The 72,089-nt window shown below is 44.2% G+C and overlaps 1 protein-coding gene across 1 annotated transcript; it reads left to right on the top strand.

Moving 5' to 3' along the window:
* Positions 1-45,098: 45,098 nt before the first annotated feature.
* Positions 45,099-61,277, top strand: CHRNA6 (cholinergic receptor nicotinic alpha 6 subunit). Its single transcript, XM_003902705.5, has 6 exons — positions 45,099-45,924; positions 49,085-49,224; positions 55,119-55,163; positions 56,880-56,989; positions 57,093-58,071; positions 60,609-61,277. Exons 1-6 carry the CDS (start codon positions 45,846-45,848, stop codon positions 60,738-60,740), a joined length of 1,485 nt encoding a protein of 494 aa, XP_003902754.2. The 5' UTR covers positions 45,099-45,845; the 3' UTR covers positions 60,741-61,277.
* Positions 61,278-72,089: the final 10,812 nt, after the last annotated feature.

Genomic DNA, 72,089 nt, shown 5'->3' with positions numbered 1-72,089 from the left:
GGGATCCAATTTCAACATGAGCTTTGGGTGGGGACAAACAAGCCATATCCAGACCATGGCACTAGCCACCCCTGCCCAACCCAGCTTGTAGGTGGCACAAGGACAGGGAATCTTTGGAGTCTGTGGTCTTTCTCCCTGTGAGTTTCCAGATAAACACTATTCTTCATGTATACCTCGTGGCCCCAGTAATGGGTGGATATATGACCCTTTTCCAAGAAGGAGTCACAGAGAGAGGTTCATGAACTTACCCAGGTCTCACAGCTAGCAAATGGGATTTGAATGTGTGTTCCAAATGTCAAATTTCCTCATTCTTTTTTTTTTTTTTTTTTTTTGAGATGGAGTCTCGCTCTGTTTCCAGGCTGGAGTGCAGTGGCGCGATCTTGGCTCACTGTAACTTCGGCTCACTGCAACCTCCGCTTCCTGGGTTCAAGCGGGTCCCCTACCTCAGCCTCCCGAGTAGCTAGGACTACAGGAGTGCACCACCACACCCAGCTAATTTTTTTTTTTTTTTTTGAGAAGGAGTTTTGCTCTTGTTGCCCAGATTGGAGTGCAATGGCACAATCTTGGCTCGCTGCAACCTCTGCCTCCCAGGTTGAAGCGATTCTCTTGCCTCAGCCTCCCGAGTAGCTGGGATTACAGGCATGTGCCACCACGTCTGGCTAATTTTGTATTTTTAGTAGAGATGGGGTTTCTCCATGTTGGTCAGGCTAGTCTCAAACTCCTGATCTCAGGTAATCCACCCACCCTGGCCTCCCAAAGTGCTGGGATTATAGGTATGAGCCATCACACCTGGCCAATTTTTTGTTGTTGTTTTTTTAGTAGAGACGGAGTTTCACCATGTTGGCCAGGATGATCTTGATCTCCTGACCTCATGATCCGCCTGCTTGGCCTCCAAAAGTGCTGGGATTACAGGTGTGAGCCACCATGCCCAGCCTCCTGATTCTTTCAGATGCCATCAGCTGCCCACTGCCTCTTATTTTTTGCAAAAAAAGCATAACACAATTTCTTATACTTTACAGCATTTCTTCATTCCAAGCCGGGATGTTGCTGAAATGTTGATATTACACAAAGCACCTAAGTGGCCCTTCAGAACAGCATGAACAGATTAAAGGCCATAGTGAGTGGCTGTGATAAGTGAAATGACCTGCTGTTTTATGCCTTCTTGCCTTTGATCGGTTCTCCAGCAGCAGGGCAATGCCTCTTACCTTTGTGGTCTCCTAGTAGACCTGACTATCTCCTCCTCAGTGCTCCCCTGAGCTGTGTGTAGACTTTTTGTCAGGCTACCTGTAGTATGTCACTGAGCTTAGTTGTTTATCTGGCTGGCTGTCTTTTTCTTTTTTCTTTCTTTTTTTTTTGAGACAGAGTCTCGCTCTGTCACCCAGACAGTGGCGCGATCTCGGCTCACTGCAACCTCCAACTCCCGGATTCAAACAATTCTCCAGCCTCAGCTCCCCAAGCAGCTGGGACTATAGGCATGTGCCACCACGCCCGGCTAAATTTTTTGTATTTTTAGTAGAGATGGGGTTTCACCATATTGGCCAGGCTGGTCTCGAACTCCTGACCTTGTGATCCACCTGCCTCGACCTCCCAAAGTACTGGGATTACAGGTGTGAGCCACAGCTCCCGGCCATCTGGCTCTTTCTCTACAAAACTTGATACTTGAAAATGAAGTCAAGTTTTATTCACCTTAGTCCCCTACCAGAGTGCACAGCACACAGTAGGCATTCAACAGTTAAACTGTTGAGAAAAGTTATCCAAAACATGGAAATAAGGCAAAGGATGACTGCACGTCCCTTCCATGCCATGCCAGAGCACATCTAATGGGCCCCCTCAAAGACTGTTAAGTTCTCTAAGAAATTGTACCTTTTGTTTAATTTATTATTTACTCTTGATCCAAGACTAAGAGTCTTTGGAGTTGCATGCTAACTGGCAGATTTTTGTGAGTATGGATGCATACGATTTCTGTTCAGTAAAAGAGATAACTCTAAAGGTTGCAGTTTTATCACCGGTAGGATATTAATCTGTTTCGTATCTAATGGAGCCATTGTATTCCAGCATGTCTTTCAAACACTCTGAACCAGCCTTTTTCTTTTTTCTTTTTTTTTTTTTTTGAGATAGAGTCTCGCTCTGTTGCCCAGGCTGGAGTGCAGTGGCGCTATCTTGCCTCGCTGCAAGCTCTGCCTCCCGGGTTCACGCCATTTTTCTGCCTCAGCCTCCCGAGTAGCTGGGACTACCAGCGCCTGTCACCATGCCTGGCTAATTTTTTGTATTTTCAGTAGAGACGGGGTTTTACTGTGTTAGCCAGGATGGTCTCTATCTGCAGACCTCGTGATCCGCCCGCCTCGGCCTCCCAAAGTGTTGGGATTACAGACGTGAGCCACTGCGCCTGGCCTGAACCAGCTTTATCATCCTACTGGTACCCTCATGAATAAGTTAAACAATCTTTGGGCCGGGCGCGGTGGCTCAAGCCTGTAATCCCAGCACTTTGGGAGGCCGAGACGGGCGGATCACAAGGTCAGGAGATCGAGACCATCCTGGCTAACACAGTGAAACCCCGTCTCTACTAAAAAATACAAAAAACTAGCCCGGCGCAGTGGCGGGCGCCTGTAGTCCCAGCTACTCGGGAGGCTGAGGCAGGAGAATGGCGTGAACCCGGGAGGCGGAGCTTGCAGTGAGCTGAGATCCGGCCACTGCACTCCAGCCCGGGCGGCAGAGCGAGACTCCGTCTCAAAAAAAAAACAAAAACAAAAAACAAACAAACAAAAAAACCCAATCTTTGACATATGCTCACTTTATATTCATGTGAAAGTCATGCTTTAATTAAAAAAAAATGACACCCCAGGCAACATAGCAAGTCCCCATTTATACGAAAAATAAAAACTAACCAAGCATGGTGGTGCACGTCTATAGTCACAGCTACTTGGGAGGCTGAGGTGGGAGGACTGCTTGAGCCTAGGTAGGAGTTTGAGGCTGCAGTGAGCTATGATTGTGCCATTGCACTCCAGCCGGCACAACAGAGACCCTGTCTCTAAAAAATAAATGAATGAATAAATAAGTAAATACTTTGACAGGTTTTTTTGACAGTTTTCGACGCCCCACCAGAATGTTCACGTGGATTTATCTGTCAGAATCAATTAAACTGTGGTGCCCAAGAAATGCACGTCATGGATTGTTTAGCCCTGGGCACATCTTTCTTTAGCTTCCAGAATGAATCCCAAGTGGAAATAGAACTTGTCCTTCATTGACTCTCTGTTTTTTACTTTTTTATGGTTCTTGGTCAAGTCTGTTAGTCCTTTAATGGTTTGGGCTCTGATCCTTTTCACAGCTGGGTCCAGGGACTGGTGTATGGTGGACCACTGTACATCAGCCTCTGTGAGTAGAATGAGAACATTCTACGTTTATATAACTATAATTTGGACATGGCAAACAAATTATTCCTCATTGGCAGCAGCAATATCTGACAATCTATTTTATGTTCTGACCATTTGGTAATCTCTGTTGAGATGCTGGTATCTATTCTCTGTTGGATAAGACATAACAGATAATATGTTTTTGTTTATTTGTTCATCTACTTGTGACTCCAAATTAATTATGAAGATATCTTGTCATTTAGACTGAGTTTTTGTTTGTTTACTTTTTTTGTTTTTTTTTTGAAACAGGATCTGGCTCTGTCACGTAAGCTGGAGTGCAGTTGTGTGATCTCCTCTCCCTGCAGTCTCTGTCTCCTAGGCTCAAGTGATCCTCCCATCTCAGCCTCCCAAGTAGCTGGGGCTACAGACATGCCACCACACCTGGCTTTTTTTTTTTTTTTTTTAACTTTTGTAGAGATGGGGTCTTGCTATGTTACCCCGGCTGTTCTCAAACTCCTGACCTCAAGTGATCCTCCTGCCTCAGCCTCCCAAAGTGCTGGAATTCCAGGCATGAGCCAGCATGCCCGGCCCCTCTTTCTTTACTTCTGACCTGTGACTGATGCTGTAAAATTGAAGCTGTGAGAACTCTGGGTATTTGGCTGTAATGGAGAAAAGTCCTTACTTTTCTTTATGTGTGTGAAATATTTTCCTACCTCTGAAACATTCAGAAATTAGGTTGACAGTCTCTTAAAACTGGGGTTCTGGCTGGGCAAGGTGGCTTACACCTGTAATCCCAGCACTTTGGGAGGCCTAGGCAGGCAGATCACTTGAGGTGAGGAGTTCAAGACCAGCCTGGCCAACATGGTGAAACCCCATCTCTACTAAAAACATAAAAATAATCTGGTCATGTCAGCACAGAACTGTAGTCCCAGCTACTCAGAAGGCAGAGGTGGGAGAATCCTTTGAACCCAGGAGGTTGAGGCTGCAGTGAGCCGAAATCGTGCCACTGCACTCCAGCCTGGGCAACAGAGTGAGACCCTGTCTCAAACCACAAAATAAACAAGTTGGCTGGGCATGGTGGCTCATGCCTGTAATCCCAGCACTTTGGGAGGCTGAGGTCAGGAGATCAAGACCATCCTGGCTAACATGGTGAAACCCCGTTTCTACTAGAAATACACAAAAATTAGCCCAGCAGGGTGGCAGGCGCCTGTAGTCCCAGCTACTCGGGAGGTTGAGGCAGGAGAATGGCATGAACCCGGGAGGCGGGGCTTGCAGTGAGCTGAGATCACGCCACTGCAGCCTGGGCGACAGAGAGAGACTGTCTCAAAAATAAATAAATAAATAAATAAACAAGCAAACAAACAAAACAGGAGTTCTCCTCTGATTTGTTTGTAGAGACTGATTAAGCACTTCCATAAATCTACTGTGCCCAGAATTCCCAGCAAATAAACAGAACTTCTAATATGTTAAAAGCCTTTTAAGAAAGCCTTTTAACTGACGGGCGCAGTGGCTCACGCATGTAATCCCAGCACTTTGGGACGCCGAGGTGGTCGGATCATCTGAGGTCAGGAGTTCGAGACCAGCCTGACCAACATGGAGAAACCCCGTCTCTACTAAAAACACAAAAAATTAGCCGGGTGTGGTGGTGGGTGCCTGTAATCCCAGCTACTCAGGAGGCTGAGGCAGGAGAATGGCATGAACCCGGGAGTTGAAGCTTGCAGTGAGCTGAGATTGTGTCACTACACTCCAGCCTGGGTGACAGAGTGAGACTCCGTCTAAAAAAACCCAAAAAACCTGCTAACTCAGAAGCAATTTTCTATAAGAAAACAAGTTCACATAATCAAGGTGAATCCTTGGACAAATCAGGCTGGTTTAACATCTCATGTCAGAGAAGCAAGTCTTTTTTCTTATTTCTGACCCATAATTTAGTAGACTATGCATTTATAATGTGAAATGAAGTACTCTTTAAATGTTCTCACTGACCTCTCAGAATGCAGGATCAAATATTTCTACTGAATCTTTTAGTAAGAGAATGTATCCCAATTTATTTGGTTGATATACCATAACCAGACAAAACTGCAAGAAAATTACATACTAAGCTCACTCATTCTGAGCTATTAAACAAAATTTATCCCAAAAATGCAGGGATAGTTTAACTCTTGGGAAGAAATCTATAATGTGCCAGGCACAGGAGTGCATGCCTATAGTTCTAGCTACTTGGGAGGTTGAAGCAAAAGAATCAGGAGTTTGAGGCTGGCCTGGGCAACATTTGTGAGACTCCGTCTCTGGAAGAAAAAAACGCAACGAACTATAATGTAACTCACTAGATTAGTAGAATAAAGGAGACCAAATAGAACTGTCATTATCTGCAAGGTCAAAAAGATAGTTTTTGCTTTGTTTTGTTTTGTTTTGTTTTGAGACAGGGTCTCATTCTGTCATCCAGGCTGGAGTGCAGTGGCACCCGGCTAATTTTTATATTTTTAATAGAGACGGGGTTTCACCGTGTTGCCCAGGCTGGTCTCAAACTCCTGACCTCAGGCAATCCGCCTGCCTCGGCCTCCCAAAGTGCTAGAATTACAGGGGTGAGCCACCACACCCTACCAAGAGTATTTCTTAATAAGATCAAGGGCTATACACGGGTGCTGATTTTCACCATTTCTATTCAACACTCGATTAGGTCCTAAGCAGCATAATAAGGTAAGAAAAATAAAGGAAATGAGTTTGAAAGGAAATAAAGAATGTCAAAATTCATAGAAAATGGTTGTTTTCATAGAAAATCCAAAATAATTACAAATAAAGTGTTGGGGGTTAATGAAACAATTTAACAATGTTGATGGACACAAAATCAAAATTAAAAATCAGTTGCATTAATATAGTCCAGTTAGGGTATCAAAAAATTAGTTAGGAAATATCATTTTGGCCAGGCCCAGTGGCTCACACCTGTAATCCCAGCACTTCAGGAGGCTGAGGTGGGTGGATCACTAGAGGTTAGGAGTTGAGACCAGCCTGGCCAACTTGGCAAAACCCCATCTCTACTAAAAATACAATAATTAGGCCAGGTGCGGTGGCTCACGCCTGTAATCCCAGCACTTTGGGAGGCTGAGACGGGTGGATCACCTGAGGTCAGGAGTTCGAGACCAGCCTGGTCAACATGGTGAAACCCCGTCTCTATTAAAGAAAAATACAATAATTAGCCAGACGTGGTGCCAGGCGCCTGTAATCCCAGGTTCTCGGGAGGCTGAGGCAGGAGAATCGCTTGAACCCAGGAGGCAGAAGTTGCAGTGAGTAGAGATCGTGCCATTGCACTCCAACTTGGGGGACAAGAGCAAGACTATGTCTCAAAAAAAAAAAAAATTCACAGGAAGGGGAACATCACACACCGGGGCCTGTTGTGGGGTGGAGGGAGGGGGGACGGATAGCATTAGGAGTTGTGGGGTGGAGGGAGGGGGGACGGATAGCATTAGGAGATATACCTAATGTAAATGACGAGTTAATGGGTGCAGCACACCAACATGGCACATGTATACATATGTAACAAACCTGCACGTTGTACACATGTACCCTAGAACTTAAAGTATAATAAAAAAGAAAAAATAAAATGTTAATTTTTAATTATTTGCCAGCCGGGTGTGGTCATCCCAGTTACTTGGAAGGCTAAGGCAAGAGAATCACTTGAACCTGGGAGGTGGAGGTTGCAGTGAGCTGAGATTGCCCCACTGCACTCCAGCCTGGGCGACAGAGTGAGACTGTGTCAAGAAAGAAAAGAAGAGAAGAGAAAAGAAAAGAAAAGGAAAGAAAGAAAGAAAGAAAGAAAGAAAGAAAGAAAGAAAGAAAGAAAGAAAGAAAGAAAGAAAGAAAGAAAGAAAAGAAGGAAAGAAGGAAAGAAGGAAAGAAGGAAAGAAGGAAGGAAAGAAGGAAAGAAGGAAAGAAGGAAAGAAAGAAAGAAAGAAAAAGAAAGAAAGAAAGAAAGGAAGAAAGGAGGGAGGGAGGGAGGAAGGGAGGAAGGAAAGAAAGAAGGAAAGAAAGAAGGAAGGAAAGAAGGAAGGAAGGAAAGAGGAAGGAAAGAAGGAAGGAAAGAAGGAAGGAAAGAAGGAAGGAAGGAAGGAAGGAAAGAAAAGAAAGAAAGAAAGAAAGAAAGAAAAGAAATGTCATTTTAAAACAATACACTTACAATGCTTTAAGAATATGAAATAATGAATGAATCTAACAAAAAAAAATTGCAAGGTCTCCACAGAGAAACTTATAAAACTTTATTCAAGATGACCTAAATAAATTATGTTTGTGTATGGAAAGCCTCAATAGCAAAAATTCTCAAGTGGATTTCCACGGCCCATGCAGAAGTCCACCAGGGTCATAAAACCATAGAAATAGCGTTACACACCCACCCGAACTGCAAAAATCCAGAAATCAGACCATAGCAAGTAGGGATGAGGATGTAGTGCAGTGGGAACCTTTATGCACTGATGGTCAGCACATAAATCACTACAACTATTTTGGAGCACAATTTAGAAATGACAAAGACTGGAGATATGTTTATGACAAAGCAATTGCATTACTGCCGTCTACCTAAGAAATCCAACACTTACACATGGGGACATATTGTAGAATGTTCGCAGAAGCAGTATTGGTATTAGTAAAAAATTAGAAATCATCTAAATGCCCATCAACGCAAGTATGGCTGTAATCTCAGCAATTTGGGAGGCCGAGGAGAGAGGATTACTTGAGCCCAGGAGTTTGAGACCAGCCTGGGAAACATAGTGAGACCCCATTTTTACCAAAAATTTAAAAAACAAAACAAAAAAAACAGGTGTGGTGGTGCAAGCCTGTAGTCCCAACCGCTGGGGAGGCTGAGGTGGGAAGAGCTCTTGAGCCTGGGAGGTCCAGGCTTCAGTGAGCTATGATGTGCCACTGCACTTCCAGCCTGTCTGGAAGGTCACATGAGACCCTGTCTCAGAGAAAAACAAAATGAGTATGAACAAATAAATGATGGCAGCTCCATAAATAGAATTCTAAACAGCAGTGAAAATGATTATACTGGTAAATGTAGATGACTCTCATAAACATGTTGGTTTTAAAAGTAACCCACAGAAGATTCCATATAATTATATCATATAAATTTTATGCAGAACAATACCACTGTTGCTTAGTGATACACACATATGGAGAACAATTATAAACAAATGTATTGGGATGATAAACATATAATTCAAAGTACCGGATACTTTCGAGTAGGAGGGAGATGCAATTAGGGAGGGGTATGCAGATTTCAAACTTCATTACTATTTTATTTATTGGCCAGGAGCGGTGGCTCACACATGTAATCCCAGCACTTCGGGAGGCCGAGGTGGACGGTTCACTTGAGGTCAGGAGTTCCAGACCAGCCTGGCCAACATGGCTAACCCTCGTCTCTACTAAAAATACAAAAATTAGACGGGCATGGTGGCATTAGCCTATAGTTCCAGCTACTCGGGAAACTGAGGCGGAATCACTTGACCCAGGGAGGCGGAGGTTTCAGTGAGCCGAGATCGCGCCACTGCACTGTAGCCTCCCGGCTGACCGAGCGGAGCGAGACTCCGTCTCAAAGCAAAACAAACAAAAAACATCGTAAATGTCGATGTGCACACCCCCCAGCTTAAGAAAGAATTTCCTCTGTCGCCCAGGAGGCAGTGGCGCGATCTCGGCTTACTGCAGCCTCCGCCTCCCAAGAGTTAAAGCGATTCTCTGCCTCAGCCTGCCGAGTAGTTGGAAATACAGACGTGTGCCACCAGGCTAATTTTTAAAAATTATTTTCACAACAACCTCTAGTTCTAATATACCACATCTTATTCAGAATTTTTTCATTGCAAGCAACAGCCAGTAGGTGGCAGGGGAAGCTTGGTATTTGCTGTGTCTGACAAAAAAAAAAACAAAACAAAACCTTCTTCCCCGCCAACCACATAAACCAAAGGCTTCCTTTAAAGTCCCTCATCACATGTCACTTTCCAAATAAAATGAATTAACTAAAACCATTGTTTTCCTTATTCATGCATATTTGCATTCTGGTATTCATTGTTCCTAATAGTAACACTGTGATCTTTTGAAACATTATTAAACTTTCCAGTGGAGCAACTCTGGTTTTTATCCCCTGGTGCCACTACTGCAACGCTTCTGTGAAAGAGGCTGCCACCGCAGGTTCGGACAACAGGGTTATTGCAGCATGTGCATGGCGGTGCAGTAGGGGAGTGGGACTACAAAAACGGCAGCCATCTTATGCCTGAGTTCCTTCCCATCTCGCTGACCTCAGGTGCAGACAGTCAGGCAAATTGCTGAAATCTGCTTTCACACTCTCTCCCAAGAACGTTCTACTTTTCTATTGGGGGTGAGGGATGGGGGTGTGGAGGTGGCAAATGCCACATAAATATCTTGCTTTATGTCGAGCAACTAAGCAATACAGACTAGCTTAGCAAAATGATCTGTCTGCATGTTTTCCTAAATAAAACAGCAACCTAAGACATCTTCTATTTTCTGCTTAGGACGAAATTAGAAAATTATTGCAGGCCGGGCGCGGTGGCTCATGACTGGAATCCCAGTACTTTGGGAGGCCGAAGCAGGCAGATCACTTGAGGTCAGGAGCTCAAGACCATCCTGGCCAACATGGTGAAACCCCATCTCTACTAAAAATACAAAAATTAGCCAGGCATGGTGGTGCAGACCTATAATCCTAGCTACTTGGAGGCTGAGGTATAAGAATCGCTTGAACCTGGGAGGCAGAGGCTGTAGTGAGCTGAGATCACACCACTGCACTCCAGCCTGGGCCACAGAGTGAAACTTCCTCTCAGGAAAAAAAAAAGAAAAGAAAATTATTGCGGGTCATGGTCTGAATCTGGCTGGTGGATTTATTTTGTGGGGCTACTGCCATTTGAAGTGTTTTTTTTTTAATTGGTCAAAATTAAAATTCAGGAGAGATCACATAGAATTAAGATTTTAAGTTTCTCTTTAAAAAAACAAAAACCAAAAAACAGATATTCTGGCAATGCCTTTCCATGTGGCCCAGTGAGCAGGAACAGAGCCGAGCTGGCCCTGCCTCTGGAAGGGGAGTATGTAGCTGTCTCACCCAGGCCTTGTACTCCTGGCTGTCTGTTGTTTTGCCCTGACAAAGACTCTCTCCTTACCCAAACTCTGGCCAGGCTCCTCTGAGCCCTTTCTCCACTGGACCTCGACGTTGGCCTAGAAAGAGTTGCGCAAAACACTGACCCAGTTTCTAGCAGCCTAAAGCCACTTCTCTAGGATGTCCCCAGAGGAAAAGTGCCTGCCTGAGGAAACTCAAGCTGCCAAAAGAATTACCGACTCCCAATCTCCGTGGGGACACAGGAGCCTAACTTGGGTAACACCAGGCCCTCATTCTTGCTTTTCATAACTTTTCACTTCCCTCAGTCTATTGAGCCCCTGCTCACTCACTTCACTGCTCCCTCATTCTCCTCTTTAAACCTCCCAGTCACCTCTGTACAAATCGAGGTTGAGTTCAACTTCCGGTACTCTCTCTCTGTTACTGAAACACCATGGGTTCAGTCTCGGTCCTGCCACAGGCTGCACAGAAAGCCAATGACTGAGACCACCAGTGCTGCCAAGGAAGAAGGCTTAATCCGGTGCTGCAGCCGAGGAGATGGGGGCTCAGCCTCAAAACCATCTCCCTGACCCACTAAAACTAGGGGTTTCTATATAGCTGAAAAGGAATGTACCAATGTGTAAGAAAATAGGAACTCGGAAGGGCCAAGGAGGCAATCATGATGAATTATGGGTCCATCTTATTGTCAAGATGTGGTGATCTGGTGAGTTTCCGTTCCCTGATACTTTTTTTGAGCAGCCTGAAGGTTCATTCCTGAGGAAAGAACTCAGATAAAACAAATGTAAGCTTCAAGCTTTAAGACCAGAAGGGTCCATTTCTATGTCCATCCAAAAAAACTGGCTGGGTGTTGTGGCTCACGCCTGTAATCCCAGCACTTTGGGAGGCCGAGACAGGTGGATCATGAGGTCAGGAGTTCAAGACCAGCCTGGCCAAGATGGTGAAACCCTGTCTCTGCTAAAAATGCAAAAATTAGTCAGACGTGGTGGTGGGCACTTGTAATCCCAGCTACTCAGTAGACTGAGGCAGAGAATTGCTTGAACCTGGGAGGCGGAGGTTGCAGTGAGCCGAGATCACGCCACTGTACTCCAGCCTGGGCAACAGAGCAAGACTCCATTTCAAATTTGCCCTGCCCCCCCGACCAACTTAAATGTCAATAAGACTTTTTTTTTTTTTTTTTTTTAAGAGACAAGGTCTTGCTCTGTCACCCAGGCTAGAGTGCAGTGGTGCAATCATAGCTCACTATAGCCTCGACCTCCTGGGCTCAAGCAATCCTCTCACCTCAGCCTTCTGAATAGCTGGGATTACAGGTGTGCACCACCACATATGGTTAAGTTTTTTATTTTTATTTTTATCTTATTTTGAGATGGAGTTTTACTCTTGTTGCCCAGGTTGGAGTGCAATGGCGCGATCTCAGCTCACTGCAACCTCTGCCTTCCAAGTTCAAGCGATTCTCCTGCATCAGCCCCCCGAGTAGCTAGGATTACAGGCGCCCACCATCACACCTGGCTAATTTTTCAGTATTTTCAGTAGAGATGGGGTTTCACTATGTTGGCCAGACTGGTCTCAAATTCCTGACCTCAGGTGCTCCACCCACCTCAGCCTCCCAAACTGCTGGAATTACAGGCATGAGCCACCATGCTTGGCCTAAGTTTTTTATTTTTAGTAGAGATGGGGTCTTGCTAGATGATTTTTAGTAAAGATGGGGGCCTTGTTGCCCAGGCCTGTCTTGAATTCCTGGGCTCAAGCAATTCTCCCGCCTCAGCCTCCCAAAGTTCTGGGATTACAGGTGTGAATCACTGCAGCTGGCTGAATTTTTTCTTAAACACAAGATTTTTGTAGCAGATAATTTAGAATTACCTGTATAAGAAAACATGCCCGTTTGTGTTTCTTGCTTGTTTACTTTTTTTTTCTTTTTTTGAGACGGAATCTTGCTCTGTCACCCAGGCTGGAGTGCAATGGTACAATCCTGGCTCACTGCAACTTCCACTTCCTGGGTTCAGGTGATTCTCCTGCCTTAACTTCCTGAGTAGCTGGGATTACAGCTGTGTGCCACCATGCCCGGTTAATTTTTGTATTTTTAATAGAGGCAGGGCTTCACTGTGTTGGCCAAGCTGGTCCTGAACTCCTGACATCAGGTGATCCGCCTGCCTCAGCCTCCCAAAGTGCTGATATTACAGATGTGAGCCACCGTGCCTGGCCTCTTGCTTGTTTACTTTTTAAGTAACCAATATGACCAGGTCTTTTATTCTGTTTAATAAATTCACTTTCTCTTTACTATCTCATATTAAGCCCTAATTTTAGATGGGGCTAGATGTGTTATTGTTCTTCTTCCTTCCGTACTTCTGTTCTCAATAACACGAGCAACTCAAGGACACGAGATTAGCATTTTCAGTCATCTGCAGTTTTGTCTTTTTTTGTTGTTGTTGTTATTACCAATTTTAATTTCAGACCCAAACTTCACTTGATTAAATTTGTTAGAATTTGTTAGAAGCTCTCTTAATGCCTTGCAAAGCAGAACTGGGGTTTCCAATGAGTGTCTCTGATGTATGTGTAAGCCACAGTCAACAAAACAGCCCAAACTTTTCTGGTCCAATCCAATCTGGCCATTGCAGTATAAATATTACTTTAAGACTAGAGGTCTTGAAGTTATTTGATTTGGTGCTTAGCTTTCAAGCTACCATAATCCTGTCCTTTAGCTCCTTGACATTTAAAATGCCATTTCACACAGAAAGTCACTGATACTGGTTAGTGATTCTGGCAGAGTAACCAAGCCTTCAAGTTTTTCTTCCCCCTCTCACCCACCCCATGACTCCAGGTCTCGTCTGAATTATTCAACCTTCTTTCCCATCTTGCCTTTACCATCTCACTGTTTTGTGCATAAATATGGTCTCCGTGCATTGTATTTATGTAATAGGTCATTCCCTCAGTCAATTGTTAAAGATATGAAGAATCTATAAAGTAAGACCACGGCCTTCAAGAGGTTACCTTCTGATTTGAGTACTGGTTTGGAGTTTGAATTTCCAAGCCCTAAGTAAGTTTGTTGAAGGTGACCATTGTGTTTGATCTGAAACATCCACTCCACCCCAGATGATTAAGCTCTAACCCAGGGCGGCAGCCCTGCTCTCCGGCCTGGTGGGTCAGTTTTAGAATCCGGTGCAAGAATTAGTTCTGACAGTGGAGATGAAGGGGAAGTCAGCCGAGGGAGTCTCTGGGAAAGTTCTCTCTCCTAAGAGAGAGTCACAAGAGAAGAGCTTCTTGTTAAATCTGGTGGACTGGAAAAATGCCTCTCATCCAACAGAAGCTCCATTAAAATGCTATAAAAGGCTGGGCGTGGTGGCTCATGCCTGTAGTCCCAGCATTTTGGGAGGCTGAGGCAGGCAGATCACAATGTCAGGAGATCTAAACCATCCTGGCTAACACAGTGAAACCCTGTCTCTACTAGAAACACACACAAAAAATTAGCTGGGCATGGTGGCAGGCGCCTGTAGTCCCAGCTACTCGGGAGGCTGAGATAGGAGAATGGCATGAACCTGGGGGGCAGAGTTTGCAGTGAGTTGAGATTGCACCAAGGCACTGGGCGACAGAGCGAGACTCCATCTCAAAAAAAAAAAAGAAAAAAAAGCTATAAAAGAGATTTGAAACAGTGTAAGTTCACAAGGGCAAAGATGATGGGAGAAATGGATAACATTTTGGAAGTGAGGAGAGAGAGAGGACTGATGATTGACCCAATGAATCCAAGAAGGCAGAAACCTCAGCCAGCAGTGGAGAAAGCCCTAAAGGAAGTCAGGTGGTGTTGGGTACCCCAGAAAGGCCCAAAAACTGGGGCACCGAGCACTTATGAAATGGGGGTGCATGTGGTGATAAAAACGGGAACTTTTCTGAATGTGTGTCCAACAAGCACTAGACCCCAGATCTCCCTTCTTCCTCCAAGCAAAAGAGTAGCGTTCATTCTCTCAAGACACTGAGCCACAGGGACCCAGGTTGGCTGAGGATGAAGATAGGAAGCGGGTACTATGGTGAAAATAGGGAGATAAAGTGAAACGCTTTTGTGTTGAGTAAGATCCTTCCCACAGGCAAAATGAGTGAGGCACTTGTAGGCACAAAATTTAAGGGAGCACCAAAAACTCAGTAATCTAGAGAAATAGTATTCATGCACATCAATCCACATGTTTTTTATTTTCTTTGCTTGTGGTTTCTTTTTTTTTTTTTTTTTTCCTGAGACGGAGCCTCACTCTGTCACCCAGACTGGAGTGCAGTGGCGCAATCTCGGCTTCACTGCAGCCTCCGTCTCCCGGGGTCAAGTGAATCTCATGGCTCACCCTCCCAAGTAGCTGAGATTACAAGCATGTGTCACTGCACCTGGCTAATTTTTGTATCTTTATTAGAGACGGGGTTTCACTATGTTGCCCAGGCTGGTATCAAACTCCTGACCTCAAGTGATTTGCCTGCCCGGGCCTCCCAAAGTGCTGGGATTACATGCATGAGCTACTGCACTCAGCCTCATGGTTTCTTCTTTCATCTCTGATCTTCCTTATGTGATCATTTCCCTCCTTTTGAAGTTACTATAGTGAGGGCCACTTTGTCAACTCTTAGATTTTATTAACTCTTTCTGAAAAATGTCTTCATTTCATCCTGTTTTTGAAAGATAGTTTTACTGGGCCAGGTGTGGTGACTCGCCTGTAATCCCAGCACTTCAGGAGAGGTGGGCTGATCACTTGAGCTCAGGAGTCCAAGATCAGCCTGGGCAACATGGCAAGACATCACCTCTACTAAAAATACAAAACATTAGCCTGGCATGGTGGCACGTGCCTGTGGTTCCAGCTACTTGGGAGGCTGAGGAGGGAGGATCACCTGAGCTCAGGAGGTCGAGGCTGCAGTGAGCTGTGATCAGACCACTACACTTCAGCCTGGGCAACGGGAGTAAGATCCTGTCTCAAAAAAAAAAAAAAATAGTTTTACTGGGTTTGCAACTCTGGGTTGACTCTTGTTTTTTCTAAGCATTTTGAAGATACTATCCCACCATCTTCTGACGTCCATTGTTGCTGTAGAGAAGTTTACATTCAGTCTAAATACCACTTCTTTGTTCATGATTGGTCTTTTCTGCCTGCTTGCTTTTGAGATTTTTTTCCTTTGATGTTATGCAGTTTTACTGTTGTGTGGATTTCTTTTTCATTATCCTGCTTGGTATATGTAGCCATTTGTGAATCTGATGTCTTTCACAGATTCTATAAAATTTTCAGCCATTGTCTTTTCAAATTTCTGCATCAACTCTCTTCTTTTTATCCTCTCTTTCTGGAATACTAATAAAACGTATTTTAAACATCGAACTCCTAGGTTCAAGTGATCTTTTCACTTCAAGCTCCCTAGTAGCTGGGGCTACAGATACATGCCACAACACCCAACTAATTTTTTCTTTTATCTTTTTTTGTAGAGACAGGGTCTTGCTATGTTACCCAGGCTGGTCTTAAACTCTTGGCCTCAAGTGATCCTCCTGTTTGACCTCCCAGACTGCTGGGATTATAGGTGTGAGCCACTGCGCTTGGCCATTGCTTCTCTCCTTAGATCAGTGTTTGACCAAGGGTAGTCTGAGAACTCCTGCCTTATGTACCTGGTAAAAATTGGAGTCTTTGGGGCTGAGATACTGGCATTTGCATTAATTAAAAAAAAAAAATCTTGGCCAGGCGCAGTGGCTCACGCCTGTAATCCTAGCACTTTGGGAGGCCGAGGCAGGCAGATCACGAAGTCAAGAGATCGTGACCACCCTGGCCAATATGGTGAAACCCCATCTCTACTAAAAATACAAAAATTAGCTGGGCATGGTTGACACGCACCGGTAGTCCCAGCTGCTTGGGAGGCTGAGGCAGGAGAATTGCTTGAACCCAGGAGGCAAAGGTTACGGTGAGCCGAGATTGTGCCACTGCACTCCAGCCTGGCAACAGAGCGAGACTCCGTCTCAAAAAAAAGAAAACTCTCCAGGTGAGTCTTAAACTCCTATAAGTTTGAGAACTTTCTAGATTTTAAATATATGAGGATACAGATGACTATTATTTGTCTTAGTAACCTTCTCGCTCTACCCCAATCCCTTACATTAAGTGGATACTCTGTGAACAATTTTAAATGAAAATGGAACATTAAATGTATGCTACCAAAACACAATACATTAGACTGAACCATTAAAAAACGGCCATTTCTGTAGGTCAAAACAGCTGAATAGCAGCAATTTCCTTTAGTGTCAAAAGACAAAATTACAGCAAACTTAGTTTAAAAATCTAATTGGGTTTTATCTGTGATACTTGAATTGGGAAACACTTTATTCCATAAAATAGACTAAGTACTCTGATGAGCTGAGCAGAGGAGCTTGGCTTTACATCCAGAAAAGGGCTGAAGAAAGCAGGAACAGAGAACAAAAAGTGAATTGGTCATTTCAATGTTACTTTCCTTCTAAAGGTTAAAGCAGAGAGAATTTCTTTATCATGCCAGTTAAAACTGACCTGTTCAGGGAGTTGGCTAAACAAGTCCCTAATCTCCAATTCTTTCTCTCTCTCTCTCTCTCTTTCCTGATTTCATGGAAGATCAGATGAACCAGTTAGTTTTGGCTTGGTGGCATGGAACTTTAGCATAAGTAACTCCATCTTGGTTACATCTATTGACCCTAATGCAGGAGCTTAGTCTAAACCAACAGCTTTCTGTAATTTTTTTCTTTTCTTTTTTTGAGACAGGGTCTCGATCTTGCTCTTTCACCCAGGCTGGAGTGCAGAGGCACAATCACAGCTCCCTGCAGCCTCAACTGCCTGGGCTCAAGCAATCTTCCTGTCTCAGCCTCCCAAGTAGCTAGGATCACAGTTGGGCACCACCATGCCAGGCTAATTTTTGTAGAGATGGGATTTCACCATGTTGCCAGGTTGGTCTGGAACTCCTGGACTCAAGCAATTCACCCACCTTGGCCTCCCGAATTGCTGGGACTACAAGTGTGAGCCACTGCACCTGGCCTAGATTTTATTCAACAGGTTCAACCTAGTATTTGTTAAAGAAAGTGAAAAAGTCTTGCCAATTTTCTCATAATCTAATAATTAAAGAAATGTATGAACCATAAGATGTCAAGTAATTAGACTTCTTAGTTTTGAACCTTTTGGAGAGCATATGGAAACCACCTAAACACATAATTAAAGTCTTAAGTTATAAATTCCTAAAGTTCAAACTAAAACATAAAAATGGTTAATAGCATACTATGGGTTGCAGTAGTCTTTAATGTTTATTATAAGCTATGAGAGCACTGAACTAAAAAACGAGCACTGGGCTTTAGAGTCTTGGTGATAGATGCAGGAGGCAGATAAGGTGGAGGATCCCTGGAGAATGTCTGACTTGCTTGCACACAGGGAGGACAGGGTGGAGCCATGGGAAGCTTGTGCCATTTGCATAGGGGAGGAGCCTAGTCTCTTCAGTTTCTGCGCGAAACTGATTGATTCCTGTGTCCTGAAATGAATCTGTGAGGTGGGGGCCTGTTAGCAGGAACTCCTCTTGCTTTGCTGAGAGGTTTTTTTTTTTTTCCCTTTTAGCTGAACCCAGATTTAGCTGAACTAAAAAGCAGAAATTCTGCAACACTGGGATGTCTAAAGGCACCAAGAATATTCATTGGGGAAAGGACAGTCTTTAATAAATTTGTGGTGGAAAAACTGGATACCCATATGCAGAAGAATGAAACTAGATTCCTATCTCTCATTATATACAAAAATCAACTCAACATTGTTGAAAGGCTTAAGTGTAAGACCTGAAACTAAAAAACTATTAGATGAAAACTTTGAGGAAACCCTTCAGGACATTGGTTTGGTCAAAGATTTTATGAATAAGACCTCAAAAGTAAGGGCAACAAAAGTGAAAATAGACAAATGGGGTTACATCAAACTAAAAAAGTTTCCACACAGCAAAGGAAACAATTAACAGAGTGAAGAGACAACCTATAAAAATGGGAAAAAATATTTGTAAACTATTCATCTAAGAAGAGATTAATATTCAGAATATACAAGAAATTCAAACAACTCAACACCAAAAATAATCTCATTAAAAATGGGCAAATGAGCTGAACAGAAATCTTTCACAAGAAAATGTGCAAATGGTCAACAAGCAATATGTTAAAATGCTCAAGATTACTAATCATCAGGGAAATGCAAATCAAAGCCACAATGAGATGTTATCTCACCCCAGTTAGGATGACTACTATCAAAAAGATTAAAAAATGAACACTGGCAAGGATAGAGAGAAAGGGTAACTCTTATACACTATTGGTGGGAATATAAATTAGTACAGACATTATGGAAAACAGTATAGAGATTTTTCAAAAAAACTAAAAATATAACTATTATATGGATACAGGAGATAAAAGAGTTACTTAGGCAGTTAGTGAGGGTAGAGAGCCCTTGGTAAGGCTTCTTTTTTTAGCAAAAAGCAGCCCCCAAATAATTTCTAACAAAAAGCAGCCTGTAAAATCGAGCTGCAGACAAAGATAGGCAAGCTGGAAGTTTGCATGAGTGAATGCCGGCAATTGTGCCAATAGGAAAAGGCTATCTGGGGGCCAGTCAAGTTCAACGTGGAGGCTCCGCCTTCCCTTTCATTTTTTTTTCTTTTTTTTGGGGTGGGGAATGGAGTCTCGCTCTGTTGCCAGGCTGGAGTGCAGTGGCACGATCTCAGCTCACTGCAACCTCTGCTTCCCAGGTTCAAGCAATTCTCCTGCCTCAGCCTCCTGAGTAGCTGGGACTAAAGGTGCCCACCACCCCGCCCAGCTAATTTTTGTATTTTTAGTAGAGATGGGGTTTCACCATGTTGGTCAGGCTGGTCTCCATCTCTTGACCTCGTGATCTGCCCGCCTCAGCCTCCCAAAGTGCTGGCATTACAGGTGTGAGCCGCCGTGCCTGGCCCACCTTCCCTTTCTTTGTCAACCACATTTACATAAAGGAACAGGCAACACAGGGCCGGCCAGGTACAGACCCCTTCTGCATAATAAAAGATGAGGGTGGAGTGGCCATCTTCTTTGTGCACTCTGCAAATGGCAAACCTGGTCCAACCAATCTCTCAGGCTCTATGTAAATCAGACACCACCTCCTCAAGCTCATCTATAAAACCCTGTACATTTCATCATGGAACTGGAAGACCCACTCAGGAGCCCCTTCTTCTCTGCAGAAGAGAGAGCTTTTCTCTTTTGCCTATTAAACCTCTGCTCTTAATCTCACTCCTTGTGTATCTACGTCCTTGATTGCCTTGGCATGAGGCAATGAACCTCGGTATTACTCCAGATGATTGACACTGCTTCAATATAATCCAGGAATTTCACTTGTCAGTATACATCGAAAAAAAAAGGAAACCAATATTGTTACCAAAACACCAGGGGTTCAGTCTTGATCCTGCCACTTACTGCAAAGAAAGCCAATCACTGAGACAACGATTATTTTCAAGGAAGGCTTTGAGTGGTGTGGCAAAGGAGAAGGGAAATCAGTCTCAAATTCATCTCCACCACTGACTAAAATTAGGGGTGTACAGAGCAGAGAAGAAATGTAACAATGTATGGGAAGACAGGAACTTGGGAGGGGTGAGGAAACAATAATGATGAATGAAGGCCCTGGCATCTGATTGTATGAATATGGTGACATGGTGAGTTTCAGTTTTTTGATACCTTCTGAGAGGCCTGGGGGTCCTTTCTTGAGGAAGGAACTCAAATAAAATAAAGGTAAGTTTCAAGCTTTAACACCAGAAGAGTCAATTTCTATGTTTATCCCCCAAAACTGTCGATGGGACTGTTGGGTCAGTTTCAATATGTTGAAGAGATACCTGCACCTCCATGTTTATTGCAGCACTCTCATGATAGCCAAGGTCTAGAATCAACATAAGTGTCAATCAACAGATGCGGGAAAAAGAAATATATACACAATGGAATACTATTCAGCCATAAAAGGAATGAAATCCTGTCCTTCACAGCAACATGGATGAAACAGGAGGTCATTACATTAAGTGAAATAAGCCATGCACAGAAAGATAAATACTGCATGCTCTCATTCACATGTCAAAACTAAAAAAGTTGATCTCATAGAGTAGAATAGCATGAATTAGAAGCAGAGAGTAGAAGCTGGGCGCAGTGGCTCACACCTGTAATCCCAGCACTCTGGGAGGCCGAGACAGGTGGATCACCTGAGGTCAGGAGTTTGAGACCAGCCTGGTCAACATGGTGAAACCTCGTCTCTACTAAAAATACAAAAAATAAGCCAGGCATGGTGGCGGGCACCTGTAATCCCACCTACTCAGGAGGCTGAGGCAGGAGAATCACTTGAACCTGGGAGGCAGACGTTGCAGTGAGCCGAGATTGTGCCATTGCACTCCAGCCTGGCTGACAACAGCGAAACTCCATCAAAAAAAAAAAAAAAAAAAAAAAAAAAAAAAAGTAGAGTAGAATAGAATAGTGGTTACTGGAGGGGATGCGGGTGAGATAGTGAGAGGTTGATTAATGTATAAAATTACAGTTAGATAGAAGGAGTAAGTTCCAGTGTTCCATAGCACTGTAGGATGAGTCAAACTGACAACAATTTATTATATATTTTCAACTAGCTAGACGAGCAAATTTTGAAAGTTTCCAACCCCCCAAAATGATAAATATTTGAGGTAAAGAATTTTCTAATTACCTCGATTTGATCATTACACATTGTATACTTGTATCAGAATATCACACTGTACTCCCTAAATATGTGTAATTATTATGTGCCAATTTAAAATATTAATAAAAGCACAAAAGAAGTAGGACGTGGGCCAGGCACGGTGGCTCATGCCTATAATCCCAGCATTTTGGGAGGCTGAGGCAGGCAGATCATGAGATTGACATATTGAGACCATCCTGGCCAACATGGTGAAACCCCGTCTCTACTAAAACTGCAAAAATTAGCTGGGCATGGTAGCATGCCCCTGTAGTCCCAGCTACTCAGGAGGCTTAGGCAGGAGAATCACTTGAACCTGGTGGGAGGCAGAGGTTGCAGTGAGCCCAGATTGTACCACTGCATTCCAGCCTGAGTGACAGAGTGAGACACCATCTGAAAAAAAAAAAAAAAAAAATAGGAGGTGAAACTGGCTCAATAGTCCCATAGACAGTTTTTTGGATAAATATTCTGGTCTTAAAGCTTGAAGCTTATATTCGTTTTATCTGAGTTTCTTTTCTTTTTTTTTTTTTTTTTGAGACGGAATCTCGCTCTGTCGCCCAGGCTGGAGTGCAGTGGCCGGATCTCAGCTTACTGCAAGCTCCGCCTCCCGGGTTTACGCCATTCTCCTGCCTCAGCCTCCCGAGTAGCTGGGACTACAGGCGCCCGCCACCTCGCCCGGCTAGTTTTTTGTACTTTTTTTAGTAGAGACGGGGTTTCACCGTGTTAGCCAGGATGCTCTCGACCTCCTGACCTCGTGATCCGCCCGTCTCGGCCTCCCAAAGTGCTGGGATTACAGGCTTGAGCCACCGCGCCCGGCCTTTATCTGAGTTTCTTCCTCAGGAATGGATGTTCAGGCCTCTCAAAAAAAGTATCACGGAACTGAAACTCACCAGATCACCATATTCAGACAATGAGATGCCAGGCCTCCCATTCATCATGATTGCTTCAGGCCTCTCAAAAAAAGTATCACAGAACTGAAACTCACCAGATCACCATATTCAGACAATGAGATGCCCAGCCTCCCATTCATCATGATTGCTTCCTTGTGGCTCCCTACTTCCAGTTTCCTCCACATTATTACATTTCTTCCCTGCTATAGAAACCCCTAGTTTTAGTTGGTCAGGGTGATGGATTTGAGATTGAGCTCACATCTCCACAGTGCAATATCCAATTAAAGCCTTCTTTTGAAGCAGGAATTAAAAGAAATTAAAGAATGAATACGCCAAAACTCAACTGTATGTAAAAAAAGCCCAATTCCCCCTGAGGAAGAGAAAGAGCTAAAGTCCTTTAAAAATTAACTGCCTGTTTTTCTGTGGCTAGTGAGCCTTATCTCTCCCTTTCCCAGGCATTGTGAAGACCCTGCTTCTCTAGCTGTGCAGCTGCAAGGTCACTAGGTAGATAAACTCAAGTTGTAAAACATGTTTTTCCTTGAAAAGTTAAGAAATGATGTAATGCATGTCTCAATTGAATAACTGTCTTTGTTTCTCGCTTCTGTAATATGCTTCCCCCTGCACAGATCTCCCCCTGCCCCACAAAATGCTTAAAAGGTAACTGGACTCTTTGTTCAGGGCTCAGCCTTTTTGGATGTTAATCTGACTGGGCTGATGCACCTAAATAATAAATAATAAGTACCCTCTTCAACCCCTCGGTCTCTCTGATTCCTAAATTATCCCACTGCACTTCCTTGGCAATACTTGTCCTCTGAATCATCGGCTTTCTGTGCAGCAAGCAGCAAGCAGCAAGCCCTCACCAAACCTTGGTGTTTTGGTAACAGATGTCTGGAGTGGATTAATTTAATGCATTTCAATACTCTTCAATTCTTCAAAAATATTCTAAAGAAAATACATTAGGCTGGGCATGGTGGCTTATGTCTATAATCCCAGGACTTTGGGAGGCCTAGGCAGGCAGATCACAAGGTCAAGAGATAGAGACCATCCTGGCTAACATGGTAAAACCCTGCCTCTACTAAAAATACAAAAAATTAGCAGGGCGTGGTGGCACATGCCTTTAGTCACAGCTACTCGGGAGGCTGGGGAAGGAGAATCTCTTGAACCTGGGACACAGAGATTGCATTGAGCCGAGATCTTGCCAGTACACTCCAGCCTGGGTGACAGAGTGAGACTCCCATCTCAAAAACAAACAAACAAAATATATATATATAAATTAGCTGGGCATAGTGGCACATGCCTGTAGTCCCAGCTACTCAGGGAGACTGAGGCAGGAGAGTCACTTGAACTCAGAATGTGATGGTTGCAGTCAGCCAAGATCATGCCATTGCACTCCAGCCTGGGTGACAGAGTGAGACTCCATCTAAAAAAAAAAAAAAAAGAAAACAAAAAGAAAATATTTATAAATATTAAAAATAGATTTAGGGGTTACAAATGCAGTTTTGTTACATTAATGTATCACATATTGATGAAGTCCGGGCTTTAAGTGCAACCATCACCCAAATAGTGTATACTGTACCCATTAGGTGATTTTTCATCCCTCACTATTCTCCCAACCTCCCACCTTTCCGAGTTTCCATTGCCTATTTCTGTTATTACAATCTTTATGTCCATGTGTACACATTATTTAGCTCTCACTTTTAAGTGAGAATATGTGGTATTTCACTTTCTGTTTCTAAGTTATTTCACCTGCAAATAGTGCTGCAATAAACATGTAAGTACAGGCATCTCTTTTTGATATAATGATTTTTTTTTTCTCTTTGGCTAGATACTCGGTATTTCATTCAGTATTGGGATTGCTGGATCAAATGGTAGTTCTATTTTTAGTTCCTTGAGAAATATCTATTTTCTTTTCCATAGAGGTTGTAATTTACATTCCCAGCAAAATTGTATAAGCATTCATTTTTCTCTGCATCCTTGCTAACATCTGGTATTTTTAAACTTTTTAATAATAGTCATTTTGACTGGTGTGAGATAGTATCTCATTGTGGTTTTAAGGTGCATCTCTCTCACAATTAGTGATGTTAGGCATTTTTTCATATGCTTCTTGGCTACTTGCATGTCTTCTTTCAGATATTGCCCATTTTTTAATGGGGTTTTTTTTTTCTTGTTGACTTGTTTTAGTTTCCTGTAGATTCTGGATATTAGTTCTTTGTTGGATGCATAGTTTGCAAATATTTCCCCCCATTCTGTAGGTTGTCTGTTCACTCTGTTGATTATTTATTTTGCTGTGCAGAAGCTTTTTAGTTTCATTAAGTCCCATTTGTCTATTTTTTGTTTTTGTTGCATTTGCTTTTGAGCTTATAAATTCTTTGCCTAGGCTAATGTCAGGAAGAGTTTTCCCTACATTTTCTTTTTTTTTTTGAGATGGAGTCTCCCCCTGTCACCCCGGCTGGAGTGCAGTGGTGTGATCTCTGCTTACTGCAACCTCCGCCTCCTGGGTTCAAGCGATTCTCCTGCCCCAGCCTCCCAAGTAGATGGGATTACAGGTACTTGCCACCATACTCAGTTTTTTTTTCTTTTTTTTTTTTTTGAGACGAGTCTCGCTTTGTCTCCCAGGCTGGAGTGCAGTGGCACAATCTCAGCTCACTGCAAACTCCACCTCCCAGGTTCACGCCATTCTCCTGCCTCAGCCTCCCGAGAAGCTGGGACTACAGGCACCTGCCACCATGCCCGGCTTTTTTTTTTTTTTTTTTTTTTTTTTTTTTTGTATTTTTAGTAGAGATGGGTTTTCATAGTGTTAGCCAGGATGGTCTCAATCTCCTGACCTCATGATCCGCCCACCTCAGCCTCCCAAAGTGATGGGATTACAGGCGTGAGCCACTGCGCCTGTTCTTTCGTATTTTTAATAGAGACAGGGTTTCACTATTTTGGCTAGGCTGGTCTCAAACTCCTGACCTCATGATCTGCCTGCCTCGGCCTCTCAAAGTACTGGGATTACAGGAGTGAGCCACCGTGCCAGGCCCGTTTCTTTCTTTCTCTCCCTTCCTTCCTTCCTTCTTTTTCTTCTTTCCTTTCTCCTTTTTTGTTTTTTATTTGTCTGGAGTCTTGGTCTGTCGCCCAGGCTGGAGTGCAGTGGCACAATCTCGGTTCACTGCAACCTCTGCCTCACCATGAGTTCAAGTGATTCTTCTGCCTCAGCCTCCGGAGTGGCTGGGATTACAGGCGCTGGTCACCACCCCTGGCTAATTCTTGTATTTTTACTAGAAATGGGGTTTCACGATGTTGACCAGCCTGGTCTCACGATCTGCCTCTGTCTCCCAAAGTGCTGGGATTACAGGTGTAAGCCACCGCACCAGGCTCCCTACATTTTCTTCTAGGATTTTTCTAGTTTGAGGTCTTACATTTAAGTCTTTAATCCATCCTCAGCTAATTTTTGTAAATAGTGAGAGGTATGGGTCCAGTTTCATTCTTCTGCACGTGGAAATCCAATTTTCCCAGCACTACTTATTGAATAGGTTGTCCTTTCTCCAGTGTATGTTTTTGTCAATTTTCTTGAAGATCAGTTGGCTGTAGGTATTAATATGTGGCTTTATTTCTGGGTTCTATATTTTGTTCTATTGATCTATGTGTCTATTTCTTTTCTTTTCTTTTTTTTTTTTTTTTTTTGAGACAGCGTCTCACTCTGCCGCCCAGGCTGGAGTGCAGTGGTGCAATCTCTGCTCATTGCAAGCTCCATTCCCCGGGTTCACGCCATTCTCCTGCCTCAGCCTCCTGAATAGCTGGGACTACAGGCGCCTGCCACCATGCCCAGCTAATTTTTTTTATATTTAGTAGAGATGGGGTTTCACCGTGTTAGCCAGGATGGTCTCAATCTCCTGACCTCGTGATCCACCCGCCTCAGCCTCCCAAAGTTCTGGGATTACAGGTGTGAGCCACCGCTCAACCCTTGTGTCTATTTTTATACTGTGGTGTTTTGGTTATTACAACCTTGTGGTATAATTTGAGGTCAGGTAATGTGATGCCTCCAGATATGTCCTTATTGCTTAGGTTTTTTTTGGCTATTCAGGCTCTTTTTTGGACTCACAAATTTTAGGAATTCCTCCCTCCCTCCCTCTCTCCCTCCCTTCCTGTGACAATGTGCTAGCAGCCCTCACTCTCTGCGCCTCCTCGGCCTCCGCATCCACCCTGGCAGCGCTTGAGGAGCCCTTCAGCCTGCCACTGGCACTGTGGGAGCCCCTCTCTGGGCTGGCGGAGGCCAGAGCTGGCTCCCTCTGCTTGCGGGGAGGCATGGAGGGAGAGGCCCTCGCGGGAACCGGGGCTGCACACGGTGCTCACAGGCCAGTGCGAGTTCCAGTGGGCGCGGGCTCGGCGGCCCGCACTCAGAGCGGCTGGCGGACCCCTGGCCCAGGGCAGTGAGGGGCTTAGCACCAGGGCCAGCAGCTGCGGAGGCTGCGCAGGGTCCCCCAGCACTGCCGCCCTGCATGCACCACGCTTGAATTCTCACCGGACCTCAGCCGCCTCCCCGTGGGTAGGGCTAGGGACCTGCAGCCAACCATGTCCCAGCCCCACCTCTGCGGTGGGCTCCCACCGGCCCGATCCTCCCCTACCGCACCACCCCCTGCTCTGGGGCACCCAGTCCCACCTACCACCCAAGGGCTAGAGGAGAGCAGGTGCTGCTTCGGACTGGTGTGCAGCTCAGCCTGCAGCGGGGGTGCTGGAGCCACTAGGTTAAGCCAGCTGGGCTGATGAGTATAGTGGCGACTTGGAGAACCTTTATGTCTAGCTAAGGGATCGTAAATGCACCACTCAGCTCTCTGTAAAATGGACCAATCAGTTCTCCATAAAATAGACCAATCAGCTCTCTCCGAAATGGACCAATCAGCAGGAAGTGAGTGGGGTCAAATAAGGGAATAAAAGCAGGCTGCCGAACACCTCCCCGCGCCACCGCCACCCAGGGGCAATTTGTTCGGGTCCGTTTCTACATTGTGGAAGCTTTGTTTTTTTGCTCTTTACAATAAATGTTGCTGATGCTGGTTCTTTGGGTCCACAATACATGTGAGAGCTGTTAACAATTACCACGCTCTGTAGTTTCACTCCTGAAACCAGCAAGACCAGGAACCCACCAGGAAGAAAACAACTCCCGACGTGCAGCCTCTAAGAGCTGTAACACTACAAAGGTCTGCAGTTTCTCTCCTGTCAGTGACACCAGGAACCTACCAGAAGGAAGAAGCTCCAGACATGCTTGAACATCTGAAGAAACAAACTGTGGACACACTCTCTTTGAGAACTGTAATAGTCATTGCCAGGGTCTGTGGCTTCATTCTTGAAGTGCGCCAGACCAAGAACCCACCAATTCCTGACACCTTTCCTTCCCTCCCTCCCTCCTCTCCCTTGCTTCCTCCATTCCCTCCCTCTCTCCCCTCCCTTTTTTTCCTCTCTCCCCTCTTTTCTCTCTCTCCCTTCTTCCCTCTTTCCTTTAGCTCTTGTTGGCCAGGCGCTCATTGCAATCTCTGTCTCCCTGGTTGATGCAGTTTTCCTGCTCAGCCTCCCAAGTAGCTAGGGTTATAGACATGTGCCATGGCTCTTGGCTAAATTTGTACTTTTAGTAGACAGGGTTTCTCCATGTTGGTCAGGCTGGTCTGGAACTTCCGACCTTAAGTGATCTGCCTACCTTGGCCTCTCAAAGTGTTAGTAGTATAGGCGTGAGCCACCGCGCCCAGCCTCTCTTTTTTTTTTTTTTTTTTTGAGACGTAGTCTGGCTCTTATCCAGGCAGGAGTGCAGTGGCATGAGCTCAGCTCACTGCAACTTCTGCCTCCCAAGTTCAAGCAGTTCTTCCTCGTTCAGTCTCCCCAGTAACTGGTTACAGGCGCTCACCATCATACCCAGCTAATTTTTGTATTTTTGGTAAAGACAGCGTTTCACCACGTTGGCCAGGTTGCTCTCAAAACTCCTGACCTCCAGTGATCCGCCCACCTCAGCCTCGCAAAGTGCTGGAATTACAGGGATGAGCCACTGTGCCCGGCCTGTTTTTTCTAATTTTATGAGAAATGATATTGGTATTCTAATAGGAATTGCATTGAATATGTAGATTGCTTTGGGCAGTATGGTCGTTTTAATGATACTGATTTTTCTAATCCGTGATGGTGGGATGTTTTTCCATTCATTTGTGTCATCTGTAATTTCTTTCTTTAGTGTTTTGTAGTTTTCCTTGTAGAGATCTTTCACCTTCTTGGATAAATGTATTCCTAGGTGTTTTATTTTTGATAGCTGTTGTAAATGAGACTGACTGAGACTGACTTCTTGAGTTTGTTCTCAGCTTGATTATTATTGATGTATAGAACTGTAATTAACTTTCATACATTAATTTTATATCTTGAAACAATTTATTCATCAAATTTAGGAGTCTTTTGGAGGAACCTTTAGAATGTTCTGGGTATAAGATTCTATCATCGACAGAGATAATTTGACTTCCTCTTTTCCAATCTGGATGCATGTTTTTTTCTCTTGCCTAATTACTCTGGCTAGGACTTCCAGTACTGTGTTGAATAGGAATGGTGAAAGTGGGCATTCTTGTCTTGTTGCAGTTCTTAGGGGGAATGCTTTCAACTTTTCCCCATTCAGTATAATATGGACTGTGGGTTTGTTGTATATGGCTTTTATTATTTTGAGGTATGTTACTTTTATGCCTAATTTAAGATTTTATCATGAAGGGATGCTGAATTTTATCATTTTTTTCTTTATTGAGATGATCGTATGGTTTTTGTTTTTAATTCTGCTTATATGGTGAATCATATTTATTGATTTGCTTGTGGTGAAATATTTTTGCCTCCCTGGAATAAAATCCTCTTAATTATGGTATATTATCTTTTTTATGTACTGTTGGATTCACTTTGCTAGTATTTTGTTTAGAATTTTTGCTTCTGTGTTCATGAGGGATACTGGCCTGTAGCTTTCTTTTTCTATTGTGTCCTTGTCTGGCTTTGGTATCAGGATGATGCTGGCTTCATAAAATGAGTTAGGGAGGATTCCCTTCCGCTTGATTTTTGGGAACAGTTTCAATAGGATTGGTACCAGTTCTTTGTATGTCTGGTAGAATTCAGCTGTGAATCCATCTGGGCTTTTTGTTGGGAGATTTTAAATTGCTGATTCAATTTCACTACTTGTTATTGGTCAGTTGAGGATTTCTCTTTCTTCCTGGTTCAATCTTTTCTTTTCAAATTAGTTTTTGAGACAGGATCTCACTCTGTCAGCCAGGCTGAAATGCAGTGGTGCAGTCATAGCTACTGCAGCCTCAACCTCCTGGGCTCAAGTAATCCATAGAACCCTGAGCAGCTGGGACTGCAGTAATGTGCCACTACTCCTGACCAGTCTTTCTTTTTCAATTTTTTGGTAGAAACAGGGTCTCACTGTGTTGCCTCAGGCTGGTCTTGAAGTCCTGGCCTCAAGTAGTCCTCCTGCCTCAACCTCCCAAAGTACTGGGATTACAAGTGAGAGCTACTGTGCTTAGCCTTTAATCTTGGGAGGTTATATCTTTTCAGGAATTTTTTCATTTCCTTCTAGAGAAAATACTTATAAAATAAATTATTGGCTGGGAGCGGTGGCTCACGCCTGTAATCCCTGAACTTTGGAAGGCTGAGGCGGGTGGATCATGAGGTCAAGAGATCAAGACCATCCTGGCCAACATGGTGCAACCCCATCTCTACTAAAAATACAAAAATTAGCTGGGCATGGTGGCATGCGCCTGTAGTCCTAGCTATTCAGGAGGCTAAGGCAGGAGAATCGCTTGAACCTGGGAGGTGGAGGTCACAGTGAGCCAAGATTGCACCACTGCACTCCAGCCTGATGACAGAGTGAGACTCCGTCTCAAAATAAATAAATAATTAAAAACCAAAAGCTTGATACTTCAAAATAAACACAGTGCAAGGTGGAGGTTAGTTCTTAAAGTTCAGTTTCCATCATGTTTTTTCTTTGTTCAAACCTTTCAGTGGTTCCCTGTTACCCCAAGACCAAATTTGTTAGCTTAGTGATATGGTTTGGCTGTGTCCCCATCTCAATCTTGACTTGAATTGTATCTCCCAGAATTCTGACATGTTGTGCAAGGGAGAGGTAATTGAACCATGGGGATCAGTCTTTTCTGTGCTATTCTCATAATAGCAAATAAGACTCACGAGATCTGATGGGTTTATCAGGGGTGTCTGCTTTTGCTTCTTGTTCATTGCCACTGCCATGTAAGAAGTGCTTTTCACCTCCCACCATGATTCTGAGGCCTCTCCAGCCACGTGGAACTGTAAGTACAATTAAACCTCTTTTTCTTCCCAGTCTCGGGTATGTCTTTATCAGCAACATGGAAACAGACAAATACAGTAAATTGGTACCAGAAGTGGGGTGTTGCTGAAGATACTTTAGGCCCGGCATGGTGGCTCACACCTGTAATCCCAGCACTTTGGGAGGCTGAGGTGGGCAGATCATGAGGTCAAGAGTTTGAGACCAGCCTGACCAACATGGTGAAACCCTGTCTCTACTAAAAATACAAAAATTAGCTGGGTGTGGTGGTGCGTGCCTGAGGAGGCTGAGGCAGGAGAATCACTTGAACACAGAAGGCAGAGGTTGCAGTGAGCCGAGATCCCACTGTTGCACTCCAGCCTGGGCAACAGAGTGAGACTCTGTCTCAAAAAAACAACAAAAAAATTTTTTTCCTGAGTTGTCTAAAACTTGGGGTCAGGAGAAAGGAATGTTAAGGTGTGGCCTGAAGGTATGACGCTCTCCAGTTCCCTCAGGAAAAAACTTACAACAAAGAACGGAGTCTGGGTTTAGTTCTCATTCACCCCTTATCTCAAATCCACATGACAGTGGGGTAGCATTTTTCATCTGATGGGGATACAGTATTCAGAAAACAAGAGCATATCTTAACATGTTATCTTTTAGTTTTCTGTTTGTTTGTTTGTTTGAAGATGGAGTCTCACATTGTCTCCTGGGCTGGTGTGCAGTGGTGCAATCTCAGTTCACTGCAACCTCCGCCTCCCAGGTTCAAGCAATTCTCCTGCCTCAGTCTCCTGAGTAGCTAGGATTACAGGCGCCCACCACCACTCCTGGCTAATTTTTTTTTCTTTTTCGTATTTTTAGTAGAGACTGGGATTCACTATGTTGGCCAGCAGGCTGGTCTCAAACTCCTGACCTCATGATCTGCTGCCTTGGCCTCCCAGAGTGCTGGGATTACAGGTGTGAGCCACTGCTATCTTTAGTTTTTACAAGGAACCAGAACACCTTGTGACTGTAACTTGGGAAAGTATTATTTAAGTTATTACTATCTCTTAGCTTATTGAGTTGTTTATTTACTTTTAATGCTAGCTACGTGCCTGGAAATTTCTTTGAAGGGGCTCAAGATTTTTTCTTTATTTTCATGTCTTGGATGGGGAGGTCTCGGTAGGCCCCTAAGAAGAATCCCTGCTTTGTCTCAAGAGGGGCAGTTTCTAGCAGATAGCTATGCAGCCCTTCCTAAAAAAATCGCCTTTATTTGCAACAGAGCTTATTACAAGTATCTAAGAGCATTGTCCAAACCACTAGAGATTTACATGATAAGCAACTAAGAGGAAATGAAACAGATCAGCTAGAAGTTTACCAGGAAGAACCAGGGAAAGAACGAGCTAAGAAGGCCCCTCCTAGGGTCAAAGCAAGCTACAAAGCCTGGCACCACCCTGACTTTAATTTAATTAAATCATACCATAGAGCAACTTTTGCCCCACTATACTGTCAAAAACAATAGATGAATCAGCCTGCAACTAGTGCATGCTAACATCTGGGTGTCATTCTGGCTGAGTGAGTGACCAGCCAGAGCTTAACTGTGAGATAAGGGGAATAGACAGCCTTTTCTTCTCTTAACTGATTTTTAAAGCAGTTGCAAAAATGTATGTACATAATTGCACTGTTGGTCCTGTAACAGATAGAAATATAATATATTTGACAATAATAGCACAAAGGCTGGTGAGGACAAAGCTGTGCTAAAGTAAGGCTAGGATTCCAGATGGTCACTGGAATCACAGGAACAAATGGAGAGGAACAGAAATGATAAATCAGAAGGTTAGTATAACAAACTGTAAATGTACACTTTACTTTCTCCTTTTGTTTTCCATAAAAGACATAACATTATATAACATAATAATTATAATAATGCATTGTTGGGTTTGTAACATATATAGACATCATATGCATACCAATAATAGCACATAAAAAGGGAAGGAACACGTTCTAGATATTTGCTATATGACATTGTGCCCATAGTTAAAAATATGATGTTGTGCTCTTAAAATTTTGCTAAGAGGCCGGGCGTAGTGGCTCACGCCTGTAATCGCAGCACTTTGAGAGGCCAAGGCGGGTGAATCACTTGAGGTCAGGAGCTCAAGACCAGCCTGGACAACATGGCAAAACCCAGTCTCTACTAAAAATACAAAAATTAGCTGGGCGTGGTGGCATGTGCCTGTAATCCCAGCTACTCAGGAGGCTGAGGCAGGAGAATCTCTTGAACCTGGGAGACAGAGGTTGCAGTGAGCCAAGTTCACGCCACTGCACTCCAGCCTGGGCCACGGAGTGAGACTTTGTTTCAAAAAAAAAAAAATTTTTTTTTTGCTAAGAGGATTGATCTTGTTAAATGTTACACACACACACACACACACACACACACACACACACACACTAACAAGAAAGAAAAACCTCACAAAAGGACACAAGAAAGCTTTTGGAGAGAATGAATATGGTTATTACCTTGATTGTGATGACGGTATCATGGGTGTATGTATATGTCCCAAATCATCAAATTATTTAATTTATACTGGACACGTGCATTTATAAAATATAAAATATATCTCAATAAAGGTGTTTTTATAACTGAGGAGGAGAAAGGAACAGAGCTTAGAAGTGAATAGAAGTGAAGTTTCTGTATCTCACTTGAAATAAGCTAGTTAAGGCTCTGAAGTAGATAGATTATAAGATGTATATTGTAAGCCCTAGATCAACTATAATGAAAATAAGTGAAAAATGTAGCTTAAAATTCATTAAAAATACACTAGAGGCCGGGCACGGTGGCTCATGCCTGTAATCCCAGCACTTTGGGAAGCTGAGATGGGTGGATCACGAAGTCAGGAGTTTGAGACCAGCCTGGTCAACATGGTGAAACTCCGTCTCTACTAAAAACACAAAAAATTAACTGGGCATGGTGGCGCATGCCTATAATCCCAGCTACTAGGGAGGCTGAGGCAGGAAAATCACTTGAACCTGGGAGGTGGAGGTTGCAATGAGTCAAGATTGCACCACTGCACTCCAGCCTGGGTGACAGTGTGAGATTCCATCTCAAAAAAAAAAAAAAAAAAAAAAAAAAGTGTTCTGGAAAAATTATCTGGAAAAATAAAGACTATAAAGGAGAAACAAAGGAGCAAAAGGGATATGAGACACAGACAACAAAAAACAAAATGGCAGATGTAAATCCAACCATATCAATAATACCAGTAAATGTGAATGGATTAAATAATTCAATAAAAGGCAGATATTGTGAGACTGGATTTAAAAGCATAATCCAACTATATACTGTCTACAGGAGCCATACTTCACATTCAAAGATATAAATAGATTGAAAGTAAAAGAATAGAAAAGATACATTATGCAATAAAGGATCAAAACAGAGCTTGAGTGACTATACTAATATCAGACAAAGTATACTTTAAAACAAAAATGTTAATTCAGCTAAAGTGGGATATTTTATAAACATAAACTTGCTAATTCATCAGGAAAAATAACAGTTATAACCACATATACACCTTATAACAGAGCACCAAAATACATGAAGCAAAACCAATTAGAAGTGAAGGGAGAAACGGACAATTAACAATAGTTGGAGATTTCAATGTTTTACTTTTTTTTGAGATGGAGTCTCACTCTGTTGCCCAGGTTGGAGTGCAGTGGCGCAATGTCAGCTCACTGCAGCCTCTACCTCCCAGGTTCAAGCAATTCTCCTGCCTCAGCCTCCTGACTAGCTGGGACTACAGGCACACGCCACTATGCCCAGCTAATTTTTGTATTTTTACTAGAGACGGGATTTCACCATGTTGGCCAGGATGGTCTCGATCTCCTGACCTCATGATCCACCCGCCTTGGCTTCCCAAAGTGCTGGGATTACAGGCATGAGCCCCTGTGCCCGGCCTCAATGCCTTACTTTCAATAATGGTTAGAACAACAAGGCAGAAGAACAGTAAGGAAATAAAAGACTTGAGCAATATAAACCAATGAGACTTAACAGACATCTATAGTACTTCCCACTCAAAAGCATCAGAATATAAATTTTTCTCAAGTGTGCACAGAACATTCTCCAGAAGAGACCATATACTAGGCCATGAAAAAGTCTCAATAAATTTATTAATTTATTTGTTTGTTTATAGAGTTGAGGTCTCAATCTGTTGCCCAGGCTGGAGTGCAGTGGCATGATCATGGCTTACTACAAACTTGAACTCCCGGGCTCAAGTGATCCTCCTACCTCAGCCACCTGAGTAACTGGGGCTACAAGCAAGCACTTCCATTCCTGGCTAAGTTTTTTATTTTTGTGAAGGTGGGATTTTGCTATATTTCCAGGCTGGGAATAAGCATATTATTCTCTCATCACAATGGAATTAAATTAGAAATGAATAACAGAAGATACTCTGGGAAATTCATGAATATGTGGAAATTAATCAACACACTCCTAAATAATCAATGGGTCAAAGAAGAAATCAAAAGAGAAATTAGAAAATGCTTTGAGATAAGAGAAAATAAAACTACAACTTATAAAAACTTACAGGATGCAGTTAAAGCAGTGCATAGAGAGAAATTTATAGCTGTAAGTACCTATATTATAAAAAGAAGAAAAGATGATTGGGCACAGTGGCTCATGCCTGTAATCCCAGTACTTTAGGAGGCCGAGGTAGGTGGATTGCCTGAGGTCAGGAGTTTGAGACCAGCCTGGCCAACGTGGTGAAACTCTGTCTCTACTAAAAGTACAAAAATTAGCCAGGCATGGTGGCAGGTGCCTGTAATCCCAGCTACTCAGGAGGCTGAGGCAGGAGAATTGCTTGAACCTGGGAGGCAGAAGTTGCAGTGAGCCGATGGCACCACTGTACTCTAGCCTGGGCGACGAGAGCGAGACTCCTTCTCAAAAAGAAAAAAGAAAAGACCTCAAACTAATAGCCTAGTCTTCTCTTCTACTTTAGAAACTGTAAAAGCCCAAGGCAAGCAGAAGGAAACAACACAGATTAAGGCAGAAATTAATAAAATACAGAATAGGAAAAAAAAAAAAAAGGAAAATAATCAATGAAACCAAAAGTTTGGGCTTTGAAAACAATCAACAAAATTGGCCAACTTTTAGCTAGACTGACCAAGAAGAAAAGAGAAGAATGCAATTACTAAAATCAAGAATGAAAGAGGAAAACAGTCTCTACTGATCTTACATAACTAAAATGGAATATTTTGAATGCCTGTATGCCAAAAAGTAGATGACTTCGTTGAAATGACAACTTACTAGACAGACACAAATAGACCTATAAGAACTAAAAAGATTAAGTGCTATGTTTTGAATATGTCCCCTGAAGTTCATGTGTTCAAAAGTGAATCCCCAATGCAACAGTGTTGAGAGGTAGAGCCTAATAGGTGGTGATCAGGTTACTGATGCCTCATGAATAGGTTAATGTCATTATTACAAGACTGGGTTAGTTATTGCCAGAGACGACTGTAATAGAATCAAATTTGGCCCACTCTTGCTCTCTCTCCCCTGCCCTCTTGCTCTTTTTGCCTTCTGCCACTGTATGACACAACATGAAGGCTCTTGCTAGATGTCAGCCCCTCATCCTTGGACTTACCAGCCTCAAGAACTGTAAGAAATACATTTATTTTCCTTATCAATTACCCAGCCTGTGATATTCTATTATAGCATCACAAAATGAATCAGGGCAGTTGGTAATCAAAAAGCTTCCAACAAAGAACAGACCAGGATCAAATCGCTTCACTGGCTAATTCTAATAAATGTTTACTCTCTTTTAATTGATGTGTTTTATCCATTTACTTTTTTTTTTTTTTTTTTTTGAGAAGGAGTTTCTCTCCTGTTGCCCAGGCTGGAGTGCAATGGTGAGACCTCTGCTCACTGCAACCTCCGCCTCCCAGGTTTAAACAATTCTCCTGCCTCAGCCTCCTGAGTAGCTGGGATTACAGGCGTCCGCCACCACACCACTAATTTTTTGTATTTTTAGTAGAGACAGTGTTTCACCATGTTGGCCAGGCTGGTCTCAAACTCCTGACCTCAGGTGATTCACCCACCTTGGCCTCCCAAAGTGCTGGGATTACAGACATGAGCCACCGGCGCATGACCCCGTTTGCATTTAATGAGTTCTTAAAATATCCATTTTACTACTTTTTCCTATTTTTTATTTGCTTGCTCTCCTTTTCCCCTTTGTTTTGTGTTAAATAAATATCTTTTATTATTCCATTTTATCTCTTTTCTCAGCTTATTAGCTATGTTTTTCTTTGCTTTTTTCCTACTTCTTGTGAACACAAAGCTATGCATTTTTTGTTATGTAGGTCTAGTGGTTGCCTTAGGATTTACAGTATACACCTTTAACAGATCACAGTCTATCTTCAAGTAATATTACACCATTTTACATGTAGTGTAAGAACATTATAACAATAGACTTCCATTTTTCCTCTCCTGACCTTTGTGCTATTATTATCATACATATTTTCTAACCCCACAGTACATTTAACTTTAAGAGATTTTTACTGTATTGTATTGTATTGTATTTATTTATTTATTTATTTTCAGACATGGTCTTGCTCTGTCACCAAGGCTGGAGTGGTGTTGCGAACATGGCTCCCTGCAGCCTTGACTTCCTGGGCTCAAGCTATCCTCCTGCCTCAGCCTCCTAAAGTGCTGGGATTACATACATGAGCCACTGCTCCCAGCTGAGATTTTTTTTGTTTTTTTGGAGATGGGGATTTGCCGTGTTGCTCAGGCTGATCTCAAACTCTTAGGCTCAAATGATCCACCCACCTCAGCCTCCCAAAGTGCTGAGATCACAGGTGTGAGCCACCATGCTTTGCCTGCAGCTGAGATTTTTAAAATTAAAAAAAAAAAAATTTTTATATTTACACACATTTGTCATTCACTAAGCTCTTCATTTCTTTGTTTAGATCCACATTTTTATCTGGTATTTTCTCTTCTCCTTGAGTAGCTTTAAAACATTTCTTATAGTATAGGTTTGCTGGTGATGACATTTTCCTGCTTTTACATATCTGCAAAAATATTTATTCCACTTCTGCTTGCAAAACAAATTTTTGCTGGGAATAGAATTCTATTTTCTTTTTTGTACTTTAAAAATGTTGCTCCGTTGTCTTCTGGCTGGGCATAGGTTCTTTCTGGCACCCCTGCCTGGATCCCCCTCCCAGCCCCATTTCTCATCCTTCTCCCACTGACTCAGACTCCAGGGTGGCTTTGGCATTTGGGAAGGCTGCTGTGCCCAGCAAGGTAGCAGGGAAGCCTGGGGCAGAGTCAAACTCTCACAGAATCCTAAATAACAGGGCAGTTTTGGGAGAGGGCTGCATTCAGCATGACTGTAGGGGGTTAGAACTGGTGCAGTTAGAACCTTGTGATTAATATCCCAGTTGTATTCACAGACTGGAGAGACCGAAGCCATATTTTGTCCATAATTAGTTTAACTGCGTCTTAAAAATAGAAAACTGATACAACATTTTAATAACTGCAACAAAGGGAAGTTTGAGTTATTATCTTGGAATTGATTTTTAATTTTGCTTTTTTGTGGGCAGAGAATATTCTATATGATACAGATTTTTTGTTGCTTGTTGAGACTTTTTCGTGCCTTAACAAGAGGTCAATTTTTATAAATCCATGGGTGTCTGAAAAAAATAAATGTCATTTTGTGTAACTATTTCAGCATCTATCACTGTGCCCAGAACATAGTAGAGTTTATCCTAATGTTGAGTTAGCTTTCTCACGTGAAACACTGTACCTTGTATAGCAACTTTGGAATATCTCTAACATTTTTGCTTTGTGACATACAAATTTATGGGGACACAGATGTCCCAGAAACGTCTAACTCTATAATATCACAGAACCACACCGTAAGTGAACTGCATGGAAATCTTCCTGCAACTCTTTGGAGGAGTGCTCCTCAGATGTGTAGTGCTGGCCACCTGCATCAGGATCAACTCTGAAGCTTTAAAAGAATGCAGTTAAATCTGGGTCCCCACGCCAGATCCACTGAATCAGAATTTCTAAGGATGGGGCCTGTAAACTGATCTTTTAAGATTGGCCAGCTGGGTGTGGTGACTTACCCCTGTAATGCCAGTGCTATAGGAAGCTGGGGCAGGAGGATCACTTTAGGTCAGGAGTTCGAGACCCAGCCTGGGCAACATATTGAGACTGTTTCTACAAAAAGTAAAAAAATTATCCAGGCATGGTGGCTCACACCTATAGCTTCAGCTACTTGGGAGGCTGAGGTGAGAGGATTGCTTGAGTACAGGAGTTTGAGGCTGCAGTGAGCTGTAATCATGCCACTGCATTCCAGCCCAGGTGACAGAGAGAGACTGTTTCTACAGAAAGTTAAAAAATAAAAAAGGCTGGTCGCAGTGGCTCACCCCTGTAATCCCAGCACTTTGGGAGGCCAAGGCAGGCAGATCACCTGAGGTCGAGAGTTCGAGACCAGCCTGACCAACATGGAGAAACCCCATCTCCAGTAAAAATACAAAATTAGCCAGGCGTGGTGGTGCATGCCTGTAATCCCAGCTATTTGGGAGGCTGAGGCAGGAAAATCGCTTGAACCCAGGAGGCGGAGGTTGCAGTAAGCCAAGATCCTGCCATTGCACTCCAGCCTGGGCAACAAGAGTGAAACTCCATCTCAAAAAATAAATAAGATTGCCCGCACCCTTGATTCTGATGCGCATTAAAATTTGAGAACTGCTAATTAAGAACCATTATATCCACAGATTTTCAGAGTTTTTTTTTCTTGAAATGAACAAGAAATTGGTATAATTTTTCCTTTTTTTTGGTTGTTTTGTTTTTGTTTTTGTTTTTTGAGACAGAGTCTCGCTCTGTCACCCAGGCAGGTAGTGCAGTGGCGCAATCTCGGCTCACTGTAAGCTCCGCCTCCCGGGTTCACGCCATTCTCCTGCCTCAGCCTCCCGAGTAGCTGGGACTACAGGCGCCTACCGCCACGCCCAGCTCATTTTTTGTATTTTTAGTAGAGATGGGGTTTCACCGTGTTAGCCAGGATGATCTCCATCTCCTGACCTCGTGATTCGCCCGCCTCGGCCTCCCAAAGTGCTGGGATTACAGGCATGAGCCACCGTGCCCGACCAGTATAATTTTTCTGTAAAAGCAGTCATAGTTTCTGGGTCTTCCTACTGGCTCCAAAAGCCTGTCATTATACCCATCAAAATGTTGTTCTCTGGAAGAAGAAAATTAATGTGCATTACCCCATGTATTTCAGTAGCTGCTGTTAGTTACGTATTCTAATTAAATCCTCACCACAATCGTGGGACGTGGTGTAGTGAGCTGAAGGGTGGCCCTCCAAAAAAATATGCTCACGTCCTAACCCCTGGTACCTGTGAATGTGACCTTCTTTAGAAAAAGGGTCTTTGCGAATGTAATTTAATTAAGAATCTAGAGATGAGATTAACCAAGATTACCAGGGAGGTCCCAGAATAACCAGCTTGCTTGTAAGAGACAGAAGAGGAGAAGGCACAGGCGCAGAGAAAGCCGTGCAACCACAAAGTCAGAGGCTGGGGCGATTCCAGCCAGGAGCTGGAAGAAGCAGGGAAGGATCCTCCCCTAGAGCCTCCACAGGGAGTGTGGCCTTGCCCTAGCACCTTGATTTAAGACTTTTAGCCTCAGCCAGGCGTGGTGGTCCATGCCTGTAATTCCAGTGCTTTGGGAGATCAGGAGTTCAAGACCAGCCTGGCCAACATGGTGAAACCCTGTCTCTACTACAAATACAAAAATTAGCTGGACGTGGTGGTGCATGCCTATAATCCCAGTTATTCGGGAAGCTGAGGCAGGAGAATCACTTGAACCTGGGAGGCAGAGGCTGCAGTGAGCCAAGATTGCGCTACTGCACTCCAGCCTGGGCAACAGAGCAAGACTCCATCTCAAAGGAAAAAAAAAAGACTTTTAGCCTCAGAACTGTGAAAGAATGACTCTTTGCTCTATGAAAGTCACCAAGTTGGTGGTAATTCGTTATAGTGGTCCTAGGAAACAAACACATTGGTATTGTTATTTTCATTTACAATCACAGAGCTGAGTCTACTACAGTAGAATAAATTTTATTATAATAACTGCTGTGTTCTAGGACAGTGATAACTGAATTGTTTTAAGGGACTTAAAATTTAGGCACATTTCCTTCTACCTTGAAAGGCCCAGAGATGATCATTAACGGTTGGAGGGAAATAATAGAAGGTTATTACTGATAGAGGGCTCTCAAAGGTCTGTACAGGAATCATTCTGGCTGGAGGTGTGTGGCCCATGTGCTCTCCACCAGCTCTTAGCTTCGAGATGTTCATAGCACAGCTAGCAAGAGCACAACCTGGATGGGTGTGGCTGTCATTGGCCACTCTCCCAGGGTTGGAAACTTGCCTGATATTAGTTTGTGGCCTAAGAGGGCACTCTCCCCAGCTCCCACTTCTGTCTGGCATTATGTCCGTTGTTTCAACTCCCTGTGTTAATTAGTCTTGGCTTCCTCACCTTGTGGAGTGGAACAAGGGGATCAGTGGTGAATAATGACGCAGGTGGAGCTAACCATGGCCCATGTCAGTAGCAGCTTTCTAGAAATATATTGAACTTATAAAGTATTTATGGATTAAACAGCACTTCTGGATCACCTTAAGGTTAAAGCATAGCTTTGATATAGATGGACCTGGATTGGAATTCCAATTCAGCCACTCATCAGCTGCGATGGACATTTAAGCGAGTCACCTTGCCTCCCTGAGTGTCCAACTCCTAACCTGCAAAATCGGGTCTTGCTTTATAGAGCTGCTGTGAAGATTAAAATAGATAATTTAGAGACCCTGGCATCGTGATTGACACATAGGACGTGCTCAGAGGAAGCTCTAATTATTATTCAATGTCTCAACATTTTCAACAGTTTTAACTTTCACTGCTTGACACCATCCCAGGTTCTAAGCCTCTCTTTTTTTCTTACAATTTTGATGGACAAAAGCTGGGCATTGTAGAGTTAATTTGAGCCTTCCTTATAATTAGCGATTTATTAAATGTTTCTTTGTGGTTTAAAATTAGCATTTAATTTGAATACTTACCCTACTGCTGTTTCATTTTCCCTGCGTGATTTGGACATGTCAAGAGTGGTGGATGTGAAATACTACCGACTAGGGATGTAGAACATGTGAGAGTTAATGACAGTGGATATTTTAAAAAAGCAGATGGGATCATTAAATTATTGATGATGTTTTTTGCTGCAGTGGAGTTATAAATAATACATGTTTAAAGAGCTATTTCCTTTATATTTCTTTATGGACAACTAAAGAATGTTCTCATTTTGAGTTTAAAGAGAACCGACAGTTGGAGAAAGGTCAACAAAAATGTTCATTTGTGCAGTTTCTATGCCAAAAAACCCTCAAACTTCAAACAAGAGCATAGCCAATTTTGTAGAACCATATCAAATCATCTTTATTTTCAGAGCAGAATGAAGCACTGGATTTAATTTAGCAAATGGGGGTGGAGGGGAAGCTTGAAATAATTTTTATAATAAAAGTTTCGGCCAGGCGCGGTGCCTCACCCCTGTGATCCCAGCACTTTGGGAGGCCAAGGTGGGCGGATCACGAGGTCAGGAGTTTGAGACCAGCCTGGCCAACATGGTGAAACCCTGTCTGTACTAAAACAAAAATTAGCCAGGCGTGGTGGCAGGTGCCTGTAGTCGCAGCTACTCAGGAGGCTGAGGCAGGAGAATCACTTGAACCTGGGAGGTGGAGGTTGCAGTGAGCCGAGATCGCACCACTGCACTCCAGCCTGGGATGACCGATGAGACTCCGTCTCAAAAAAAATAAAAATAAAAAGAGAAAGAAAAAAGAAAAAAAAAGTTTTGTATTAAACAGTATCAACCTTTTTTTTATTTCAGAAAACCTCTAAATTGAAATGAGCTTCTATAAATAAAACAGAAAAAGAAACCCAACAATTATTCCCTGAAGTCTATCAGTTTCCTAATACATTAGCTCTTTAGAATGTATTGTTTATTTATTATTATTATTATTTTTTGATGCCGGGTCTCAATTCACTCTGTTGCCCAGACTGGGGTACAGTGATACAATCACAACTCACTGCAGCCTTGGCCTCCTGGGCTCAGCGATCCTCTCATCTCAGCCTCCCAAGTAACTGGGACTACAGGCACACACCACCACATCCAGCCAAGAATGTATGATTTTTTTTTTTTTTGACGGAGTCTCACTCTGTTGCCCAGGGTGGAGTGCAGTGGCACGATCTCAGCTCACTGCTAGCTCTGCTTCCTAGGTTCATGCCATTCTCCTGCCTCAGCCTCCCAAGTAGCTGGGACTACAGGCACCCGCCACCACGCCCAGCTCATTTTTTTTTTGTATTTTTTAGTAGAGATGGGGTTTCACCGTGTTAGCCAGGATGGTCTCAATCTCCTGACCTCGTGATCCGCCTGCCTCAGCCTCCCAGAGTGCTGTGATTACAGGTGTGAGCCACTGTGCCTGGCCCCAAGAATGTATGATTTTTTAAAAGGGATGGTATAGAGTGACTGGGAACAGATACTGGGGGAAACTATGAAACCAACTATGGTTGGTTTTTTTATGAATCTGTGAGTTCCCAGAAGTCATATGCAAAATTCTGTTTAATCTGCATATGTATATGGGGAGGTATAGGATCCATAGCTTCTTTCTTTTTTTTTTTTGAGACAGAGTCTCATTCTGTCACCTAGTCTGGAGTATAGTGGTGTGATCTCGGCTCACTGCAACCTTCTCCTCCTGGGTTCAAGTGATTCTCCTGCCTTAGCCCTCTGAGTAGCTGGGACTACAGGTGCACACCACCATACTTGGCTAATTTTTTTGTATTTCTAGTAGAGCCAGGGTTTCACTATGTTGGCCAGGCTGGTCTTGAACTCCTGACCTCAGATGATCCGCCCACCTCAGCCTCCCAAAGTGCTGTGATTACAGGTGTGAGGCACCATGCCCGGCAAGATCCATAGTTTCAATCTGACTCATGGACCTGAAAAAGTTAAGATCCACTGCTGCTTCTTATTTCCCTTTAAAAATGGCTACGAGGAATGAGGGGTAATGTGAAGAGGGAAATAAGGGGCAGGAGACACCAAAGCTCTTCCAATATTAATCAGCCTCTTTCTGTCCAGGGTTGCATGTATCCCTCCACCTCCCTTTATCCTTTCCACCTCACTAAACCTTGGACAGCACTCTAAAGTTTAGACTGTTTAAACAATATAGCTGAACAAAAAATAATTGCTGGAATGTGAACATGAAGCAGTATCAGGTAACATCAGGAAACGACAGAATGTCTTTAAATTTTTGGTTTTTTAAATTTATTTTTTGAAAACATAGTTATTTTCTCCCTATACATGTGTTTGCTTTTAACTTCCATCTCTGCAATTTTCTTTTCTTTTGAGATGGAGTCTCACTTTGTCACCAGGCTGGAGTGCAATGGCACGGTCTCAGCTCACTGCAGCTTCCACCTCCTGGGTTCAAGAGATTCTCCTGCCTCAGCCTCCCGAGTAGCCAGGATTACAGGCGAGTGCCACCACACCCGGCTAATGTTTGCATTTTTAATAGCAACGGAGTTTCACCATGTTGGTCAGGCTGGTCTCAAACTCCTGACCTCAAGTGATCCTCAGGCCTCGGCCTCCCAAAGTGCTGGGATTACAGGCTTGAGCCACTGTACCTGGCCTGATCTTTGCAATTTTCAAAAAGAGTTTGGAGCAGGATGAAAACCTGTAAATTCAATGACAAATCTCAAGCATTTTTCTGATGATGGGGGCACAGTTTAAATGTTTTCTTTGAATGGAGAATGTATTTTCTTTATAAGCACTTAAACTGTATCCTCCTTACAAGCTGAGGCTCCAACATTTACTTAAATATTGTGTTATCTATTTGAACTGGCAAGAGAGTGAATAACAATTACATGCAAAATTGGTAGAGAGAGATTCAATGATTTATATTACTAAATTTAATCACGTTTTTCTGATGAGGACAGACTGAGGTAGCTTCAGTGACTTGCCCAATGTCCCCCAGGTGAGTCTCAGGACCAGAGTCCAGCTCTGGGTTTGTCTGACTCCAGAGTCCATATTCTCTCTCCTGCATTCCTTGCCTCTGGGGAGCTCTTCCGCAACCTCTGGACATGAAAACCCCCATCCTCCTGCTCTGCACCCTTGGTATAGTGGCATGCAGTTCGCCTACTCCTAGAATGGAGCAAGCGCTGACTTTTGGCGTATTCCAAAGGACTCCTCCTCTAGAGGGGCGTTTTTTTTTTTTTTTTTGAGAAAGGGTCTCATTCTGTCACCCAGTCTGGAGTGCAGTGACATGATCAAGGCTGTCTGCAGCCTTGAACTCCTGGGCTTGGGTGATCCTCCCACCTCAGCCTCTCAAGTAGGTGGAACTACAAGTGCATGCCACCATGCCCAGCTAACTGTTTTGTGTATTTTTTGTAGAGACAGGGTTTCACCATGTTGCCCAGGCTGGTGTTGAACTCCTGAGCTCAAGGGATCTGCCCGCCTTGGCCTCCCAAAGTGCTGGGATTATAGGCATGAGCCACCACACCTGGTCTTTCTTCAGTTCTAACTCCTCTTTAACCAACACTGATATCTGATCAGAGGCTTAATTAATTAGAAACCCACTGACATGGCCGGGCGCCGTGGCTCACGCCTGTAATCCCAGCACTTTGGGAGGCCGAGGTGGGCAGATCACAAGGTCAGGAGATGGAGACCATCCTGGCTAACACAGTGAAACCCCGTCTCTACTAAAAATACAAAAAATGAGCTGGGCGTGGTGGTGGGCACCTGTAGTCCCAGCTACTCGGGAGGTTGAGGCAGGAGAATGGCGTGAACCCGGGAGGTGATCCACCATGCTTTGCAATAAGAATATTTAAATAAATGTGAAAATATCCAGGTGGTATCCATTCCTCTCATTCTCTGACATCTAGTCTCTAGTCCTGGATGATCACTGAACTCAGAAAAGGCACTGGAAGCCCTGGAGTCAGAAAAACAAAAACAAAAACAAACTTCTGTTCTCTCCAAGCTGCACTCATTAAGAGAGAAATGAGGATTCATATTGCAGAAAGTTTTCTAACAAGGTTAAGCCTTGATGAACTGGAGAACTCCATGAGTCAGAACAAACTTGTGGGGACCTAGCGTGAGCTTTACCTGTAGTTGGAGCTCAGTGAATTCCCCTAAGATTATGGTTGAAATTGCACCACAGAAAGATCTCAGCCACTCACAGGTGCTTGTCCTCCCAGGGTCCTGTCTGCCCCAGCATTTCCTTTCTGCTTTTCTTCCCCTTTCTTGCATGAAGAGACATCTAGGCTGATAGGAAATGTGATGACTCATCTGACATCAGATCGAATCCTTTTTATTCGCCCTTCGTGTCTGCCTCAGTCTCTGATCCTGGGAATAACCATGTGAAGTCCTGGGGATGCTTTGATTTCTCAGAAGACACACACAGATTGCAGTGGGCTTCTGATGATGTCAAGGTTGGATGCATGTGGCTGACTGATAGTTCTTTGTTTTCCACAATCCTTTGCCTAGAAAAAAGGAATCCAAGTGTGTTTTGACCATGCCGACCAGCAAGGGGCAGGGATTCTTTCACAGGGGCTTGTATCTCTGGCTGTGTGTGTTCACACCTTTCTTTAAAGGTAGGTTTCATTTCTGCTTTATCTTCTGTTTCCTTTTTAGCTACGTGTATTTACTCTCTTTTCTAGTTGTGCTTGAGAAGATACATTAATAAAAGATTCTGTGGTCTGCATAGGAACCACGACTGTTACAACTGCTAATTAATCTATTTGGTTTTTATGCGTTAGGTGTAACAAAAGATGAAATCTGAGGGGTACGGTGGGGAGGAGAGGACCATGAAACATAGTGCAAACCATATTTTATTTTATTTTTCCCAATGAAAATATAAGAAAAATAATACAGTTTTCTATTGATCTCTGCTGTGACTGTATTGAACTTATTTATTGGCAGTTATGTTTAATGTTTTTTCAAAGTGGTAATATATTTGTTAGCTGATATTATTACTCAGTCAATGAACTCTTCCATTTTGTAGGTAATTGTGTTCATTTGGGGAAACACATCACATGATTATGCTGAAACGTATCCCATGAGTAAGATCATTCATTTTAAAAGTTACAACTTAGAAATGGACCACTGCTGTTGTGCTGAATAAAATCACATTTTTATGCTGTTAGATTTGCAGGGGACTTGCTTTTCAAGGCTGATGAAGGGTTTATCTGCTATAAAAAGTCTTCAAGAGGAAGAAAATGGGTAATGAGGATTATTTGTTGTCTGCCATGGAGAAATATGTTTATCATGATTAATTACGATGGCAAGAATGATGTTTTACCTTAAATTTGTCCTTCCTGCTAAAAGCCTAGCATTTCAGTGTTTCCAAAGGCATTCGTCAGGCAACTCTTTCCATTTAGTAATTTAACAGAGATCTTTCCATTCGTGTTGCCTGATGAACTTTTCAATCCCTTTCCATTTTTTTTCCTTCAATGTATAAATCCCTTTGGGAAATTTGTGGCGTCCTACGTTAGGTATCAAATTTAAATTCTGTGAGGGAAAATGTAGAGGAGGTAGTAATGAAATCAATTATGTCAAATGAGGACAAGTAACCCCACTTTTAAGGTTTTCTTGGAAAAATACAAAGAGATATGCATAACGTTATTGTCTAAAATTTAGTGAATGAAAGTGCTATTATTTAAAAACCAATTTCAACTTTTAAAAACGTTTCAAGTGGCCGGGCGTGGTGGCTCACGCCTGTAATCCCAGCACTTTGGGAGGCCGAGGCAGGCGGATCACGAGGTCAGGAGATTGAGACCATCCTGGCTAACACGGTGAAACCTCGTCTCTACTAAAAATATAAAAAATTAACTGGGCTTGGTGGTGGGCGCCTGTAGTCCCAGCTACTTGGGAGGCTGAGACAGGAGAGTGGCATGAACCTGGGAGGTGGAGCTTGCAGTGAGCCGAGATTGTGCCACTGCACTCCAGCCTGGGCAACAGAGCCGAGACTCCATCTCAAAAAAAAAAAAAAAAGTTTCAAGTAAATTTGCCTTAAAAGCCTTGCATTCTCAGAAATCTCCACAATAACTGAATTTCAAAGTTGATTTTTGTTTTATTTTAAGTTCTGGGGTATATGGGCAGGATGTGCAGGTTTGTTACACAGGTAAACGTGTGCCATGGTGGTTTGCTGCACAGATCAATCCATCACCTAGGTATTAAGCCCAGCATGGACCCCCTTCCTCCCTGGACCCCCTCAAGAGGCTCTAGTGTGTGGTGTTTCCCTCCCTGTGTCCATGTGTTCTCATTGTTCAGCTCCCCCTTTAAGTGAGAACATGCAGTGCTTGGTTTTTCATTCCTGTGTTAGTTTGCTGAGGATAACGGCTTCAAGTTCCATCCATGTCCCTGCAAAGGACATGATCTTGTTCATTTTTATGGTTGCATAGTATTCCATGGTGCATATATACCACATTTTCTTTCTTTTGTTTTTTTTTTTTTTTTTTTTTTTGAGACAGAGTATTGCTCTGTCGCCCAGGCTAGAGTGTAGTGGCGTGATCTTGTTTCATTTCAAGCTCACTTCAAGCCTCCCTGGTTCACGCCATTCTCCTGCTTCAGCCTCCGAAGTAGCTGGGCCTACAGGCACCCACCACCACACCCGGCTAAGTTTTTGTGTTTTTAGTAGACACGGGGTTTCACCGTGTTAGCCAGGATGGTCTTGATCTCCTGACCTCGTGATCTGCCTGCTTCGGCCTCCCAAAGTGCTGTGATTACAAGCGTGAGCCACTGCGCCCAGCCTATACCACATTTTCTTTATCCAGTCTATCATTGATGGGCATTTGGGTTGATTGCATGTCTTTACTATTGTGAATAGTGCTGCAGTGAACATACCCATGCATGTATGTTTATAATAGAATGATTTATATTCCTTTGGTATATACCCAGTAATGGGATTGCTGGGTCAAATGGTATTTCAGGTTCTAGGTCTCTGAGGAATCGCCACATCATCTCCCACAATGGTTGAACTAATTTGCACTCTCACCAACAGCGTAAAAGCGTTCCTATTTCTCCATAGTCTCTCCAGCATCAACAGATTTCTTGACTTTTTAATTATTGCCATTCTGACTGGCGTGAGATGATATCTCATTGTGGTTTTGATTTGTGTTTCTCTAATGATTGGTGTTGAGCTTTTTTTCATGTTTCTTGGCCACATAAATGTCTTCTTTTGAGAAGTGTCTGTTCATGTCTTCAAAGTTGATTTTTTAAAAGAACATGACTTGCAAAGACCATCATGAAATTACTAGTTATTTCAGTTTCCTTGGTGAAGATCCCCAGCTAAGCGCCTTGCTGGTGTAGATACAGATGTTAGTTGATTCAGTATTTTAGACAAGAAAGGACAGGATTTTCCTGAATTACTGGAAAGGGTCTAGTGCCAGCAGTAAGACTGCGAGTTACTTCAGTGGCATAAGCGAAGATTACAAGCCTTGTGTCTACTCCTTTATATCTGCAGTGCCTTAGACTTTAAGAAATGCTCTGACCAACATAATTTTCTTTGATATTGCTCTAGTCCTGAAATTCAGGCATTACTCTTTTTATCTCCACTGTAAAGGTGAACAGCTGAGGCATAGAGGGTGGGGTGAGATGGGCACTGGTGGAGCATGCACAGGTGGGGACAACACCAGGATGCAATCATGGGCTGGGACATCCACTCCCCACAGGGCCCGGGAAGAATTGCCTAGAATCTCTGCAGTGGCCAGTGGCCTGGCTGGCTTTAACTCTCCCCTCTGTTTGGCCTCACAGGCGGTGCGGGCTGTGCAACTGAGGAGAGGCTTTTCCACAAACTGTTTTCTCATTACAACCAGTTCATCAGGCCCGTGGAAAACGTTTCTGACCCCGTCACGGTGCACTTTGAAGTGGCCATCACCCAGCTGGCTAACGTGGTGAGTGCCATCTGATCAGAGCTTTCCCCAGCATTGTTACGCTTTTGCAGGCGGTAAATGAAGGAATTTTAGAAACACAGATAAATGCAGATCTACAGAGATCTGGCCCTTCAAAGCCATCCATTTGGAAGGCAGGCACTTTTCCCACCAATGCTGTACCTGTCTGTGTGAGGCAGTGTTTTTCCTTGAAGTGCTTTCAGAACCAGTTTATGAATCAAAAAGTTGCAGGGGGAGTGAAAGGCAGCTAACTTCATGGGGCACCCATTGTGCACCAGATGCCTGTTAACACTGCGTGGCCAACATCTTCATCTCACTGCTGAGGAAATGGAAGTTCAGTTAAGTGACTTTCCCAGGGTCACTTAACTATAACTATAAAATGGCAAAATTGAGATTTAAATCCAAAGCTCATGCCCTTTTCACTCCACAGTTAAAAAATTGCTTTAAGGCTGGGCATGGTGGCTCACCCCTGTAATCCCAGCACTTTGGGAGGCTGAAGCAGGCGTATCCCTTGAACTGAAGAGTTCGAGACCAGCCTGAACAACATAGCAAGCTCCTGTCTCTACAAAATGCAAAAATTAGCCAGGTGTGGTGGCACATGCCTATAGTTCCTGCTACTAGGAAGGCTGAGGTGGGAGGATTGCTTGAGCCCAGGAGGTCAAGGCTGCAGTGAGCCAAGATTGCACCACTGCACTCCAGCCTGGGCAACAGAGCAGGGGAAAAAAAATTGCTTTAAGTCTTCTATGTTATGAGAACGAAAAAAATGCAATTTTCATTTAGCCTTGGGGGAAAAAAAAAAAGGATGGGAATTTGAGGATCTTAATTTAATTCCTTGCTACCGTGTTCAAGGGCAAGTAGGACTGGAGCTCGCTCTTTTGGATCATCTTTGCTCCCCCATTGCAGGGAGAGGGAGTGGCGAGGCCCGTACTCTTGAGTCAGCAAGGTCTGGGCTCCAGGGCTCAGACCAAATTCCAGGAAGATGCAGGCTTAAGAAGCAAGGGAGGTCTGAAGTGTCTCCAGAGAGGGGCTCTGGAGCGTTCTTGAGACTACAGCACGCGGAAGGGAGCCCTGCCCATCAAGTCAGCCCCAGCCATGGATAGTGAAGGGGCCTCCTTCCTCCCAGACTTTGCTCTGTGGGTGAGGTGGCGGTGACTCTTCTGGGTACACCTGGGGAAAGACCCTAATGACAGGCATGAGTCAGACCCCACCACATTCTCCAGTCCATACTTCCCAGTGGATGAAACCAACCCTGGCCCAGTCCTCTATCTGTGACCCAGGCTGGAAGTGTGCATGCACTGGCTGAAAAAAATAAAGCCAGATGTTTCCCCTTACCTGGATGCGCCCTCCCATCCTTTAGTGAGTATTTATTTGGTGCCTGTTCTAATCCCTTTTCCAACTCCCGTAGCTTTGTCCTGGTTCCTGGTCTCCTGCTGGGCTGGAAGCAGTTCTTGCTGTGTACTAGGTTGTTGTGAACTGAGAGCTGAACTGAGTTTCCTCTGAAGTCTGTGAGGGCCACCTCACTGCATGGCATCACTCCATAACCCTGCTGGACACGCCCTTGCAGGAGGTTATTCTGAAGATGGGAGTGAAATGGCTGGTAAATGCAGATTTTGGCATTTACATTTGGTTGCAAGTATCAGATATTAAAAGAAAACCCACAGCCTTTACAAAACAAAAAGTGTATTCCTTTCTTATGCAACAGAAATCTAAAGATTAACAGTCCAGGAGATTAATATCAGTCAGTTTCACGGTGTTAGTGATTGCACATGTATGTTCAGTTGTCCAGGTTATGCACCGCACAGCTCCAAGGGATGTCATTCCAACGAACCGTGATTCTAAACGTATAAACCAGATGAGGCAGCAGTGACCAAGGTTCCTTCCTTCTTTCTATTTCACTACCCTTTGTGCGTGGCTTCTTCCCTCAGTGTTGCTTCATGGTTCAAGATAACTGATGTATTCCCATCCTCACATTCACATTCTTTGCAAGAAACAGAAGGAAGAGAGGAAAAGGGCAAAGTGTACATCCTAGACTTCTGTGACTTCCATAAGAGTTGTTGCTTTCCGTCTCATTGACTACCTCCAGCTGCAAAGCAGACTTGGAACTGCAGGTTTTTAAAACTGAATTTTTATTTCTTGAGATCGTTATAGATTGACATGCAGTTGTAAGAAATAACAGAGGATCCCTTGTAGACTCTGCCCGTTTCCCCCACTAATCTGCCCTCCATTCTGAAATCTTCTCATTTCAACAATGTCATACGTAACTGGAATCATAGAGTAGGTAAACTTGTGGGACTGGGTTTTTTCCTCAGCATCATCTTTAGAGATTCCTCTGAGTCGCTGAGTATATCAGTAGTTCATTCCTTCTTGTTGCTGAGTAGTACTCCAGGTTGCTTTTTTTGTTTGTTTGCTTGTTTTGTTTTGTTTTGTTTGTTTTTGAGACAGTCTCACTCTCACCCAGGCTGGAGTGCAGTGGTGTGATCTCGGCTCACTGCAACCTACGCCTCCCGGACTCAAGTGATTCTCCTGCCTCAGACTCCCAAGTAGCTGGGGTTGCAGGCATGCACCACTACGCCAGGCTAATTTTTGTGTATTTAGTAGAGATGGGGTTTCACCATGTTGGCCAGGCTGGTTTCGAACTCCTGACCTCAAGTGATCTGCCCACCATGGCCTCCCAAAGTGGGGATTACAGGTGTGAGCCACCACACTTGGACTACGATGTTTTATTTAACCATTAACTTGTTAAAGGACATTTGAGCTGATTCCAGTTTTTGGTCTATTGCAAATAAAGCTACTGTGAACATTTGTGTACAGGTTTTGGTGTAAATATAAACCTCCATGTCTTTGGGATAAATGCCCAGGAGTGCAATAGCTGTGTGTTGTCAGGTGAACTTGGGGTGGCGGAGAGAAGTGGCACAGCCAGGAAACTTTGTTGCCCCTCCCTTCTGGAGGGCCTCGGGGCCCTCTGTCTGATCCCCAGCTTGGCTCTGGAGCACCAGGGCTCTACCTGGAAGTGTGTTCGTGTCATGCAAAATGACCTTGGCCAGAAGGTTTTCTGGTTTCTTTCAGTGCAGGAGCAAGACCAAGTGCCCCTCGGAGGGATCCAGTGTTTGTGCTGGCCTGGTATATCTGAAATGACAAAGATAAAGCTTTGGTGTAATGCAGCCCACTTGGCCTTTCTGATCCGAGTCTCCGAGTCTGCTGCTGCTCCAGAAATGAGTCCATTTGAAATCATAACTCAAAGCCTTTGATGCAGCTGCCATGTCAATGAATTGATTTTTCCAAGAAAGAGGTACAGGTTGATGGCGCCAGGAATGGAGTTGATGCTGTGGGTCTTTGGATTCCTCCAGCAGGGACGTGTGATAGCAGTGCCATGCCCATTGGTGGGATCTGGAATTGGATGGAGAGAGTACGACTTGCCAGACAGGTCCTGCTCCATAGGGTCAGCTGACATCTCTCAAGGTGTCCACACCCCCATGGGCCATGTCTATAACACTTGGAGCTTCTCTGAGCCTGTGGAAGTGAGGCTGTGGAGTTGGCTATTGCCAAATGATCTCAGCTTTCTGAACACAGTGTGCTCATTCAGAGACAAAGCAGGCTTTGGAGGGCAGTTAGGGCTTATACCCTCACCCCCGAGGCCTTCCTGGAACCGAGACTGCAGGGCTAGTCCATTCCTGACCAGCAGTGAGTGGATTTATGGACACAGCCCCTGCTGGACTCTGCAGATTGCAAGGGGACGCTCATCACCAGAAGGCACTGACCGCAGGCTTGTGTAATTGTAAAGCCATGAATTGGTTGACCAATAGATAAGTACAGATAATTTCTTTGCTTCCTGGAACTCACAGGAACCCATGACTGCAACTCCTTTGCTGATCTTTCAAACCCCTGGGGCTTACCCTGTCTTGTCACAGGCCCATTTGAAAGAGGAAGCCTGGCAGGGTTTCTGTTTAGAGTTTTCCAGGAGGGGCAGCAGTGGGGATGGAGTAGGGGAGAAGAGAACTGCAGGGCAGCCACTGGCCCAGGGCAAGCTGGTGTCTGAGCCTGACCACGGCTCCCTCGGCCACCACCACTGAGCTCATTTACTCTGGAGGGTGCCTGGGTGTCTTGGGAAGCAAGGCTGACTGAGGAAGACTTGTGAATCTACTCTGGCCACTGGGGACATACCACAGCCACCAGGCTGCTGGGCCGTAAGGCTGCTCAAGGTGCCAGATGTGTCTTTGGTAGTTCTCCCACTGAGAGGTGGTAGCTTAGGAACTCATTACATTTGGAATGCCACCTGGAATGCTCTTCCTCCACACAGCCCTGTCTGTCTTCTGGTCATTTAAGTATCTGCTTAAACATTACCTCCTCAAAGAAGCCTTCTTTGCCCATCCCATCTAAAATAGATATGTGTGTTTGAGATTATGTGCACGTGTGTGCATGAGCGTGTGTGTGCATGAGTGTGTGTGCATGTACACCAGCGTGTGAGAGCATGTGTATGAGTGTGTGACTGTGCCTGAGTGTATGAGTGTGTCCATGTGCATGAGTGTGTGTGTGCATGAGTGTGCACCAGTGTATGAGTGTGAGTGTGCATGTATGAGTGTGTAAGTGTGTATGAGAGTATATGTGTGAGAGTACGAATGTGTATGAGAATTCATGAGTGGGTATGTGAAAGTGTGCATGAGTGCGTGTGAGAGTGTGTGCATGAGTGTGTGTGTGTGCATGAGTGTGTATGAGAGTACCATGAGTGTGCGTGCACATGTGAATATGTGTGCATGAGTGTGAGTGTGCATGAGTGTGTGCGTGTATGAGTGTGCATGTGTGTGCATATGTGTGTGTTTGTGTCCACACATGGACCATTCCCTCCTCCTTTATCCTCATAGGACTTACCGCTCTCTTATGTTATAGTATAGATCTATTAGTAATTTTATGTCTCCCCATGTAACAGCTAAGACACATGAAGGCAGGACATTTTCCCATCCTCTTACTGCTGTAGTCCCAATATTTATAGAGCACGTAGTGGTTACTCAATAAATATTTATGTAGTGAATGATTGAAGTGGTGGCTTGGCTGGGGGTGGGTAGCAGCTGCCAGCTGGAAATTCCATGGTGGCAGAGGCTTTTTTTTTTTTTCTTTTGAGATGGAGTCTCTCTCGGTCGCATGGGCTGGAGTGCAATGGCACGATCTTGGCTCACTGCAACCTCCATCTCCAGGGTTCAAGCACTTCTCCTGCCTCAGCCTCCCAAGTAGCTGGGATTACAGGCACCTGCCACCACACTTGGCTAATTTTTTGTATTTTTTAGTAAAGACGGGGTTTCACCATGTTGGCCAGGGTGGTCTCGAACTCCTGACCTCAGGTGATGCACCTGCCTCGGCCTCCCAGAATGCTGGGATTGCAGGTGTGAGCCACTGTGCCCGACCGACTGAGGCTGACATTTTAAGGTAGAATCCCAGGGCAGGGGTCTCAGGACTCAGAGCCTGGAGAGCCCTGAGGCACAGTCGGGGATGGGAGGCGTTTAGGGAACAGGCAAAAACACTGCAGGATTGGAATCCCCACCACTATCTGCAGCATCTCCCTCCCTCCTTCCTGCTGTCGCTCTTCTTTTCTTTCCTTCCTTTCATGGAACTAGAAAACTTGATGGGCTGCAGAGATCAGAAGCACTTCACAGAAGAGGTGAGACTTAAATCAGCTATGAAAGAGTTTAAAGCCACATTTCCTCTCAAAATCCACAGGGCTGGAGCCAGATGTGAAAATGCTGCATTTCTGCTTGCATGCTGGATGCTTTCACATGTTGCCTTTAAGTCTTCTTTCACTGGCATGAATATGTCAGATTTGGTTCTTTTTAGTTGTAATTTTTGCTCTAAGACTCACCTCTATGGCAAGCACATTTGAGGCTAAAAATATTATTTCTTCTTCCCAGGATGAAGTAAACCAGATCATGGAAACCAATTTGTGGCTGCGTCACGTATGTGCCTATATCATCTGTTGGCTTAATGATGTCAAATGGATAAAACCCACAAGCACTACCTTGTTCCATCTCCAACTAGTTTTAGAATATAAAATATTATCCTCTAGGTCATCTCCAAAGCCTAAAGTGCAGCTCTGGTAATAGCTGACTTGATGCACGCTTCACAGGTGCAGACACCTAGTGACAGAGGTCCTTCTGACATAGAGATTTCCGTCCTTCGTGGTTGCTGCTCTCAGATCTTCCACTTTTCTGTAACTTGAGCTCCCGGGTCTGATGCTTGCCTGCTCTTTGATCCCTGCTTGACCAGGCTTGGAGAAGTCAGTAGCTGAGCTTGGGAGCATGTACATGAGATTCCCAGCAGCTGGTTTTATCAGTCGTACCCCTTCTTCCTTAGGAAAGTCTTGGAGGGGTGCAGTGGCTCACGCCTGTAATCCTAGCACTGTGAGAGCCTGAGGCAGGAGGATCACCTGAGGTCAGGAGTTCGAGACCAGCCTGGCCAACATGGTGAACCCTTGTCTCTAATAAAAATACAAAATTAGCCTGGCGTGGTGGTGGGCGCCCCAAACCCAGCTACTCGGGAGGCTGAAGCAGGAGAATTGCTTGAACCAAGAGGCGGAAGTTGCAGTGAGCTAAGATTGCGCCACTACGTTACCAGCATGGGCAACAGAGCAAGACTCTGTCTTGAAAAAAAACCAAAAAACAGAAAGGAAGTCTTAATCATTTATACAGATTTTGTTAAAAAAAAATCCAAAACTTATCATCATACCCTTGAACTTTTTGATATTAGAAATGGGTTGCCACTCCAGTGTGAGTGTTGTACCTCATGGAATATGGAAGTTAAGCCTAAAACTTTGACCAGCTAACTAATAGTCAATACATAATTATCTAATGAAATATTTGCCTAAATCAGCTTAGCTATTTAGCTCCTGTTCCCCATGGATAAAATTGTCCGGATTTTGATAGAAACCAATGCATTCTTCAAATAAGAATGTATTCTTTTTACTTTTTTTTTTTTTTTTTTTGAGACGGAGTCTTGTTCTGTCGCCCAGGCTGGAGTGCAGTGGTGTGATCTTGGCTCACTGCAAGCTCTGACTCCCAGGTTCACACCATTCTCCTGCCTCAGCCTCCCGAGTAGGTAGGACTACAGGCGACTGCCACCATGTTCGGCTGCTTTTTTTTTTTTGTATTTTTAGTAAAGACGGGGTTTCTCCGTGTTAGCCAGGATGGTCTCGATCTCCTGACCTCGTGATCTGCCCACCTCAGCCTCCCAAAGTCCTGGGATTACAGGTGTGAGCCACCGTGCCCAGCCGAATGTATTCTTTTTTGAAAAACAACTGTTGAACCATCATAAAGTTAACATTGGAAGATATTAAGAAACGATTTTTTTTTTCCAGATAGTCTCACTCTGTCACCCAGGCTGTAGTATGGTGACATGATCTCAGCTCACTGCAAACTCTGCCTCCCAGGTTTAAGTGATTCACCTACCTCAGCCTCCTGACTAGTTGGGACTACAGGCGCGTGCCACCACACCCAGCTAATTTTTGTATTTTTAGTAGAGACGGGGTTTCACTATGTTGGCCAGGTCTTGAACTCCTGACCTCAAGTGATCTGCCCGCCTTGGCCTCCCAAAGTGCTGGGATTACAGGCATGAGCCACCGTGCCTGGCCAGAAAGTTATTAAGAAATTTTAAAAGCCGATTTCTATTTATTTTAGATCTGGAATGATTATAAATTGCGCTGGGATCCAATGGAATATGATGGCATTGAGACTCTTCGAGTTCCCGCGGATAAGATTTGGAAGCCCGACATTGTTCTCTATAACAAGTATGGGTCTCTGACCACTGTAGCCTCTTTCCAAAGCTGCTGTTGGTGTATTCTGGCCTATAGCAAAGGGAGTGTTACTAATGGTGTCTGACTTGCTTTGCAGTGCTGTTGGTGACTTCCAAGTCGAAGGCAAGACAAAAGCTCTTCTTAAATACAATGGCATGATAACCTGGACTCCACCAGCTATTTTTAAGAGTTCCTGCCCTATGGATATCACCTTTTTCCCTTTTGATCATCAAAACTGTTCCCTAAAATTTGGTTCCTGGTCGTATGACAAAGCTGAAATTGATCTTCTAATCATTGGATCAAAAGTGGATATGAATGATTTTTGGGAAAACAGTGAATGGGAAATTATTGATGCCTCTGGCTACAAACATGATATCAAATACAACTGTTGTGAAGAGATATACACAGATATAACCTATTCTTTCTACATTAGAAGATTGCCGATGTTTTACACAATTAATCTGATCATCCCCTGTCTCTTTATTTCATTTCTAACTGTGTTGGTCTTTTACCTTCCTTCAGACTGTGGTGAAAAAGTGACGCTTTGTATTTCAGTCCTGCTTTCTCTGACTGTGTTTTTGCTGGTCATCACAGAGACCATCCCGTCCACATCTCTGGTGGTCCCACTGGTGGGTGAGTACCTGCTGTTTACCATGATCTTTGTCACACTGTCCATCGTGGTGACTGTGTTTGTGTTGAACATACACTACCGCACCCCAACCACACACACCATGCCCAGGTGGGTGAAGACAGTTTTCCTGAAGCTGCTGCCCCAAGTCCTGCTGATGAGGTGGCCTCTGGACAAGACAGGAGGCACAGGCTCTGATACAGTGCCCAGAGGCCTTGCCAGGAGGCCTGCCAAAGGCAAGTTTGCAAGCCTTGGGGAACCCAGACATCTTAAAGAATGCTTCCACTATCACAAATCAAATGAACTTGCCACCAGCAAGAGAAGATTAAATCATCAGCCGTTACAGTGGATGGTGGAAAATTGGGAGCACTCGCCTGAAGTTGAAGATGTGATTAACAGTGTTCAATTCATAGCGGAAAACATGAAGAGCCACAGTGAAACCAAGGAGGTAAATGTGTGTTCCCTCCACCCAGCCAGCTTGCACCCTTCGCAGCCTATGGGCACTCTGGAGGCACAGTCAGACCTTCAGTGTGAGTGTTGTTCCTGAGACGGTCCTGCAGCCTTGCTCTGAGACCTGGCTTTGTTATTGTGTGGTTATGGGTGGACTGACAGGGTCACACCTGCCAGTGGAGTGGGGTCAGGTGCAACAGCCCTAGAGCAAATCTCCACCTCCAGAAATGTGAACTCAAGTAAAATTTGCTTAAAATAAACATTCAGGGCTGGGCACGTGGCTCACCCCTGTAATCCTAGCACTTTGGGAGGCCAAGGTGGGCAGATCACCTGAGGTCAGGAGTTTGAGACCAGCATGACCAACATGGGGAAACCCCGTCTCTGCTAAAAATATAAAAATTAACCAGGCATGGTGGCACAGGCCTGTAATCCCAGCTACCTGGGAGGTTGAGGCAGGAGAATCTCTTGAACCCAGGAGGTGGAGGTTACAGTGAGCCGAGATCACACCCCTGCACTCCAGCCTGGATGACAGAGCGAGACTCCATCTCAAAAATAAAAATAAACAAACAAACTCAGGGCAACCTCAGTTAATGAAACCAAGAACCTCAGCCTGAGCAACATAGCGAGACTCTGAACTACCAAAAAAAAAAAAAAAAAAAATTAGCAGGCGTGTTGGTGCATACCTGTAGTCCCAGCCACTCAAGAGGCTGAGGTGGGAGGATTGCTTGAGCCCAGGAGTTTGAGGCTGCAGCCTGGGAGATAGACGACAGATCAGGGTCCTGTCTCAGAAAAAAAAAAAAAAAGCCCTGCACAAGAAACAACGGCAGATAAAAAGGTAGAAAGAGAAAAGCTGCCCCAGAGGGAAGGAGAAATGAGTTCAGAGTAGCGTGCAGCCTGGGGGTGCTGGGAGATGTGGGAGAGGGCAGGAGTGCTTTCGCTCCGGCAGCTCTGGCTCCACTTGTCCTACTTGAGAGGGATTTAGGTGCTGGTGAAATGAGCCCTAGGGATATTTTTAGCATTCACGTACTCTGCTCCTGCTGCCCAGAGTCTAACTATAGCAGCATGTGCCTCCCTCAGCCTCCAAAGACAGAGCTCAAGAGAATCATGCCAATTTCCCACAGCATGTGGGTGACTAGCAGAGGGCATCTGAAACTTGGGCCAGGTGTCTGGGTTTGACTTCAGACTGTAGCTGCTGGCAGCCATCACTCCTAGTGAAAGGATACTGTGAGACCGAAAGTCCACCCTGTTGGTGTAGGAGGAGGATGCTGTGAATGGCTGTCATGCGGATGTGTCACAGGACAAGAGAGCCCAGAAAAATTCACCTTCATACAATTTAAAAGAAGACCCTCTCTCTACAAAAAATACAAAAATTAGCAGGGCATGGTGGCGCATGGCTGTAATTGCAGCACTTTTGGAGGCCAAGGCTGGGGAATTGTTTAAGTAAGGCCAGGAGTTTGAGACCAGCCTGGGCAACATATTGAGACCCCGTTTCTAAAAAACAAATTTTTAAAAATTTGCCATGTCTGTTGTCCCAGCTACTTGGGAGGCTAAGGCTGGAGGATTGCTTGAGCCCAGGAGTTCCAGGTTTCAGTGAGCCGCAATCACACCACTGCACTTCAGCCTGGGCAACACAGCAAAATCCTGTCCCTAACATTTTTTTTTTTTTTTAATTTAAGAAACAGCTGCTGTTGACTTAATCACTACCAGTTAGGGCTCTCAAGACACAAGTACAGAGACAGTGGCAGAAGGCTGGAGGGTCAGGAACTGGGAGAAATACAACCAGCTCTCCATGGCCAGCATCCCTTTGAGGGCTGGAGGGCTGCCTATTCCTGATAAAGTGGTTCTCAATCATACCTCATGTCCTGCACCCCCAGCGGTACCTGCTGCCTCAAACTCATTCCCCAGACTTGCCATGGAGCCAGACTACCGAGCGTTGCAAAGCATGAGTCTAGCTCTCTGAGCAGCTGCTTCTCAGTAGTGTCTCTTGCAGTTGGGAAAGTCCCTGGGGACCCACGGAGTCAGGGCTTTGCCGCAGACTCTGCTGTGAGGCTCTCACAGAGGCTGTGCATTCGCCCTCTGCGGACGAAACAAAATGTCTTATGTGTCCTATACAGGAGACATGGATTCACCAAATACTAATATTTGCTTTATTTTTATTTTTATTTATTTTTCGAAATGGAGTCTTACTCTGTCACCCATGCTGGAGTGCAATGGTGTGATCTTGGTTCGCTGCAACCTCCACCTCCTGGGTTCAAGCGATTCTCTTGCCTCAGACTCCCGAGTAGCTAGGACTACAGGCACATGCCACCACGCCTGGCTAATTTTTGTATTTTTAGTAGAGATGGGGTTTCACCATGTTGGCCAGGCTGGTGTCGAACTCCTGACCTCAGGTGATCTGCCTGCCTGGCTAATATTTGCTTTAAAATGTGCCAGAGAAACCTTCTTTGAAAAAGAAGCAGCTTATTGATGAAACAACGCATGTTTCTTATGATTTTTGTTTTTTAAAACAGCTCTTAATTTTTGTTTGCATTTCAGGTAGAAGATGACTGGAAATACGTGGCCATGGTGGTGGACAGAGTATTTCTTTGGATATTTATAATTGTCTGTGTGTTTGGAACTGCAGGGCTATTTCTACAGCCACTACTTGGGAACACAGGAAAATCTTAAAATGTATTTTCCTTTATGTTCAGAAATTTACAGACACCATATTTGTTCTGCATTCCCTGCCACAAGGAAAGGAACGCAAAGGCTTCCCACGCAAGTCCCCCATCTGCTAAAGCTGATGGCTAGATGGAAAAAGAGGACTTTCTTGCACCTCAGGAGGCGGAATATCCTCCAGTGTAGCACAGGGGGAGAAGTGAGAAGTGTTATGACATTAGTGCCCAGATTGGGCAGCACCCACGGCTACAGTGTCAGGTCAGTTTTCTCATGTCTGTGTGTTTGGCTTCCCAGGACACAAATGACTTACAATACAGCCTAACTATGTAATTTACATCAAGCCACACTAAGAAGTTCTGCTTTACCTCCAGCGGTTGCTGTTTCTCAGTATTATGACAGGTGACAGGTGAACTCCGGGAATTGGACCTTGCAACATTTGTGAACCGTTTACAATACTTGTGAACTATTGCATCCTTGATTTCTTGTGCATGTCTCTGTGATGTAGCTCACCCCCCTCAGCATTATTTGATATAGATTGTTTGTTTTTTTAAAAAAAAAAACAGTTTGGCCAGGTGTGGTGGCTCACGCCTGTAATCCCAGCACTTTGGAGGCTGAGGAAGGAGGATTGCTTGAGCCCAGGAATTCAAGACCAGCCTGGGCAACATAGGGAGACCCTGTGTTACAAAATTAAAAACATTAGCCACTGTGGTGTTTTGCACCTGTGGTCCTAGCTACTTGGGAGGCTGATGTGGGGAGGATTGCTTGAGCTTGGGGGGTTGAGGCTACAGTGAGCCATGATCACACCACTGCACTCCAGCCTGGGTGACAGAGTGAGACTCTGTCTCAAAAATAAATCAATAAATAAAAACTACCAGATAGTCAGAGTCTTTCTCAACAGGCTGTATTTGCTTAGCATTCATCTGGCAAGAAGCTTGAGGGGAAACCCAGCGCTGTGCTAGGCATTGCAAGGGTGACAGCAGTGGATTCTTTCACACAAGTGCTTGTAGCTTCTTAGGAAAAGTAGTAGCTATGAAGACTGCAGGCCAGATGTCATCTGGGGAATGTCACTAGAGCAACCAGAATAGGAGAACATGACGAGACATGGCCAGGGAAACCCAAAGCAACCCTTTTGTTGTGGATTGGAAAAAGTTGTCTTTCTAGTCTTTTTAATTTTTTTTTTTTTTGAGACACTGTCTTGCTGCGACACCCGGGCTAGAGTCAAATGGCTCAATCTCGGCTCACTGCAACCTCTGATTTCCCTGGTTCAAGTGATTCTCCTGCCTCAGCCCCCCTGAGTAGCTAGGACTACAGGTGTGTGCCACCATGCCCAGCTAATTTTTGTATTTTTAGTAGAGACAGGATTTCACCATGTTGGCCAGGCTGGTCTCAAACTCATGACCTCAAGTGATCCACCTGTCTCAGCGTCCCAAAGTGCCAGGATTTACAGGCGTGGGCCACCACTCCCAGACGTCTAGTCTTTTTTCATCAACAGTTTTCATTTCTTCATTGTACTGATATTGAAAATAAAGTTTTTTCTTTTCTTTTCTTTTTTTTTTTGAGACAAAGTTTCACTCTTGTTGCCCAGGCTGGAGTGCAATGGCGCGATCTGGGCTCACTGCAACCTCTGCCTTGTGGGTTCAAGCGATTCTCCTGCCTCAGCCTCCTGAGTAACTGGGATTACAGGCATGTGCCATCATGCCCAGCTAATTTTATATTTTTAATAGAGATGGGATTTCTCCATGTTGATCAGGCTGGTCTCAAACTCCTGATCTCAGGTGATCTACCTGCCTCGACCTCCCAAAATGCTGGGATTATAAGCGTGAGCCACAGCGCCTGGCCCAAGTTATTTCTTTTTTAAAATTTTCATTTAGGTTTTTAGTTTTAAGTTGGGTCCAATGCCACATGCATATTTCTTCTATAAGGAATTATAATCTTGGAGCTTTTGGAGCAATTCCTTTTCTGAGAGGGAGGAGCTTGGGAATTCTGTTTTATCATACTCTGATTATCTTCTTATTTGTCGTATAAATATTATAACACTTTTAAACATGTATTTTAAGGCAGAAAACAATAAATCAAATCTAGCAAAGGAAATAATTTCATTTGTGCCTTTTCCCTTCTAGTCTTTGTCTATATGCAAACACTTCAATTTTACCTTGCAATGCCGTTTCCTTAAAACATAATATCAGCAACATTCTCCTTTACAGAGTCTTGAAGTATAATTTTTATGATGGCATAATTAACATTGTGTTGGTACATCATAATTTTTATGACTACCATGTGAATTCTTCTTTGTCTTTTTTCTGCTAGGGCTTGAGGTTCTCTGTAGGACATTAGGCAGAGGTCTTGAATTCGAATGACTCTATTTTATTTTTTATTCTTTCTTTATTTTTTTGAGACAGACTCTCACTCTGTCATCCAGGCTGGAGTGCAGTGGCACGGTGCCGGCTCATTGCAACCTCCTCCTCCCGGGTTCAAGCGATTTTCCTGCTTCAGCCTCCTGAGTAGCTGGGATTACAGGGGCCTGCACCATGCCTGGCTAATTTTTGTACTTTTAGTAGGGATGGAGTTTTGCCATGTTGGCCAGGCTGGTCTCGAACTCCTAACCTCAAGTGATCCACCCGCCTCAACCTCCCACAGTGCTGGGACTACAGGCATGAGCCACCGCACCCAGCCTGAATGACTCTATTTTAGAGCATTTTTATTCCCTGTAATGTTGGTGACTGTAGTACCTACCTTTTATCTTCCTGTCTTTATAGAGGATTGGTTGTTACACAATACTTTATTTTTTATTCCTAAGCCCAATCAATATTTAATTTCATTTACCTTTTTTTAACTGTGGTAAAATCATATAATGTAAAATTTCCTATCTTAGCCATTTTTAAGCATCCAGTTCAATGGTATTAAATGCCTTCTTTTTTTTTTTTAAGATGGAGTATTGCTCTGTCACCAGGCTGGAGTGCAGTGGCACAATCTCTGCTCACTGCAACCTCCGCCTCCAGGGTTCAAGTGATTCCCCTGCCTCAGCCTCCCAAGTAGCTGGGACTACAGGCACGCACCACCACGCCCGGCTAATTTTTTGTATTTTAGTAGAGACAGGGTTTCATCATGTTGGCCAGAATGGCCACTCTGGGTACCTCATATAAGTGGAATCATATTGTGTTTGTTCTTTTGTGACTGGTTTATTTCACATAGTGTAAACAGCTTCAAGGTGCATCTATATCGTAGCATGTGTCAACATTTCTTTCCTTTTCAAGGCTGAATAATACAGTGTCGTGTGTATTTACCGAACTTTATGTATCCATTCACCTGTCAATGGACACTTGGGTTGCTTCTACCTTTTGCCTGCTGCCATGAACTTGGGCTTACAAATAATTCTGAGTCGCTGCTTTCAGTTATTTTAGGTATACACTCAGAAGTGAAATTGCTGGATCAGATAGTTATTCTATTTTTTAATTTTTAATTTTTGTGGGTAAATAGTACTTGTATATATTTATGGGTTATGTGAGATATTTTTATATAGGTGCGCAATGTGTAATAATCACATTAGTGATTATTATAAATGGGGTGTCCGTTACCTCAAGCATTTGTCCTTTGTGTTACAATCTAATTATACTCTTTTAGTTATTTTTAAATGTACAATTAAATAATATTTTACTAGTCACCCTGTTGTGTTAGCAAATACTAGATCTTACTCATTCTTTCTATTTATTTGTACCCATGGTTATTCTATTTTTCATTTTCTGAGGAATCATTATACTGTTTTCCACAGGGCTGCACCATTTTACATATTCCCACGAGCAGTGCACAAGGGTTTTGATTTGTCGGCATCCTCACCAACACTTGTTATTTTCTGGGGTTTTTGGCAGTTGCCATCCTAATGGGTAAGAGGTGATGTCTCATGGTGGTTTTGTTTTGTGTTTCCCTAATGATTAGCAATGTTGAGCATTTTTTCATGTGCTTACCGGCCATTTGTATATCTTCTTTGGAGAAATGTCTATTTAAGTCCTTCACCCATTTTAAAAATCAGGTTATTTGTGGCCTTGCGTTGTGGTGCACGCCTGTAATCCCAGCACTTTGGGAGGCCGAGGCAGGCAGATCACAAGGTCAAGAGATCGAGACTATCCTGGCCAACATGGTGAAACCCCATCTCTACTAAAAATACAAAAATTAGCTGGGCATGATGGTACACACCTGTAGTCCCAGCTACTTGGGAGGCTGAGGCAGGAGAATCACTTGAACCCGGGAGGTGGAGGTTGCAGCAAGCAGAGATTGTGCCACTGCACTCCAGCCTGGCGACAGAGTGAGACTCCATCTCAAAAAATAAAAAAAATCAGTTTATTTGTTTTTTGAGTTGTTGAGTTGTAGGAGTTCTTGATATGTTCTGTATATTAATTGCCCATCAGATATAAAAACAAGACTTTCAAGAATTGCATTGCAGCCAGGTGTGGTGGCTGATGCCTGTAATCCTAGCACTATGGGAGGCTGAAGCGGAGGGATTACCTGAGTCCAGGAGTTTGAGACCAGCCTGGGCAACATGATGAAACCCCATCTCTACAAAAAATACAAAAATTAGCTGGATATGCTGGCACCTGCAGTCCCAGCTACTCATGAGGCTGAAGTGGGAGGATTACTTGAGGCCAGGAGGTCAAGGTTGCAGTGAGCTATGATCATGCTATTGCATTCAGCCTGGGCAACAGAATGAGACCCTGTCACAAAATAAAACAAATAAAATAGAAAAAGGAACTGCATTGCAGGAAGATGGGAGGAGAGTGCTCCCAGCCAGGGTCAAGCAAACCCCATCCTGACTTCTTAACACATACCTTTCTACTTGAGCATGCCTTAGACTGCTCAGTTCAGCTTTCCAGAAGTTGCTCAGTGACCCTTAGGGGAGAGAGAATCTTGAACTTACAAGTAAACAAACTAGCAACATAGTTTTAAGAAGAAATGAACTGAGCATTGGGGGAGGGGGAAGGGGGAATCACAGCATTTGTTCAGAAGAACATATGAAAGCGTGGATTGAAAATGTATAAAGGGGCATGAAGGGAGTAAAAAAAAGGATCTCTTTGTTAATTGAGATTTTTAGCTTTTATTTTTATTTTTATTTTCTTTTGAGCAGGAGTTTTGCTCTTGTCACGCAGGCTGGAGTGCAGTGGTGCGATCTTAGCTCACTATAACCTCCGCTTCCTGGGTTCAAGTGATTCTTCTGTCTCAGACTCCCTAGTAGCTGGCATTACAGGCACACGCCACCATGCCCAGATAATTTTTGCATTTTTAGTAGAGATGGAGTTTTATCAAGTTGGCCAGGCTGGTCTCAAACTCCTGATCTCAGTTGATCCACCGGCCTTGGCCTCCCAAAGTGCTGGGATTACAGGCATGAGTTACCTCGCCTGGCCCGAGATTTTTAACTTTTAGAATTGACTTGAAACAATCTTGATTATGATTTCATCATTAATATCTGTATGTGTGTATGTTCACACGTGTGCACATGCATTGGGGATTGTCTGTGTATCTGAACTATAGAATCAATGACTTAGACGTGAAATGAAACTCATAGATTATTTAACCCAAGTCTTACTTTATCTCAAAAGATAGAGCAGTTTGTCCACAATCATACAGCTAATTAATAACAGATCCAACACTAAAAAACAAATCTCCTGACTCTTTAACCATGTCTCTACCTCCTGTACAATTCATCCTCTTCCATGAGATGAGAGTAGAAAAAGAAGTAAATCAATTGAGATAGTTCAACCTGTCCCCGCCCCAAACCCACGCTCACCACCACAGGACAGGGGTGGCAGGGGATGCCCGAATTAGGGAGGGTGGTTTTGGGGACACCTTTCACTGTCAGTAGTAGTAGGGAGAAGAAGGCTTTCAAATGTAAACCATGTCAGGAAGACGATGGAGCATGCGGCCCATTTATTTTAGGAAGATCAGGGACTGGGTGCGGTGACTCATGCCTGTAATCCCAGCACTTGGGGAGGCCGAAGCAGGCGGATCACGAGGTCAGGAGATCGAGACCATCCTGGTTAACACAATGAAACCCCGTCTCTACTAAAAATACAAAAACTTAGCCGGATGTGGTGGCGGGCGCTTGTAGTACCAGCTACTCAGGAGGCTGAGGCAGGAGAATGGTGTGAACCCGGGAGGCAGAGCTTGCAGTGAGCTGAGATTGCGCCACTGCACTCCAGCCTGGGTGACAGAGTGAGACTCTGTCTCAAAAAATAAACAAATAAAAAAAATAGGCTGGGCGCGGTGGCTCAAGCCTGTAATCCTAGCACTTTGGGAGGCCGAGACGGGCGGATCACGAGGTCAGGAGATCGAGACCATCCTGGCTAACACGTGAAACCCCGTCTCTACTAAAAAAATACAAAAATTAGCCGGAAGCGGTGGCGGGCGCCAGCTACTCGGGAGGCTGAGGCAGGAGAATGGCGTGAACCCGGGAGGTAGAGCTTGCAGTGAGCTGAGATCCGGCCACTGCACTCCAGCCTGGGGGACAGAGCGAGACTCCGTCTCAAAAAAAAAAAAAAAAAATTAAAAAGAAATAAAAAAGGAAGATCAGGACTATCAGTTGGGGGGGAAAAAAAAACCTGAGAAAGTTTATTTTAATGAGCATAAAGGATAAAAATACCTAATGTATACAAGTTTTCACAATGAGACCAATCAAGGAGGTGGCAAGCTGAGTTGCGTGGTTGATATTTGGAGGAAGACAAGTCACAGGCCAGATGGAAGCATCCCAGGTTTCCTCTTCCCACTGCCCTGCCCCACCCACCCTGTCACACTTTCCATGGCAGAGGCAGCAGAAAGTGGGCAGAGGAAAAACCACTGACATCATCAGATGCTGAGTGCAGAGGGGCGATGTCCAGAGTAGGTCATCCTGGGAGCTCATGAGCCAGATTGGAGTTGGCTGGGAAAGACAGGCAGACACCCCTGTGCCCTCACCCAGCTCCACTCGGTAGCCCTCGAAGCCGCATGCTGGATGTGGCCTCAGGTGCTTGATCATCTGATTTTTCAGAGAATGACCAAAATGAAGGACTGAGGCATGTCTCTATCATTGAGGTTTATTAAACCACTTGAAGACGAGTCTGGGAAAAACACCGCACCTGTGGGACACACCTGTGGCTGTTTTTCGGAAGAGGATTTCAGTAGGTTTAACATTTATACACGTCCTTAGAGGTGGGGGTGGGGCAAGCAGGGAGAGGGACAGGCTGGCTCCAAATGGTGCATTTTACATAAGAGAAGGTGAACATCTGGAGAGGAAAAAGGGAAAGAATCAAGCTGGGCGTGGTGGCTCATGCCTGTAATCCCAGCACTTTGGGAAGCTGAGGCAGGTGGGTGCTTGAGCCCAGGAGTTCGAGACCAGCCTGGGCAACACAGGGAGACTCCCATCGCTACAAAAAAATACAAACATTAGCCGGGTGTGGTGATGCCTGCCTGTGGTCCCAGCTAGTTGGAGAGGCTGAGATGGGAGGATCATCTGAGCTTGGGAAGTCAAGGCTGCAGTGAGCTGTGATCCTGCCACTGCACTCCAGCCTGGGTGACAGAGTAAGACCCTGTCACAAAGAAAAATAAAAAAAGATAACAACAAAGTTAAAACTATAAACTAAATTTTCCCAGTTTGGCCTATGTCCAGGGATAAACAATGGCAGCTTGGAGGTTAAAGGCAAGATGGAGTGGGTTAGGTCAGATCTCTTTTCTCACTGTTATAATTTTTACAAAGGTAGTTTCAGGAACAAGGCAATAAGAATAGGGGCACACATGTGCACACCTCCCCTCACCCATCCCCTTTAGACTTTGGAGCGATCGTCTCAGTACTTCAGCATATCCAGCTGCTGTAGACTGAATGTGTGTCCTCCCCAAACCCATAAGTGTATTTTATTTTATTTTATTTTATTTTATTTTTTATTTTATTTTATTTTATTTTATTTTATTTTATTTTATTTTTTGGAGACAGAGTCTCACTCTGTCACCCAGATTGGAGTGCAATGGTGTGATCTGGGCTTACTGAAACCTTTGCCTCCCAGATTCAAGTGATTCTCCTGCCTCAGCCTCCTGAGTAGCTGGGCTACAGGCAGCTGCCACCACATCTGGCTAATTTTTTAAATTTTTATTTCTAGTAGAGATGGGGTTTCACCATATAGGCCAGGCTGGCCTTGAACTCCTGACCTCAAGTGATCCGCCTGCCTCAGCATCCCGAAGTGCTGGGATTACAAGCGTGAGCCACCGTGCCTGGCCCAAACCTATAAGTTTAAATCCTAAACTCCAATGTGATGATGTTAGGAGGTGGGGCCTTTGGAAGGTGATTAGGTCATGAGAGTGGAGACTCCGTGAATGGGATTAGTGCCATTATAAAAGATACCCCAGAGAGTTCCCTCATCCCTTCCACCATGTGAGGACTCAGGGAGAAGAGGGCCGTCTATAAACCAGGAAGCAGCCCTCACCACACACCAGACCTGCTAGCACTTTGTCTTGGACTTCCCAGCCTCCAGAACTGTAAGCGATAAATTTCTGCAGTTTAGAAGTCACCCAATTTATGGTACTTTTATTATAGCATCCTGAATCGATTTAGATACCAGTTATTCTCAACTGGAGATGCCACTGCACCCATTCTACACACACACACAGACACACACACACTCACACAATTTCCCATTGGTGTTTGGAAATGTTTAAAGGGGTATTTTGGCTGCCATGGTGACTGGGGGTGGCTGAGTAAAGTAGGGTGAATCCTTCCCCTTTCCCACTCCATGGAATTTTGCAGATGAAGAGAACCTTCATCTGTAAAACAAGAGCAATAATAGCGCCTTCCTCACAGGGCTGTTTCTCTAAGGTTGCCTGAGCTGACGTCACAGTTTTCATCCTTCTGTTGTTTCCTTTTGAACACTGTGATCTTCTAGCCTGGCTGACTCTCCTCTTGATGCCCAGAGCTGAAACTGTCCTTGAGCATTCAGACGAGCATGTGTAATTCCACAGCAGGCCAGGCTGCCCTGTCCCATGACCATCAACACTGCCTGGAGGTGTGACAGTCCACATCTGGGCACAGATTGCTGCTCTCACCTAGTTTTCCCAAACCGAGATTATGTCCATGAGCCAAAGACATAGTGTTACTTTTATGGTCACTGGTACTTGATTGACATACTGAACAGAAAGTTTTAATGCAAAGAAGAAATACATGTCAGGTTAAACATATATGGTAAGCACTGTGTTAATTAAATGAATGAATTTAAGTGGATAATAGTAGGTACTTCAGAGAAAGAATTTTGACACAACCGAAAGGTCCATTGCAACATAAGAACATTACTCTCTGGAAATTACTGTGTTCCAATGTTAACTGGCTATACACCATCTCCAAAGGGACCAAGATCATAGCTAAGAGTTTTTTGGTTTTTTTTTTTTGTTTTTTTTTGTTTTTTTTTTTTTTTTGAGACGGAGTCTTGCTCTGTCGCCCAGGCTGGAGTGCAGTGGCCGGATCTCAGCTCACTGCAAGCTCCGCCTCCCGGGTTTACGCCATTCTCCTGCCTCAGCCTCCCGAGTAGCTGGGACTACAGGCGCCCGCCACCTCGCCCGGCTAGTTTTTTTTGTATTTTTTAGTAGAGACGGGGTTTCACCGTGTTAGCCAGGATGGTCTCGATCTCCTGACCTCGTGATCCGCCCGTCTCAGCCTCCCAAAGTGCTGGGATTACAGGCTTGAGCCACCGCGCCCGGCCAGCTAAGAGTTTTTGTAACTTTGCTGTGTGTTGTGGCCACAGGCTAGACCACAAGATTTACTACTGGATACAGTGGAGAGATCAGACTTGCATTACCTTAATCTAGGGATTAATCTTAACTCTAATGATCAAATAGCCAAGTAGCCTCCCTCCTCACTGTGGTACAATATGAACGCTATGTTACCATCTACAGCACATCCCTAACAAAAAGACTGCGGTGGCTCACGCCTGTAATCCCAGCTCTCTGAGAGACCCAGGTGGGAGGACTGCTTGAGGCCAGGAGTTCAAGATCAGCTGGCCAATATGGTGAAGCCCCATTTCTACTAAAAATACAAAAATTAGCCTGGCGTGGCGGCACAAGCCTAGTGGCACAAGCCTATAATCCCAGCTACTCAGGAGACTGAGTCAGGAGAATCACTTGAACCTGGGAGGTGGAGGTTTCAGTGAGCTGAGATCGTGCCACTGCACTGCAGCCTGGTGACAGAGCGAGACTCCGTCACGGGGTGAAAAAAAAAGATTGAACCAGAATTATGGTTAGAGATACAGTTGTAACTTTCAGTTTACAGAAAAATACAGGAGACAAAGGAATAAGCTAAATGCCACCAGAAGCAAGGAACCACACAAACTCCAAGTAGGGAGATATACTTGGGGAAAACGGATCTGGTCCTTTCAACAAATCAGTGCCAAGAAAGAGATTAAAATAGATTTAACATCACGCCTGTAATCCCAGTACTTTGGGAGGCCGAGGCAGGCAGATCACGAGGTCAGGGTATCGAAACCATCTTGGCTAACATGGTGAAACCCCATCTCTACTAAAAATACAAAAACAAAATTAGCCGGGCATAGTGGCGGGTGCCTTTGAAAGGAATGAGGCACATCCCCCATATATCTCCCAACTTCCTGAGCCCAGCACAATCACATTCCTCCATATTTCTTTCAAACTTCAGAAAAACATCACCTGGGAGATCTCCGATAAGGAATGCTAAATGTATAATGTTAACCAATTGTGATGCTGTAACTGAGAGAATTACCTTGTTCCCTGTAACTTTGCATATCCTGTTTACATCGGGCTATAAAGGGCAAGCACTCGCATTGTTCGAGGCCCTCTTGTATGCTGTGGAATGGAGGGACCAAGTTTGAACTTGTAGTAAAGATCCTTGCCGCTTGGCTTTGACTCTGGACTCTGGTGGTCTTCTTTGGGGAACAAACGGCCTGGGCATAACATCTGGGGGCTCGTCCGGGATTCCCCAAGCCCACCAGACCCCTGGTCAACGGATCTACTAGGATCGATCTACTGATAGGTGAGCCAGCTCGTCTCCGTTTGTCTGTCTGTGTCTGTTCTGAATCCGAATCTGTGACTCGCGAGGTCTGAAACTGGAGCTGGCACCATCCTGGCGGACACGCTATAGGACAGCCAGCGGAGACCGGTGGGAGACGTTCCCTGGCTCTTATCTGATCTAAATTGCGGTCTGGGCTGCCGGAGCGCAACCGCGGTCCGAGCCGCTAACTCTGACCCGGGCTACCGGTGCGCGCTTGCGGTCTGTGCTGCCGGAGCCGCTTGCGGTCAGTGCTGCCGGAGCGCGCTTGCGGTCTGGGCTGCCGGTGCGCAATCGCGGTCCGAACCGCTAACTCTGACCCGGGCCACCGGTGCGCG

The sequence above is a fragment of the Papio anubis genome, chromosome 8, assembly GCF_008728515.1.
Source record: "Papio anubis isolate 15944 chromosome 8, Panubis1.0, whole genome shotgun sequence".
Lineage (NCBI taxonomy): Eukaryota > Metazoa > Chordata > Mammalia > Primates > Cercopithecidae > Papio > Papio anubis.
Note: the sequence above shows the minus strand (reverse complement) of the source record. Positions and strands in the feature narration are given on the sequence as shown.

Coding starts and splice junctions, on each gene's coding strand:
- CHRNA6 (XM_003902705.5), top strand. CDS start 45,846: ATGCCGACCAGCAAGGGGCAGGGATTCTTTCACAGGGGCTTGTATCTC. Junction 45,925..49,084: donor GTTCACACCTTTCTTTAAAG/GTAGGTTTCATT, acceptor TTGGCCTCACAG/GCGGTGCGGGCTGTGCAACT. Junction 56,990..57,092: donor GACATTGTTCTCTATAACAA/GTATGGGTCTCT, acceptor CTTGCTTTGCAG/TGCTGTTGGTGACTTCCAAG.